Here is a 72089-nt window from a genome sequence, read left to right on the forward strand (position 1 = left end):
ACTCATCGGAAGCAGGGACTATTCAATAATAGAACACATACTCAGCTGTGGTAAAAAGCACAATGTGATAAGAGCCAAGAACAGAGTCAGAAAAAGTACTAAAAGAACATTTGAAGAGGAAAAAGTCGTTTTCAGGTAAGGCATCCTAAGAAAAGTGGTAGTGGATGTCAAAGCCTTAAATAAAAATGTTTTTGACAGGCAGAAATATAGTGGGAAAATTCTGTGTATGGAGCCCTAGCAGTAGGATGAAATGCGGGAATAAAGTGGTACCACTAGCTGGTTTCTTAAGTCAGAGAACTTACTTTACAAATTTTATTCACACTAAAATGACACAAAAAGCATATCAATTCATTTTAATCAAAATAACTTCTTCATGTTACATCTGTTATAAAATAACTGTACAATCCATAGAAAACACACTTCCATTTTATGAAATTCAGTCATCATCTTCCTCTTCTTCATCACTAATCACATACTTCTTGTGTTTTTTATTAGCTTTGTCATCATCCTCTGCTTTCCTTTTTCCAGAAGTTTCACCTTCCTAAAGGGACACAAATAAAATAAATTTAAAGTTCAATTATGAACTGAGTTATTTCTGGTGAATTCCCCTTTGTTGTTTTGGCCCAGACTTAGGATTTCATTAGTTTGAGGAACCCCCCTGTGTAAATCCACCCTCTACTAATGCAAATTGGCAGCTCATCCATGGATTATAACTCTCATAGCTGCCTGGCACACTGAGAGATTAAGTGACTTGCTGGTCTTCTGGGAGCAAGGCTGGGTTGCTTTCCACTAGAGGATGCCACTTCTGCCCCCTCTGCATACTTAAATGAAACGACCAAGTATGACTTCAAAGAAGAGACAAAGGTAGGAGGGTGTGGAACTATACAGATTTTATACCTTTTTTTATTAGTTCTGTTGAACTTTTTTTCCAAAATCTTTGTTATAAGAGATGGCCAATTCTAGAAATGTAGGTTAAAATTATTAAATTATTTTTTAAAGGGCATACTGGTCCCCTGACCATCAAAAAAAAGAAAAAAGTCAGTGCCAATTTGGAAAATCCTCAAGCGCAGAAGAAGCAAAGGTACTTTTGAGAGTTAATAATGAATTATAAAGATCCCAAAGACAGAACTACCAGATTAAAATCTGTTGTCTATGCTTCCTTAACATGTTTTAGAATAAAAAAAACAAAGATTCAGTTTTCAGAATAAATGATTTCTGAACATAATGATAGTTTCATTGCATAGGTTTTTACAGTTACAAAGTGCAATATGATTGGGGAAATGCAATGTGCTATCCTATTAACTGCTACACATTTGTAAAAACAGAAGTTTGAGTAGACACACACCCATTACTTTAATAATTTAGAAGAAACTTAGAGAGTTTCCATTGAGTAATGAATATTTTCCAACTATAAGTAGAAACGTCTACTGTAAGGCAGGAACAGAAAAGAACAGCTATGGAAGGGACAAGTTCATGTCTAGTAATATTTAAATTGGAGACAAACCTAAAATGGGTGGGCAGTCTTGAGTATACTTTGGTGCCCTTTAGCTTCTGCCCCAATTTTAAGCTCAAATTTTTAATTTAACAAACTTTCTATCACCTATGCATAAGGCATTGTGCTAGGCCCTGGAATGACCAAGACGAAATAAATTATTCACTCAAATAACATGCAATGCTTTAAATACAAGTTGTCCTTGTGTCCACCCCTACAGAAGGTAGAACACATTCAATTACAGGACAGCAGGAGGCCTTCCCTCTGAACATGCTCAGGATCAATGTTTTTACTTTACCACATGTGGTTTAGTCTAAATCATAATGTTGAATCCTTCATGTCCAGAACTATGTCCTCAGTAAGTAAATGTCACCTACTGACGCTTCTCTCTCATATTTCCAACAGAAATCTTAAGGCATGTCCCTTTACAAGCTCTACAAATGAGCCAAGTTTAATTAGTTGTAGAGCAAGAAATAGAGGCAGGCCAGGCATAGGGCCAAGACCAGAGCACCTGAAAGCAATTGAGCAGAGTCAAGTCAAACGAGACCCTTGTTCAACTCTAACCCTGAATGTGTGTGACCAGGGATTAATCAAGTCAATTAGACTCTCTGAGCCTCTTCTGTAAAATGAGGATAACACCTGCAATTCTAGTCTCCAAAGACTGGCATAAGGATCAAATGAGTATGGATGGTGTTTGTAAGTTCTGAGGTGTTAAACTTTGTATTTGTGCTTATTAGATAATGCAGTCAGATGCCCAGGCCAGAGGTAGGAACAGCATGGTACCACAAAAAGCCCTGGAACTGGAGGCACTATATACCTGGATGAGCACGGCCAGGCACTTAACCAATCTGGCCTTCAGTTTCTTCACTTACATGATGAAGGGGATGACCTCTTCTTTCTAATGTACCTTCCATCCTTATGTACTCACCATATGCAAGATGATTCTAAGAGGTAATCACAGTACTAGTCCAATTTACAGACTAAAATGTTATAAGGAAAAAATGTCTTTTGTCACCTATATATTCTGAGAAGAAAAATTACATACAGGCATTACCCCCTCCCCCCAATCTAATATCCTTAAGTATACCCTTAAATAAATTTAAGGGAAACAACTATACAAGGGGCAGTTAAAATCCTATTAGTAGTGTAAATAAAAAGGAGAGCTACTTTTCTGGCTGGCCAAAATTCCAACAATAAATGCTTAATAGGTATAGTAGATGACACTCCTCCTTTCAGCTCCCTGTCCCCACTCTAAAGACAAGATTTTTCACCAAGAAAATAAATGGGGAAAGGAAACAACTCCCTTACATCTCTTTTTGTGAAGGGGGGAAGAGGTGAGTAATATTTTCATGTTGTGCAATAGTTTCATCACACGTTCCCGAACCTTCCTATTTTCCCTATTATCCCCACCTCCCAGCCTCTTCCCTCTTTGGTTTTTCCATTCACGTATATTTCCAAAGCCCTGCCACCACTCTAATCAAGTAAGAGATAGCCCAAGATATGTCCAGCGACCATTTTTGGCTCCCTGTTTTCTACCAGTAAGAGTACTTGCCACCATTTTGAATTACTAAACAGAAGGGATTCAAGTGACTCAAGGCAGGGTTTTGCTATTAAAAGTCATGAAAAATGACTAATACAATAATACATTTTGCATGACTGAACACATTTAACCTATATCAAACTGCTTACTGTCTCAGGGAGGGAGAGAAAAAATTTGGAACTCAAAATTTTTTAAAAAGAATATTAGAAATTGTCCTTACATGTAACTGGGGGAAAATAAAATATTATTTTGAAAAAAAAAATTTTTTAAAGAAATTATACAATAGTGCATATTCAAATAAATAAAGGCATAAGCTCCAAAGCAGGGGCGGGGAACAGTCATGAAAAAGCCCCTGTCTTCTATTCCTGTCTTATAATCATATAACAAATGGGTAGCCTTGGTACTACCATGAATACCTGTCCTTGAGGGTTTTGTGGAGTGTTCTGGGATATTGGGTGGGTCTGGTTTTACTGACAAGTGTGAGGCAAGTGGTGCCAAACACAGGGATTAGGACTCTGTGAACCCTGGCCTAGAGAACAAGATGTCCCATCCAGGGTGGGGTGAGGGGAGAACTTAGCACAATTATTATTTTAAAGTGGGAAATAATTTTTGGTGTAAAGATTTTAACCCTATGAAGAATGTGAATCTACATAAAGGATTCTATATTAGGGATTCTACCATGAGTCCTAATTCTGTTGTTTGCCTAACAGAAGCAGGGATTCCTTACAGATTCCCTGTAACAGTAGGAGACTGACTAGAGAAGACAGAGGGAGTTTTCTCATACTTGGTCCTCTGGGTCTCCAAGGGACACATTTAGGCTTTTGCCAGGAGAATGATACAGCTAGGTGGCACAGTGGATAGAATGCTGGTTCTGGATTCAGGAAAACCTAAGTTTAAATCCCACCTCAGACACTTATTAACATTTATTAGCTGTGTGGCACTGGGCAAGTCACTTAACATCTGTCTGCCTAAGTTTCTTCCTAGGATTGCAGTGAGGATCAAATGAGCTATTTATTTGTAAAGAGATTTGCAAACACTCTCACTCTCGATGTGTGTGTGTGTGTGTGTGTGTGTGTGTGCATGCATATGTACATATACCAATATATGTATACACGCACATATATGTGCATAGACACATACATATATACACATATATTTATAGTTGTTAGAATTATTAACAATGTTTACTGCACAACAATTTGAGATGGGGCAACAGTATATCTTTTATCAACATCAATACTTGAGAGTCTTCCTACTTGGATCTCCCTCCTGGTATGAGCCCTCTGATGATCAAAGTATATAAAAAGAAGTGGGGGCTGTTTATTAATAAGCTGCTTATTCATACAATCAATTGTTCTGAATACCTACTATGGAAAAGGTAAGATTCATGTGAGTCTCAGTGAGATCATCTGAATCTGTGTTACGTTCTTTCCACCCTCCCCATCCACGAATACAAGTATTACTTAGGGTACTTTAGGCAAGAGAGGAGGCAGGCTGAGTCCCGAGAATTGGGAAGCAATGGATGGATGGATCAGGATGGATCAACCTGAGACTCCCCTTTCCTGAGCATCTCCAGAGGAAGATTCCTTTCAAAATCATTTCCTCATCCCTTTTCGCCTACTACCTTTGAGATACCACAACCTAAACTACTCTCTCAAAGCTGCAGGCTTGTTTACAATGTCCTCTACTGCAATAACCATTGACCATCCAGGAAAAAGATAACCAGGAAAAGAAGAGTAGAGAACTCCTGTGGACAGAGGCCACATTAACTCTGCTGAACTAGATTTCAGGTATTGCTGAAGAACAGTTTAAGTTTCAACCTGCAGGCAAGATGTGGGTCTATGGGACTGAAGGAAATAGCTCTGCCTCCTGTTAGAGAGCAGAAAGTAAAGGCGAGATATTAGATAGATTGACACGCCTATCAAGAGAGATCTATAACTTGGCTATTACACAGACAGCTTGTTCCCCAAGATTATCAATGTAATCAAGCACTTGCATTTTCATGTTTGACTATTTGTACAGCAAACACTGCAGAGGGGAGAGGGGGATATCAGGGGAAGGTAAAGATGAAAACTCATGAATCTTGGGGTCCAATCACTAACAAAAGAAATCCTCCCTGACCTCAAGATGGTGGCAGTGGAAAGCTACCCAAGAGAACCCTGCCAGGTGGCTGCCTGCTTGTGTACTGGCCTGGATGATGCAGTTGGGGGGAAGGAAGGCACAGTTTGCTGGCACTGAGTGTAGCTATGTGATTCATTTCCCACCTGCCATTGTTTCTTCCTGACCTGGGACAAGAACCATCTCTAAACTGGTAAAATGGCATTTTTTAGTTTAATTTTGGATGAAGTTGAAATATTTTCCATTACATACTATAATTTAATTTTAAAAGCTTTTAAATATTAAAATGTAGATGTCCCTTACAGCACTAAAATGTCCAAAAACCTTTAAATGGTTTCTGGCACATGCAACCTTAAATCAGAGACTTGGCCTGCTAATTCTGAAAGAATGCCAGTCCCTAGTACAACCTGTTCCAAAAACATCATGGGTGCAAGGGCAGGATCTAGGAGGCAGTCAGGTTTACATGGTGTTTGTACAAAAGTTAACCCTGGAAAGCCCGGCAATAGACAATCCTGATACTTTGCTCTGGGCAAGTTACTGGCTGGGCTCTGCTAGTTTATTCCTGTCAGGGATGATTCTCATAGCTCCTTAAACTCGACTGCAAGAAGAGCCATATGCCTGCAGAAGCTCAGCTGCCCAATGACAAACACTTCTTGCGAAGGGGTTTCACTCAGTTTCTTACTCTGGTGGCTACAAGTTGTACTCCAAAGGAGGCTGAAATCTTTCTTTCTTTCTTTTTTTTTTCTGGCTAGGCAATGGGGTTAAGTGACTTGCACAGGGTCACACAGCTAGTAAGTGTCAAGTGTCTGAAGCCAGATTTGAACTCAGGTCCTCCTAACTCCAGGGCCAATGCTCTATCCACTGTGCCACCTAGCTGCCCCTTAGGTTGAACTCTTTCAAAAGAACCCTCCTACCTTATGGAGTTTGGGTTATTGAAGTCTGCTGGAAGATATCTATTCTACACATTATTGGATGCTCACATGCTAATTAAATCCACAAAGTAGCACGACTACAGTTGCTGAGGTAAACGTGAGCTTGTTAAAGAAAATATTGCTACAAAATATACATACCTACAGAATATAGACACTTAAACTTGAGTGGAAAAAGAATGACAATGCTCAAGCTGTTTCCCTTAAATTCTTATTTTGTCTTATAAAAAAATGACAAAATGACCCGGTGGTGATTTCGAATGCTCTAAAAATAAGGCGGTTTGGTTACAAACTACCTTTCAATTTTAATTCACAGTCTTTGCCTGCCATCAGCCAAATAGCATCTGTCTAGATGATAAGTGCCCTGTTTGCCAACTGTTCAGCATACTATAAATGTGCCATTAGGATATTTCCTCATCCTGATGAAAAACAAATCTGTTCCAAGTCAATCCATCAATTTCTGCCAAGATGTCACTTCTGAGTTCTTTGGAAACATTAAATTCTACAATTCATACCCTAAAAATAGGCAGGCTGGCTTTGGAAATTCTACACCACAAAGGAAATCTCTCAAAGCACATTCAACTGAGGGCCAAGCTGTTCACAACATTTCATAATTAAAAATAAGAATGGAAAAGAAAGGAACATCAATCAGGTAAACTAACTAGGCACATTTTATATATGTGTATTAGAACAGCATCCAAATGTGTACTGCGGGGAAAAAAAAAAGATGCTTACACTTACATTGTGCCTTTATAGTTGTAAAAGCAACTTCCCATACATTATCTCATTTGATTCTTACGATAATCTCATATGGTAGAAACAGCAGGTGCTATTTCAAACTGATTAAGTGATTTGTGCCTTGAACCCAAGGCCTTGGACTCCTAGGCCAGTGCTCTTTCCATCCTACCATACCACCTGCCTCTAAACTTGCCTTAGCTCAAATGAGGTAAGATCTCTTAAAAGGGTCTTAGTACAGTGGCCTGGCACATAGTAGGTGCTATATAAAGGCTTATTCCCTTCCCTTCATGTCCTGCATCAGCTATTGGCCCACGTGTATGAAGACATCATTCAACTAGAATGGTTGTATTATGTGTGTATGGATAAAAAGATACCAATACTGACAGAGGAAACATGCCTGGAAATTATTTTAAGTTTGTGAGAAAATAACCTCAATACATTCAGAAAAGCCCAAAATGCAGCATAAAGAGTAAAGGAAATAAAGGAATATCAAGGTTTGATATATTTCACTGACAGTCACATCATAATAACATTTTATGCTTTTTTGTGATATGAGTGATGCATCGTCTTACAGTATCTGCAGTTCTATCTGCTGTGTATATTATATCTCATGGTAGCTATAGCCTATTAGCCTTAATTTTAAAAAAAAGTTATTACATTTTGAAAGAGGTCTATGGGGAAGAGGAAGAAGAGAATAAGTGTTTATATAACACCTACTATGCACCAGACACTGTGATAAACACTTAACAAAATATTCTCATTTGATCCTTATAACACTGCTGATGAGTGCTGTTATTATCCCCATCTTAGCTGAAGAAATTGAGGCAAGCAGAGATTTAAGTGACTTGCCCAGGGTCACACAGCTATTAAAATGTCTGAGGCCAGGTTTGAACTACTGTCTTCCTGACTCCAGGCCCAATGCTCCAGCCACTGTGCCACCTATCTGCCTGTCTGTGAAGCAAATGTTTAAATTATCAGAAACTTGTGATAAATACAACCAATCAGTCCCGCTCACCAAAGTATTTATAATTTTTCACTAGAATAAATGCGCCTTTAAATCTTTGTGTCTGTTATGTTGTAATCAGTCAACTGGTCAGGGAATAAAAATTAAGAGTTAAAAACTACTTCTATAAATTTGTTTTGGTCTGAACCCATGATTTCATCAGCATTAAGAACTCTGCACAAAAACAGCCTGTGACTTGTGGTGGTGCCTGAGGCAAAGAGAAGTTAAATGACTCGTCCCTGGCACCAGAGTTTTTCTGATGACAAGGCCTCTATCCACCACACCGTGTTGTCTCTCATTTTTACTATTAACCCAGCATAAATCCTCCACCACCACTACCTACAAATGAACAAGGTGAACACACATCTTACCTCATCGCTGGTCAGTTTCTTTGCTTTGAGCAATCGTTGTGCTCTGTCATCATCTGATCCCTCATCGCTATCAGAAGAATAGATCCTAGCTCGTTCCTCTGAAAACAAAAGTGAAGTCACTGAAAACATCTAATTTGTCTTGGAGAGGAAAGCTAGAAACAATTCATCTGAGTAAGATCTGCAGGTGGCAGGAGACATCAAGCTCAATGAGTTAAACAGTATGATATGGCATCCAAAAGATACTAGTGAAATGCTAGACTGCACTGAGAAGCGCAACTTCTAGGAAGAAGGAGGAATTAGCCATTTTCTACTCTGCCTTGGCCAGACCATAACCGTAACGTGGCATTCAGTTCTAAGCACACCATTTTAGGAAGGACAACAATAAAACTGGAGAGCATGCAGAGGAGGATGGTGACCACCACGGTGAAGGAGCTTCAGCTCATGACGTAGAGTAACCAATGGAGAATTTACCCTGGAGAAGTGAAGAATTAGGGAGGAGATGGTCGCTTTCCAATTGAAGAGATGTTACATGGAAGGAGTGTTAAGACTTGCTCTGCTTGACATGATGGCCAAGGAGATGAGTTGCTTGGAGGAGGGAGTTCCAAAGACATAAATTTAGGTTTGATATAAATAAAAAATTTCCTAACCATTAGAGCTATCCAAAAGTGGTAAAGACTTCCTTAGTAGGTAGTAGTTACTCCTAACTAGAGAGAATTTGGAAGTGAAAAAAATAAAATAAAGCATGCTTCAAAATTAAATAAAAAGAAAAAATGAAGATAAATGGAAGTTGCTTCCTAAGAATATTCTATTTCTAAACTTCTCAATATTTTAAAGGACAATATAAACAGCTGATGACATTGTTTGATGCCCATGGCCAAGTGAACAGCAACATACGTGAAAAACAATTTTCCTCAGAGGCTATTAAACTTTCCATTCTCTCTTCCTCTTGTTCCTTACTATTCCTTTCTCTTTTAACTGAGCACAATATAGAACTGAGTTCTCTTAATCTATATTTTTTTAGTATTAGCTAGCTGTATTAGGTTTTATATTCCTTAAATTAATCTAAAAATCAGGCAAGCTGAATATTGCACATTTTTCTCTCTAAAAATCAAATTATTGCTTTTTACTTTATTTCATTGTATTTACTGTATTTCACTTTACAGAGAAAAAAAGGGTTCCTACACAACAGCCCAAAGTGAACTACTACCCCAAGAGATATTTATTTATATATTTTTCAAGAAAAGGGACATGGCTCAGCAAAGTAAAAGCAGTTGTTATGAAGAAGGCAGCATGTAGGGTTGGGGGTAAGGGCTGAGCACATCAGAACTGCTATATGTAGGCAAGGGAAAAATAAGGGAAAAGTAAGTGGATATAAACAGTAATTCCACAGAAAGTAAAAGGAACTACAAGTAACAAAGGAATGGGGAAGAAGGAATACAAAGAGTCATTACTTTCTTTTTAAAGAGTCATTACTTTTAACCATCACTTAGAATCTGATTAATTCAGCTTTTTACTTCAGAAATAAAGTGGAACAAAAATTAAAAATTACTACTTTTCAAAATGGAACCACTTAGCCAATGAAAAAAGTAAAATGGAATACCCTTTGACTTCCTCAAGTCAACATGCATTTATTAATAAGTTCCTATGTACCAGGCTCTGTGCTAAGCACTGGGGATACAAAGAATGGCAAAAAGCAGTCCCCATTCTCCAGGAGCTCACAGTCTAATGGTGCAGGCAACATACAAGCAGCTATGTACAAGCAAGAGACAGACACGATCAAGTGGCGATCACCTCACAGAAGGTGGCTTCAGTGGCTACAAAGGAAGCCAGGTGAAAGTGAGGGAGAGCATTCCAGGAACGGACAGCCTGTGAAAATGCCCTGCCATGGGAGGTGGGATGTCCTGCTTGAGGACTAACAAGCATGCTAGGGTCACTGGATCACCGAGTAAACAGATGGGAGTAAGTTCTAAGAATACCAGAAACATAGGAAGGTGCCAGGTTACGAAAGGCTTTAAAAGCCAACCAGGATCTTATATTTGATACTAGAGGTAATGAGGGGCCACTAGGGAGTGACATGGTCAGATCTGTGCTTTAGGAAGATCACTCTGACAGCTGAGTGAAGGGTGGACTGGAGTGTGGAGAGACGTTAAATAGGGAGACCCACCAGAAGACCACTGCATTAGTTTGGGCGTCGGGTAAGAAGGGCCCTTGGGGATCACCATCTCTCATAAGGGCAATGTCAGAGGAAAAAAAAAAGAGGAGTATATGAAACATGTTATGAAAGTACAAAAAAGACTTGGCAACTGATTGGACAAGGCGAGTGAGAGAAAGGAGTTGAGGATAATACCTAAGTTGGAGGCCTGGGTGACTGGGAGGATGATGGGGCTCTAGACAAGGAAGTTTGGAACATGGGAGGATCTGGGTGGGAAAATGAGTTCCACTTGGTACACATTAAGTTTAAGATGTCTATGGGGCATCTGCTTCAAGATGTCCAGCAGGCAGTTAAAAATACAAGACGGGAGGTCAGGAGAGACATTAGGGCAAACAGATCTGAGAATCGTCCTCATAGACATAGCTGAATCCCCAGCTGGTGAATCTCTCCCATGCCTCACAAAATTACTTCGTATTTACTTATCAGTGGACTTATCATTTCCTCCAATAGAATGAAAAACGTCAGGGCAAGGACTCTCATTTACTATTTGTATTCCCAGTGCCCAACATGGTGCCTGGCACTTGGCAGGCTTAAAGAATACTTATTGAATTAAGTAGTGTGAGAAGTTGCTGCATTAAAAAAACAAAAAAAGCTCCTGATTATCCTACAGGCTGATTATTGAAAAGTCTGACTGTGGCTTGTTCTCTATGGAACTTTTTGGGCCTCAAGACAAACTGTTCGATAATCCTTGAAAAAGATGGTTTTCAGTGACATGGGGTTCAAATTACATAATGTGCAAGTTAAAATGTCAAAATTTAATTTCAATTAAAATTTTAATAAAAATTTCAATCCATTTAATTTCATCTAAAAAATAAAAACTTACCTCTTATGCCACCTTTATATCTATTTTTAATAGCTGCCAGGCTAATTGACTCTTCCCCCTCATCCTCTTCATCATAGCGATCTGGTTCTAAATAGTTTGCACTAAGCCCTCGTTGGTGTTGTTTCTCTCGCATTCTGCGCTGCTGAGACTCTCTGCGAATGGAAGCTCTTAACCGTTCCTCCTCTTTCTGTCAAGGAAATCAACCAGAGTGAGTTGACTCAATATGTTACAAATAATTAGCTTCACTGATTTCTGAGCTCTTAAAAGGCCTTTTTTCTTGAGATTACTAAGCCATTTTTCTGTTCATTAAGCCAAATACCAAGGCTATTTTTCTTTAGTTCTGAAAGTAAGGGAAATGTAAAGAGGTAAGATGAAACATATCCCTTATCTAGACCGGAAAGAACCTACAGAGCAATATTCTTTAGCAGATGCAGATTGCATTGGAGCTTCTAGTTGAATCCCAAGTTACGGCTACAAAGACGCTATGAAGATGCCCATACACAAAAGATTCCTGATGCTTACTCCATGGAGCAGGGAAGGTTATTTTTGGCCACCCTGGAGCACTGGAAGCACTGATATGAGATTTATCTATCTAGAAACTATAAACTGATCACAAGTCTTAGGAAAGTTATGTCTGCTTCCTTCAAGTACAGACCTTATCACAGCTAAAGTCCACTGGTCATGGGAAATATGGGTAGTTATTAAACTACAATATGGAGCCTTAATTTCACTTCATTAATAGTTGCAGTGGCTGAATTCCTATGAACTAAGAGATATCCAATGGTGTTGATTTCTCCATAGCATTTCTCTGCCCTTCTCACCTCAGGGTAAGCCATTTTATATAAGTACAAGTTTATAACATTAAAGTCTATGCATTTTTTAATTTAGCAAAATTTAGTTGTACTAAAAACTTTTTTTTCTAAATCATATACCAGGGGCAGCCAGGTGGCACAGTGGATAGAGTTCCAGCCCTGGAGTCAAGAGGACTTGAGTTCAAATCTGGCCTCAGACACATAACACTTACTAGCTATGTGACTCTGGGCGAGTCACTTAACCCCAATTGCCTCAAAAAAAAAAAAATCATATCCCAACTGCAAGAGCTGGGGACAGACTACCTAAAGCCCAGTTCAACTATAAAAATCTCCACTGAAGCTACTCTGAAAAATAAGTGAAAGAAACTCCCAAGCTAATAATACACCATTCACTTTTTTTTTTTTTTGCAAGGCAGTTGGGGTTAAGTGACTTGCCTAGGGTCACACAGCTAGTAAGTGTCAGGGCTGAGCCCAGATTTGAACTCAGATCCTCCCAAATCCAAGGCCAGTGCTCTATCTGCTGTGCCACCTAGCTGCCCCTACACCATTCACTTTTAAGGAGATCCCTACTAGACTCTTTCACCATTCCTGCATGGTTTCTGTCCTCTTCTCAGGAGGTTACAAAGAACAACTTGGGATTTTATGGCTAGTTCCAGATAAGTAAATACCACAGATTCATGTGTTGATTTCACAGTGGCACTATGGCAATACCTAGCTTTACTGAACCCGCTTCTGAAGACAAGAAGGCAGACTTCCAGAGGGTAAAATGACAGGCTTGGCAGAGAGAGATACAACCAGCAAACTAAGCTGACAATAAAACTGGAGGGCAGGGTGCCATAGCATCTGGCTGACTCCTACCCTCTTCTTCTTCCTGTAATTTCCTTTTCAAAAAAACAGAAGGAAGCTACATAGGAAATATGGCTCAGAAATGAATGACAAACACACTTGTCAAAGACAGGTAGTAAGAAAGAAGACTGAAAACATAAATGTCTGTAACACTGTTATTTTGTTTATCAGGAAATGTAAGTTAGCAGCACAATGCCACTCAACTGTCTCTTGGAGGTACCTTGCCAGACAATCTTAGCCCTCATTTATAAATTCCATAAATTTGAAATTCTGAAAAGTATACCATCATAAATTAACCGAACACATTCCAACCACCAACTGGTAAGTCCTATTCTGATCCTGATCTAGGTATCATTCTACCTGTAGTTTCAATTCTATTTCATCCTATACCTAATGAGACTCTCTACCATTTTTTAATTTATTAGTATCTTTTGATTTTATGTTACCATTTCCAAATACTTCTCTCACACACTGCCCCGCCACAACCATACCTAGTCACAAAGAAATAAAAAAGATTTTTAAAAAGCAGTTCAGCAAAACCAATCCAACAGCAACAATGTGAAAATATAAGACACATTCCACACCCCTAGTACCCCATCTCAAATAGAATATGTAATATTTCATACCCTTCCACAAAGAAAAGAAGAGCATTTTCTCAATTCTTCTCCAGGAATACTTATCATTTCAATCCAACTTTATAATAAAGTTCTAAACTGAATCTATATGGTTATTGAAATGTCTTTTCAACCACAGCTTAAAACGAGCAACTGAGTAACTACTGAAATATCTAGGTGAAAACCTCAAACTTTTTTTAAAGTGCCTTGAGTTCTACTTTATTACTATCACCAATGCTGTCCTTATGACCACCCTTTGGTCTCATCCTATGCTTAGGGATTTCTGATCATATGAGCAGGTAATAATTATAACATCAGCCAACTAAAGAGTAGGTAAATAAAAATAAAACTCTCAATGAACAAAATCATAGGGCAAACCTAAGCCAAAAATACCTTAATCATTTCTGTGCGCTGGCATTCTGGATCACGACCAGCCATGGGTAAGATTCTAATTTTCTGTGTCTTCGAACATCTATCAGCAAGTGACAGGGTCATCTTCCTGTGTGTGGCACTGTCTGTAGAGTGAGGTCTGTCACAAAATGAGCAAAAATGTATTACTGTTTAACAAATGCCTATGAAAGCTAATCATAATACTTATGACATGAACATGTACATATTTATAAAAATTAACAAGCAACAACATACACTACATCCTTTAAGTCTAAGCCTTTTTTACTGTCTAATATACTCATGAATGTCTATATCTGTTGTGGCCCTCAGGGTGAGGGGAGAGAGGAAGGGCTTCTGTTCTATATTCCCTAATAACCATTGATTAGAGGAAGTAAAGTGAAGGAATTCAAGGAAAGGGAGGCATAGACAAGTCGAGTTCTTTTTTTTTTTCCCTTAACAAAGTGTATGCAACTATGATAATCAAGATGGAAAAAAGAGTGAAAAATAACAAAGCTGGCTCAGGTGCTAGAGGACTGAGAGGAGGAAGCATAGACTTTCTCTGCAATGTACATTAATTAGTGCATTTCAGAAGTTCTAAGTAATTAGTTGCAAAGTTCAGGAAGGTCTTGTTAAGATAGTATGACATAGTGAAAAGAACAGTGGTGTGGGAATCAGAAACCTCAGCTGGAATCACAGCAGTACACTAACTTGTGTGATAACCATGGATAACTCACTTCCCCTCTGAGGCTTAATCGCCTATTCAAAAATTCAACAACAATTTGTTAAAACTCCTACATGTGGCACATACTATGTTAGGGATCTAGTACAGAAAGATAAAAATGGCAGACCTAACCATCAAGGAGACTATATCCCAAATATACAGGCTTCACAAGACTTGGCAACTTATTAGATGAAAGAAGTTAAGGAGAGAAAAAAGGCAAAGACGAAGCTAAGGTTTTAAGCCTGATGATAGTAGAGTATCATTATCAACATCCTATTAATAACATGATGACAATGATAATATTAACTACCAGGTGGAGTGGACACAGAGTCAGGTCTTGCAGCCAGGAAGACCCAGGTTTCAGTTACTCCTCTGATACAAACTGGCCACACGCAAAAAGTAAGTTACAGAGCAGTTGTCCATCTGCACTGGTGGAAGAAGTTCCTTAACTAGGAATTTCCTATACCAATAAAGTCACAGGCCCAGATTAATAAATCAACAAGAACAGTAAGAGCTGACATTTATATAGCATCTTAATATTTTTAGAATGCTTAGGACATGATATCCTTTGATCCTCATGCCAAACCTGTGGTAGGTACAATACACATTATTATCCCAGTTTAATGGGGAAACAGACTCAGAGAGGTCCAGTAACTTGTCTATGATCACACAGCTATTAAGTACTCATTTTAATAATTTAGGAGAAGGAGCCACTTTGGGAGTCAAGATGATGGATTCAGTTTAGGGTTTAGTTCAGAGTTCAAATTACCAGTGGAACATCGACATGGAAATGTCCAAAAGGCATCTGGGAGATGTAGGACTAGAATTCAGGTACAGAAACTAAAGCTGGATATAAGGATCAAAAGGAATGGTAAGATTTAGGAGTCGTCTTCATAGAGCTGAGAACTAAAACCATGACAACAGATCATCGAGGGAGAGAATAGAAAATGAGTAGAGAAATAAGTCCAGGAAAGCACTTTTGGAATTAGAAGAAGACAATGATCCAGCAAAAGAAATCAGATAAATGGGAGAAAAACCAGTCAAAATGGGTACGTGATTTAGACCTAAAGGGTGACACCATAAGCAAATTAGGGGAGCGTGGAACAGTTTACCTGTCAGATCTATGGATGAGTGAAGAATTTATGACTAAACAAGAGACAGAGAGCACTACGGGATGTAAAATGGATAATTTTGACTTCATTAAATAAAAAGGGTTTTGCACAAACAAAACCAATGCAGCCAAGACTAGAAGAAAAGCAGAAAACTGGGGAAAATTTTTACAGCAAGTTTCTCTGCTAAAGGTCTCATTTCTCAGATATATAGAGAACTGAGTCAAATTATTAAGAATACAAATCATCCCCCAATTAATAAATGGTCAAAGTATATGAACAGGCAGTTTTCAGATGCAATAATTAAAGCTATCTACAGTCATATTTTCAAAAATGCTCTAAATCACTATTGATTAGAGAAAAGCAAATTAAAATAATTCTGAGACTCTACCCCACACCTATCAGATTGGTTAATATGACAGAAAAGAAAAATGACAAGGGTTGGAAGGGAGGTGGGAAAACCGAGACACTAATGTACTGTTGGTGGAGTTGTGAACTGATTCGACCATTCTGAAGAATAATTTGGATCTGGGCCCAAAGGGTTATAAAACTATGTATACCCTTTGACCCAGCAATACCATTATTAGGTCTGTATCTCAAAGAGATAAAAAACAAAAAGGAAAATGACCTATAGGCACAAAAATGTTCATGCAGCTCTTTTTTGTAGTGCCAAAAAATTGGAAACTGAGGGATGCCCATCAATTGGGGAATGGCTGAACAAGGTGTGGTATATGTTTGTATTGTGCTATAAGAAATGATCAGCAGGATGCTTTCAGAAAAACCTGGAAAGACTTACATGAACTGACACAAAGTGAAGTAAGCAGAAGCAGGAGAACACTGTACATGGTAACAGCAATATTGTACAATGATCAACTGTGAATGACTTAGTTATTCTCAGTGTTACAAAGATTCAAGACAATTCCAAAGGACTTATGATGAAAAATGCTATCCATCTCCAGAGACAGAACTGATGGCGTCTGAATGCAGACTGAAGTATACTTTTTTACTTACTTTATTTTTCTTGGGGGTTTTTCTTTTTTTTTTGGAAGGGGGTTCTATCACAAAACAACCCATATGGAAATATGTTTTGCATGACTGCACTTATATAACCTATATCAAATTGCATGTCTTCTCAATGAGGGGGGCAGGGAAGGAGGGACAGAGAGAATTTGGAACTCAAAATCTGAAATACTAATGTTAAAATTGTTTTCACATGTAATTGGGAAAAAAACAAAATACTTAAAACAAAAAAATTTTACATGTAATTGGGAAAAAATAAAATATTTAAAGAGGAAGACAAAAAAGAAAAAAAATGAGAGAAAAACCAAGAGAACTATGTCAAGTGAGTTTCTAGAAGGCTGAAGTGGTCAACAGTGTCAAAAGCTACAGAAATGTCAAAAAGGATGAGGCCTGAGAAAGGATCCTTGGATTTGACAATTGGGTCATAAGTGACCTTGGATAGAATTCTTTCAGGAAAGTAATGAGATTCAAAGCCAGAAAAGAAGCATTTTAAGACAAAGGGAATAAAACAGCATAGAACAGAGGTGTCAAACTTAAGTTGGAAAATGTTTAACAAAATAAATAAAAATACAATACAATACAGATAATGTTAATTTGTGGCTTTTTAAGTCAATGTGGGTGGGCAGAAATCCATTTCTATTTGAATTTGACACCACTGACAGAGACTAGTTCTAGAAGTTGAGAAATAAAGGAGAAAGGTATAAGACAATAATTTGAATGGATAACAGAGGAAATACTTGAAAATACCTGAAAGTATATTTGTAGTAAGTGGGTAGATGATTAAAAAGATAAACTCCCACAGAAGAGAGAATATAAAATGAGGGAGTTGGACTGTATCACATCTATTAGATTTAACATTCTATCATCTATCATACTATTTTATGACCTAGGCAAACTTGTTTGCCATGATACAAAAATGAGGACTTCATACTATACGTGAGTAACTCAACAGAAAGGATAAGAAATATCATACTAAGTATTATGTTCTCTTATGTGAGCCAAACAAGCATCTATATGCCTTAAAGTACTGTATGATAAATGTTAGTTATTAATGCTACAAGAAATTCCGTTTCTTAATATATTTTACCATTTCATAATCCTGTCAGGCAACTGATGTCACAACATAATTGAACATTAAGAACTAGGGATAGGTACTAGAACTGTGATTTCAATGAAACAGAACTTTCCTCAACACAAGACAGCACCTTCTCTGAAATTTTTCATCTTAGAAATAGCCTAGAGCAGAGGTGTCAGCACCAACCAGATATAAATGTAATTGGGAAATATTTAACAAACTAAAAAAACAAACAAACAAACAATTGAATTTGATATCACTGGCCTAGAGCAGGGATGGGGAACTGCTGCCTCAAGGCCACATGTGGTTCTCTAGGTCCTCAAGTACGTCCTTTTGAATCCAAACTTCACAGAATAAATCCCCTTAATAAAAGGATTTGTTCTGTAAAACTTGGACTCAGTCAAAAGGTCACACCCAAGGACCTAGAAGGCCACAGGTTTCCCACCCCTGGCTTAGAGCATTGAGAGGTTAAGTACTTCTACAGGGTCCCACACAATCATGTATCAGAGGTAGGGCTTGAACCAGGGCCTTTCTGGCTTTGTGACTGGCTCTCTCTATCCAATACGATACCACATTGTTCCTCAAACAAACAGAATTATCTTTAGGGAAATTCAATATTCAATAATTTCTTATCTGTAGGAGCAGGGAACAAGAACCTATCATTCAGGGGCAGCTAAGTGGCAAAGTGGATAGAGCATCAGCCCTGGAGTTAGGAGGACCTGAGCTCAAATACAGCCTCAGACACATAACACTAGCTATACGACTCTGGGCAAGTCATTTGACCCCAACTGCCTCACCAAAAAAAAAAAAAAGAACCTATCATTCTTTGTTGGACCTCCCAAAGAAAGATCATGAATAATGATTACTGCAGCCACATTCAACAGATCTTAGGCTGTAAAAATCTTTTATCTTCCTCTACAATCTGCAGTAGCCCTGCCCATGTTTCTCTTTTTTCCCCTTGCCCATGTTCCTTCTAACCACATCCCTTCCTTCCTAATGCTTAAGAGATGGTAGGGAATAAGCATTTATACAGTGCTCACTATGTGCCAGGCACTGTGCTAAGTGCTTCTGAGTATGTCATTTGATTTTCAGTACAAGCCTGTGAGGATGGTAGAGGAATTATATTCATCAGATAACAGACTCAAAAAACTTTTGTCTGGTAACCATTCAAATAATACCTATAGGTAAAAATCTTATTATAATAAACTCCAAAGTTTTTCCAAATTATTTTGCTATAATGGAATATTGTGAAAAAATCAATGCACTGAGAGGCAGCTAGGTGATGCAGTGTATAGAGTACCAGCCCTGGATTCAGAAGGACCTGAGTTCAAATTCCACCTCAGACACATACTAGCTGTGTGACCCTGGCCAAGTCACTTAACCCTGATTGCCTCCCTTCCCCCGCCCTCAACCAGTACACTGCTAGAAATCACATTCCTAGACTTGAAAATTAAATAGGTAATTCCCTGCATCCACAGAACAAAAAGATATTTTTTGAAGCAAGTAGGTGAAGAAGGAACATACTATATTATACATACATATCCTCTGTTCCCTCTTTCCTTTTCTCTTATTTAGGATTTCTGTGCAGAGTTTATGAGTTGAAGCATGAGGCATATTTTGTTCAGGGAGCAAAGGTGCAGCAGGATGAGTGGAGGTGAAGGGTAAATACTCTAGTCAAGGGAAAAAACTGTGAAGAGTTCAAGTTATTTTATTAGAGATCAAATGTTACCTGGACAGCAACCACAGAAAGCATCTATTATTGATTATGTAACAATGTAACTGGGTAAGCAGTATGCTGCTACGGGCCACCTGTCAGGGTAAGGACTGTGCTGTATAGAGGGCGTATACATATTTAGTGGGTACATTTTGTAAAAGAAGCTCACTGAATACACTGCCACAGATATAAATTCTGCTTTAGAAATAAATTTAAAATAAAATGAAAAGTTAACGAAAAGGAGAGGCAGGATTCACAAAACTTTTTTCCCATCTTTCGGGCTGCCTCAATTTATTTTAAGCCTCAGACACACTAATCTGAATGGCTCTTTTTTTGTGGCACACGCACATGGTATATGCACACGCACATATGCCTGCTGCCCAACCGAGTGTCACTTCATTTGCATGACTTGAATATTATGTATGGATATGGCAATGAAGAGGGGAGGCAGTGGGTTCTATTCCGGCAAAGCTCCAGCAGCCTGGAGGAAGGTTTCTCCCTTGCTGCTATTCATTACCCAAGAAAGCCACTGCACCAACACCACAGAGGTAGAAGAGGCACCAATCAGGGTTTTCTGAGGCCAGCACCATTAGGGACACTGAACCCCCACATTGGAAACCACTGCTACCTTGGGAAATGCTCCAAAACTGTCAATTTCAGTAGTAGTCTAAACATAACACACACACACACTTTCAAATGGACAGCTATATGACTTCAGACTTAAAGAGTACAGACAGCCGCAGACCTCTAGGTAAAGTGATATTTACATAATGAGGCCGATGTAGGGAAGGGAGGGAGGGAGTCACCAAGAGGTCCATATGCCCATGAAAGCAGGGGGCTGACGGCTGGCACACAGTTCAAGGACACGTGGGGGCCAGGGACAGAGAAGCAAGAGCAGGAGGAGGAAGACACAGAGGCCAGAGCCAGCCATGTGGAGGCCTGGCCGAAACCGAGAGGAAGAACACATGGTGGGGCAGACGCATGGGGCTGGAGACAGATAAAAAAACAGGAGAGGATGAGAAACGTGCAAGGGCCAGGGACAGACATGCGGTACCCAAGTGGATGGATGGAGGACAGACATATGGGGGCTGGACATGCAGGAGGCGGATGAAGGAGGGCAAAGGTCTCCTCTCTCTGCATCAGATGTCTTAAGCCAAGCCCCCATGCTCTCTCTGGCCTTGTCCATTTTTCTACTTTCACCTGGAGGGGTTTTTTTAGGTGTTTTTTTTTTCTTTTTTGGTGGGGGGAGGCCATGGACTGCCAAGCAGAGGGGAAGGAGAAGGGACAGAGAGCCCAGTATTGCACAGTAAAGTTAACATAGGTATTTTTTGGAATGTGGATTTCTTTCAGAATTCTTAAAGTCAAGTTTGCTTAATGAGAATTTACAGAAAGCAAAAATTGTAGGTACATGTAAATAATGCCCCTCCAAGTGTGTATCAGTTTGGTGGAGTTCTTAGTTCCTATTTGGAAGGATAAAACTGAAACAGTAGATCATAAAAAAGCTAACTATACTCTGAAAATATTTTGTTTTATGAGCAATACTGTATTGAAAGAAAACATCGGGTTAATTCACAGATTAGCATGAATCATTAAGTGCTTTAGTCAGTCACTGGACACAATTTACACATAACCAACGCACCTCTTTCTCGGAAAGAGTATTTCATGTATCTAACCAGGAACAGACAAATGATAAGCAAACCTGAAGAAAAAGATCTGCAGCCCAAAGGATACATGTGCATAACAACTCTAATCTTTTGAATCTGCGTTCATGGACCAAGTCTACTCTTGAGAATATACAACATGATCCTGTGCCCTATGGTCTGAACTCTGTGGGTTTCTAGTGTCCAGAGATCATAAATAGGTGGTCCTAAAATGGAAGAGAGGAAGCCAAGTATAGTGGCAGAAAAAGATATACCTATTCAAAAGGAAAGGATAACCTAGCATTCAAAAAAGAGGGGACAGCAAATCTGCTTTCACGACCAAACACCACCCAACTACTATTTCTATCATGTTAATCTTCAAATATGAGTAACCCTTACCAAATGCCTCCCCTGCTCCTGAGCACCAAGAACTGCTGGAAATGAAACCAAATAGTGTCCACTGCACATTCATGCTTTCTAAAATAAATGGTTCCTGGCTAATCTAGCTAATCATTTTATTCATCTATAATTGACTCCCTAACTGTATTCCCTAGGGCTGACTGGTTATTCTAAAGTCTTTCATGACCCCATCTCCATCTATAGAAGCAATGCCCCTTTCTCAGAACGTGGTTCTTAACTAAAGATCAAGGCCATCCACAGTGAGCTCCCTCATCTTTCATCTTCCACAGCTCAGATTCCCTCTCTGTCCCCACCTATGCTATCAGCTTTTGCTCTATCTCAGAGGCCTTCCCCCCTCCACTCATCAGAAGCCCTTGGGCCTATCCTTCCCCATCTCTTCTGAAAGCATGCTCAATAGGCTTTTCTCTCATCTCCAGTTTATCATCATATACTGGTTCCTTCCAAGCAACTGATACAAATCATCAGGTTTTCCCTATCCTATAAAAACAGCTCCAACAACCCCAAAACCATTGTCCTCTAACCCCTTGGAAAGAGTAGACTATACTACTTGTTTCACTCATTGAGTTATCAGCCTCTTCTTATCTGGCTTCCAATCGCACTCAACTGAAACTACTCTGTCCAAGACCACTGATGACATTTCCTCCCTTGATTTCTGTGCCACCGGGCTCTCCTGGTTCTCCTTCTTTCTGGCAGCTTCTTCTCAGGATCTTTCACTAGTTCATCTTCCTCTTCTTGCCATGTGGGTGTGCCCCACAGTCCTGTCCTCAGCCCTCTCCCTACATTTTCTCCCTTGATGATTTATCCTATGCACTCCCATAACTGCTATGATCACATCTGTATAAATGACTCCAAAATCTATAAATCTAATACCAATCTCTAACCTGAGTTTCAGTGTCACATCTCCACCTGCCTGTTAGACTTCTCTATATGCATGTCCTGTTGGCATGCACAGATAATCACTTGTCAAATCCTGTCAGTCATAGCACCATATCCCCTCTCCTAATTCCCTCTGCTGCTACTGTAATTCAGATCTGTCTCTACTCTTTCTTCAGTCCAGACTATTCTTCACACAGCTGCCAGTCATTGCCCAAATGCAAGTCAAACCATGCACACACTCCCGCTCCAAAAACTTTCAAGAGACCACTATTCCTAACAGGTTAAGATACAAACTCTTTATCCTAGTAGTTTAGACCCTCACAATCTGGCTCCAACCTATTATTTCAATCTACTTTTCTTTAAGCATGCTACGCTTTAGCCAAGTTAAACAACTATGACTTTCTCAATCTTATCCAGATCACTTCTGACTCTGTCTACTTGTATAGAGCACTCCCCATGCCTAGAATACACACCTTCAGCATTTCTGCAGAAGGCTCAGATCAAGTATTACCTCCTCTAAGAAGGATCTTCCCTGATCCCCCAAATGTAAATTCCTTTACCCTCAAATTTTCTTAATACACTCATCTGGAGCTCTCCCTTACCCTCATGACATTCTGTCTTGTTTTATACTTATACAATAGTCATATCCCCAAATTAAAATGCAGATTTCTTGGATGCAAAGTCTATGTCATTTTTTTTATGCCCAGCACCTGCACAGTGTCTCATACTTAACAGGCACATAATAAATCTTTCTTGAATTGAGTTGTTGAAGTAAAAACTGAGAAGCCACTAGCTATCTTCCATATTTCTCCAGGAACAGAGCTAGGTATTGAGAAAACCCTCAAGAAGATTACATTCTATCAGAGGAGACATATGTACACATATGCAAAACACATTCCACATAGATAAGGCTGGGGTGATCAGGAAAGGCCTATTTTAAAAAGTGGCACTTGAACTGAGTTCTGAAGGAAGTTAATAATTCTAAAAGGCAGAAATGAGAAGGGAGTGTACTCCAGGCACGAAGCACCACCTGTGCAAAGGCATAGAGATGGAAGATGGAGAATCGTGTAGGAGAAACAGCAAGAGGGCCAGTTTGGCTAGATTTGAGAGAGTGTGAGGGGAGCAATGCATAATAAAACTCAAAAGTAGGTTGGAGCCAAATTTTTCATGCCAAACAGGGGAGTCTGTATTTGACTCTTGAAGTAATAGAAATTCGCTGGGGTTTATTAAGCAGGAGAGTGATGAGGTCAGCTCTGTGCTTTAGGAACACCACTACTGCAGTTTGGTGGAGACTCGACTGGAGTGAGCAACTTGAAACAGGAAAGAGTCCAGGCCACAGGCAGTGGCCGTGTGAACAAAGAGAAGAGACAGAAAGAAGAGATGTTTTTGAAGCATACCTGAAAAGATTTGGCAAGTATCTAGCTATATGGGATAAGGAAGAGGGAAAAGACAAGGACAACTTTGAGTTGCAAACCTGACTGACTGTAAGAATGGTGGTACCCCTGGACAGAAGGAGGTTAAGTATGGGAAAGGGGTGGTTATGGTTTTGAAGATGTTATGCTTTTGGAGATGTTGTGTTTGAGTTCATAGGACATTCAGTTAATAATATCCAATATGACGGTAGTTGGTGATATACTAAAGCTCAGATAAGATACTTGGGCTGGATATCTAGATCTGTGAGTCATCTTCATAGAGATAATGATTAAAGCTATGAAAGCTAATGAGATCAACAAGGGACAGAATATATAGAAAGAAAAAAGGCCCAGGACAGAGCCTTATGGTACACTCAAAGTAAAGAGGTTAAATGGATATGATGATCCAGCAAAGGAAAAAAAGGAATGGTCAAATAGACAGGAGGAGAACCAAGGTAGAAGGGTATCATGAAACCCCAAAAAAGAAACAATATCCAGAAGGAGAGGGTGATCAATAGTGTCAAATGTTGCAGAGAGGTAAGAAGGATAAAGATTGAGAGATGGTCATCAGATTACTGATGTATGAAAAAGACCTAGATGGTTTGGATTGATTGCCAACTCAATAAGAGAAGTACAGCATACAAAATAAGAGAAGTAATTATTCTATTATATTCCATACTTTCCATAGCATATCCAGAAGATTCTGTTCTTATCTAGGGGCTACTTTTAAAGGAGGTGTTGATAAAGTGGGGGAGGGTATGGAAAATGTCACACTGGGAACAGGCGAAGAAAATGATGATGTTTAGCTTTGAAAAGAGAGGACTTAAGAGGAACACAACAGCTGACTTCAAATATCTGCAGTACTACATCAGGGAGTATGTATTACTACAGAACTTCCCAAAGGTGAAGCCAAGATGGCAGCTAAGAGGCAGCAAACCAGCTGAACTCTCTCAACATTCCCCTCCAAACAAGTTTAAAATAATGCCTCAAATCAAATTTTGGAGAGGCAAAGCCAACAAAAAGTTAGGGTGAGACAATTTTTTCAGGCCTGAGAAAATTTAGTTCTGCAGGAGAGGAGACCTGTCTAGAGTACACAATTAATGCATGGATGAATAAGTTGCAACATACGATTGTGATGGAATACTGCTGTGCTGTAAGAAACGATGAGCAGCATGCTTTCAGAAACCCAGGAACTGAACTGATGCAAAATGAGAACACTATAACAGCAATATTATATGATGATCAACTGTGAATCATTTAGTTATTCTCAGCAATGCATAATCCAAGGCAATTCTGAGGGACTTATGATGAAAAAATGCTAACCACCTCCAAAAAAAGAACTGACAGAGTCTGAATGCATATTGAAGCATTTAAAAATTTTTTATTATTATTCTTGGTTTTTTCGGTCTGTATTTTCTTTTCTCACATGTCTAATACGAAAATGTTTTGCAGGACTGCACATGTACAATCTATATCAAATTGCTTGCCTTCTCAAGGAGTGGACAGAGAAGGGAAAGAGAGAGAGAATATGTAACTCAATTTTTTTTAAATGAATGTTAAAAGTTTTTGTTTGTGTGTAATTGAGGGAAAAAAATTAAAAATTAAATTTAAAAAAATGACAAAGGTGGTAGTTTCAGAAAAACGTGGCAAAACCTGTGAATTGATGAAAATGAATTGATGCAAAGTAAAGTGAGAATTGGGGGATCACTGTGCATAATAACAGCAATGCTGTTATATAACGATGATCTACTGGCTACTCTGATCAATACAATGATCCAAGACAATTCCAAAGGACTCACAATGATATCTATGTCCACAGAGAGAAGTGCCCACTGAAGTGCCATTTTTTCACTTGTTTTTTGCTTTTTTTCCCCCAATATCGTTACTATGGAAATGTTTTGCATGATTTCACATGTAGAGTTGATATCATATTGCCTGCATTCTCAGTGCGTGAGGAGGAGGGAGAGTGAGAATTTAGAACTCAAAATTTAAAAAGCAAAGAATGTTTAAAATAAATAATAATAAAAATTTTAAAGCATTATTATATATAGCTACAGAAAGCTAAGTTAGGAGCAAATAGATGAAAGATTCTAGCAAAGTCTGGTTAAATATATCAATCAATCAACATGTATTTATTAAGCACCTGCTATGTCCTGGGCTCCATGCTAGGCATTGAAGATAAAAATATAACAAATGAAATTATCTCTATGCTTATATGAGGTATATGAGAAATGGGGAAGCATTCATACGTAAGTATATATAGACAAAAAAATTATATGTTTGTGTGTACATACACACACACACACACACACACATATATACACACACATACACATATTAACATATACATACTATACGGACATAAGTGTATATGTATGTATGTGTGTGTGTATACAAATATATATGTACATATGTGTGTGTATATATATATATATATAAAATGGAATAAATCTGAAGAGAACAAAGTTAGTAAGTATAATGTAGTTAAATGAAAGGTAGCTGGAGAGGAAGAACAGTAACAGCTGAAGGGCTTTTACATAGAAAGCAGTCCCTAAGCTGCCTGCTGAAGGAAAAGAGAAGCTCTATGAGGCAGAGGTGTGGAGGGAGTACATTCTTGGTCTGGGGGATGGCCAATGCAAAAGGATGAATGTCAACAGAAAGCCAGCTTAGTGTGATTAGAAAGATATTTTGGGACCAGGTTTTGAAGGGATTTATAGCTAAACAGAAGCATTTATATTTGTTGCTGGAGGCAACTGCAGTTGGGTGAGTAGAGGGGGTCACACAGTCAGATGTGAGCAAAATCACTTTGGCAGCTACACATACAATGGTCAGAACAGGGAGAATCTTGAGATAGGGAGACCAATGAGGAAGGTATTGAGATAATCCAGGCAAGATGCTCCTGAGCTAAGGTGGTAGATGAACAGGGAGAAGGAGTGAAGTAGCAGAGATGTTGTAGAGACAGAAACAGTAAGATTTAGGAACTGACTGGATAGGTAGGGTGAAGGGGAGTGAAGAGTGAAGGAAACTCCCAAGGTTACAAAGGTTAGTGTATTAGTAATCTGGATATTTAATGAGTCAGGAAACATTCTTCCTTCCCAGAGGAAGGAGACTGAAAGGCTTCAGCAAAAATAAGAAAGTCTGGAAGAGAAAAGTGTTGAGGAGAAAGGTAATGAGCTCAGTTTTTTGAATTTGAGATATCATTGGGACATTTAAGTCCGAAATATCCAACAGGCAATTAGCGATGGAGTACTGAAACTCAAAAGAAAAAATGGGACTGGATATATACATCTATGAATCATCTACATAGAGACAGAGTTAATCTCATGCGAGCTGACAGGTTACCAAGAGTGTACAGTTAGAAAAGAGCCTGGGAAAACATTGGGGAACACCTACTACTAGGGGGAGTAACATGGATAATGAGCTAGCAAAGGAGACCAACATCCAGGAAAGGGTGGTCAACAGTGTCATTTGCAGCAGATATATCAGTCAAGAAGGATTAAGACTGAGAAAAGACCATCTAATTTGGTGGTTCAGAGATCACTGGTAATTTATTAATATTTACCTGAAAGTTAGTTTTGTCTTGAAAACAGCTTGTCCCTGAAGACCAGTTCCTTGTCTTATAAACAGATGATTATGATCCCCTTGTAATGGTGCTTTGTAGACATCAAAAACTTCATTACCTAAATGAAGTGACATGCTTAAGAAGGAAAAAAAAACTTAGCACGTTAGCAATGTGGATATTTAAGTAGTCATACAACTTTCTTTCCCCTCATTTTTTCATTTAAAACATAAAAAGTAACTGATTCTAAAGAAAATTAACCTTCCTTCACTTTACAGGTGGGAGAGTCCTACACACACGGGGTACCGCATATTCTGTCAGACTCAGCTGATATGTTGGTTGGTTTTATTGAAATGTTTTGGAGGGATACATTCAGAAATAAATGTGATGTAAAGACAACAGGTAATCATAAAAATCTTTTAAGGAAACAATACTACCACTAGCAACAAATAATTCAGAAGAGAACAAAAACAGAAATGAAAATAGATAGTTCGAAAAATTGACCTACTGTAGTGAAATATACAAAGCTAAAATAACATCTATCTTTTCAATTAGAACACAACTGATCTAAAATTTTTCTAAGACCATTAATAAATCAATACCAATAGTTTCCAAAAACAGTAAACTACAATTAGTGTTATATCAGTGGGTGATCTATCTCCTCCATCCTTATCTGCTGGAGCCAACAGGGAAGGTGACATTTTATTGCCATCATAATCAGAGATGTATCACATCTTTTATTGCTATCTTTATTAGAGATGCACCACAAACTCACCCTCCTCTCTACTTACTTTTACAAAGTCCTATGAAAAACCAGAGACCCAGGAGGTGAGCAATTTCTTGGTTAATCTGGTTAAAGTCCCTATTCAAAGGTTCTAATCCATTCAATATTTCAATCCTCTCACACCACCCCTGCATATTTTAAAACTTTTCTTTCATTTTATAAAAACCAGAATGTTAATTTCAACTAACCTTCCATCTGACCACTTAACTATTCGAGCATTACTTTCACGAATATCATTTCCTTCTTCATCCCTCCTCATTCGCCACCGTATAGTGTTCTCTACCTTTTAAAAAAATACATTCATTAGAAAGCCAAACTGTATAAAATTGTTTTTTTCCTTCTCCTTGTCCCACCACCTATCAAAGAAAAGCATAATCACAAAGCAAGAATGGGAGCATATGTGGTGAAATGTAAAAAGCACATAGGTCTTCGTGTCAGGAGACATATTTCTGCCACATACTAACTATAGCTAAGTGACCTGAGGTAAGTCACTGAGTCTCTCTTGGTCTTATTTTCTCATTTGCAAAAAAGGAGATAATGCTGGCATGATTTACTGCACAGGTTTACTGTGGGGCAAAGTTCTCTGTAAACCTTAAAGGGATACATAAATTTGTTATCATTCATACTAACAGAAAACAGCAAATTCCCATTGAATTTGTCAACTAGTAGGTGGCAAATAACTTCTCCCTATGCTGACCAGCTGAGAGGAGGCAAAACCACATTCCCTAATGCTCAGTAATAAAACCAATCATTAATAAACAATCATCTAAATAAGAGTTTCCAATATCCAATGTAAAGAATGCTTTGTGTGAAACAGGTGTTTCTACTACTCTGTAAACCTAACACAGCAGCCTCTCTGAGATGCTGTTTAACCTACCTTTACAATTCAAGTTCTACCAGCCCTTCTCATAGATACTCTCCTCCCTTTTTTCCTCCCCTCAAAAGTCACTGCAGCCAGATAATAAAAAAAAAAAAATGCCAAAGTAGTGGTCATCAATCTTGTCTTCCCTCCCCATACAAAAAATTTGGAATATATGCACACAACAATACAAATAAATAAACAAAATTGACATATTATTAACTGATTGCCCACTATGTGAAAAATATTCTATTACGGAATTAAAAAATGAATCAGGTGTTGGCTTTCACATACAAAAATGATGCAACTAAACCACTGTCGGCAGGATATGCTGAATTCTTTCTTCATTAATTGTACCAGATCTACATGTGCCACTCCATGTGAAGACAAAGATGTAGCCTTTTAAATATGTATGCATACATGCCACAAGTTAGAAGTTGTTGCTGAAGCTGTTCCTGTTAACTGTTTAATTCAAGACCTGTACACATTGTTCCTTATTCATTAACCAATTAACTTTATTACCTGTAGATAGTATCCAAGTTCTTATGTAAACCTGAAATTTGACTGATTTACTTTTTAATGTCATAGAGAAAAATTTCTTATTTTTCATGACATAACAAGGTTTTGAAGTTTTAAAAATTCTGAGTTACATAGTGCTCAAGATAAAGAAAGTACCAATGTTTGGGAAGAAAAAAACTAGGGAAAAATGTCTTCTGTTTAAAAAATGAATGTCTCAAAGGTTCTATGGTCTAACAAACCAAAAACACACAACTAAGAAATATCATGAAAAGTAGGAAAAGGAAAGGGTAAAAATGAGGAGACAAGGCAAACTTATTATAAACCTATTACAGCAGATCAAAGACAATCAAAAAAAGGGAGAGTAGTTATGAAAAAACATGAAGAGTTGAAAACAAAATGGGGATTAGGAAAGGTAATCAACACACCAATGAAACATCATTAATATTTTATAAATTAGAAAATTAACATTATAACCAGACATAAAAATATTCAGTACTAACAGGAAGATGTATGTTCTCAAGGGAAAAAAAAAAAAAAAACTAGTCCAAGAGTCAAGAAAAAATTTAAACAATGTCAGCTCACAATTGTTAGGCCTTGAATAAAAGTTACTTAACCTCTTTTCACCTTCATTTTTTTAATCTAAAAAATAAGAATGTTGCTATCTGATATTATAAAACAAAATAATAATGATAATGATAGTAACACACAGGAACCTCATTATTATGTTATCCTTGGGCTTTGAGGCTCTTTCTAACAAAGTCCTTAATGGCATTTGAGTATTAAACCCACTTGAGCAAGATTCAGGACAACATTGTCTCATAATGGATTCTGCTTGAAAACTGAACAGTATAACAAGGAAGTTGCTCAATTTGTATATTCTACCTTCATTGGAACTCTAATGTGTAGCCTCTGCTCTACCTTCACATGACAGGCAGCCTAATCAGGCCCTCATCACCTCTGGGGATGCTAATGTGCCTCTCCACTTGAAGTCTCCCCCTACTCTAATATTTCTTAATACTGGCTCCCTACCTCCTCTGGGATGGGAATGTATGACCTTCAGCCACCTGGCTCCACCCAGCCTTTCTAAGCTAATCACAGATGACTCCTCTTCATATATTCTACCTTGCAGCCAAACTGGACTACAAGTTATTCCCTGGAACTCAACTATGCATTTGTACAATCTATCCCCAACGCAAACCAAATGGAATTGATCTCCACTCCAAACTACCCTTAAAACAGCTGCCAAAATGATTTTCCTAAAGCACAGATCTGACCATGTCAGTCTCCTACTCAATAAATTCCAGTGGTTCCCTATTACCTCTGAGGTAAAATACTAATTCCTTTATTTGGCTTTTAAAGTATTGCACAACTGGCCCCCACCTACCTTTCCAGCCTCATTATATATTACTCCCCTTTCTATACTCTGTAGTTATTCAAATTGGTCTTCTTGCTGTTACACACACACACACACACACACACACGGCACTTTCTGTGCCTTTGTACTAACTTCCATATCTGAAATGTCCTCTCCACACCTCCATCTCAGACTCCCTCGCTTGCTTCAAGATTCAGGTAAACACTATTATCTATGTGAAACTTTTCCTAATCCTCCCCAAGGAGGAGCTAATGTCCTCCCTTCCTAAACTACCTTACAGTTCTTTTCTATTTATTCTGTATGCACACATGTATAGGTAAATGCTGTCTTCCCTGATAGACTGTAATGTTCCTGGACAGCAGGGATTACTTCACTTTTGTCGTTCTCTACCTCTTAGAACCCTCCTGTAATTTTAAGTCTCAGCTTAGTTGTCAGATTTCCTCAGTTGTTAATGCCTTCTCACTTCTTAAGTTATTTTTTATTTATTTATCTGTGTATACACTATATCCTAGCAGTACAATGTAAGTAAGTTCCAGGGATTCTTTGATTTTGTCTCTATAACCCCAGGACCCCAGGACACCTAACAGAAAAAGGAACCGAGGGCAGCTAGGTGGTGCAGTGGATAGAGCACCGGCCCTGCAGTCAGGAGGACCTGAGTTCAAATACGGCCTCAGACACATAATACTTCCTAGCTGAGTGACCATGGACAAGTCACTTAACCCCAACTGCCTCACTAAAAAAAAAAAAAAAAAGAAAAGAAAAGAAAAAGGAACCTTAAAGATGATATAGTATAACTTCTTTATTTTACAATTAAAGAAATTGAGGTCTACGGGGGACTAAATGATTTATTCAAGATCTCAACTAGTAAATTATAGAGCTAGGATTCAAACCTAGCTCTTCTGACTCGACATCTAGCACCCTTTCCGCTGACTGCACTGCAGGGTTCAACCTGAAACCTAAGAATAGTAAAACTCTTATTTGTTTATATTCCAAATTAGCTTAAGATAATTTACAAAAATGCAGAGTCTTTTAAAAAGTAGCATATATAGGAAACACTACAGATTACAGGAGTGCAGTTTCAAATATCTATCTAGGTAGAACCTATCAAGCTATCATGAGCTTCAGTGTCTCCTGCCATCTAATGCTACCTCAGCCTCACAGACTAAATGTCTCAAGCAGTCTTTCTTCTATGCTAACAGCTGATCAGCATTTCTTTGTAGCTGAAGATTATCCAAGCTATACAGGGTTTTGGGTCTCAAGTCTTAGTACAGTTTTAAGCTCTATAGTTTAAACTTAATCTTAAGCTTATGAGGCTCTACAGCTTTAAACGACAATGATTTCCAGGGTACCTTGTATGATATTAAGTGTAAATAAGAATTGAGAACTTTAATAGAGGCTCTTTAACCATGTAAACAAAAAAAAAAGCTAAAGTCACTAAAAAAAGGGAGGGCTTTAGAAATATGGCAACTACCCAAAGTATTGTGTATACGGAGCAAATATGTTTTTGAACATAACTATGTACCATCCACAGAATCAAATTCAATTCAGTAGCAAACACTGAGCATCTACAATATGTAAGAAAGTGTACTAGATGCTATATGACAACCCAAGATTTACCTATTTTAGGTAGAGAGCTAGAATACATTTCTTGAGAATAGGTACTGAGGGAAAGGTCTGTCAACTAATGTATAAGAGAAGTCAAGAAATTATTACTGCAAATAGGTATAACAAAGGACAGAAAAATTATACATCTTCTATCAAAAGAAATATTTTGAAAAAGGTAAACAATTTGATTCTATTCTGATTTATGGGCTGACAGAATAGGAAACAGAAGCTCAAATTAAAAAGAAAGCCTCCAGTTATTCCATGTCTTACTTAATAAAAAGGATTCAAAAACTACAAAAAGGGAATATATGATGATACCTTAAGCTTTAACCTGGTTCTACCTTCTTCATCAAGCATCTCTTCATCTTCAAATTCATCCTCATAATACTGAGGGTCAAAAGGTCTACAAATGGACAAAAATACAAATCAATTCAATTTTAGACATATTTGGTATGTGATCATTATTACAGGAGAATTCTTCAACTACACACACACACACACACACACACACACACACACACATCTTTTAAGGACAACTAAGTGGAACTTCAAAATGTTTTCATTACAGTAAGATTCTTACTGAAATGATACAAACTGTAATGAGATATCATGTGACCTATACTGCCAACTAAAAACACACATACACAGACACAATGCTTCAATGTTTTATTAATAAGGGGAACAAAAATAAAAACTTTCAAAATATAATTATATTACTACGTTTTCCTGTCAGTATTTTTAACCCATAAGATAATTCAAGATCATCCTGACTCTTGGATTTAAGTGCTTTCTTATTAACTTGTTGATCCATGATTTTATAGATGTGCATATCCTCTCCACTGATGCAATAAATCAACAAGTATTTATTAAGCGCTTACAATATGTTAGGTACAATAAACTGTAGGCTTTCTACACTTTCACATCTCATCAGATTCTAATATAGAATAATCTAGGTCTTCCTCTTGTTTTCTTTTTAAATACTAATGGATTATCCAAGTTGTCTAACTGCTGGATCTTATTAAAGGAGGCCTTCTTTCTGCTTGCACATTTCCTGGTAATGAAAGTTACGTCAGTTCTTACATATGAAGTGCTGGTAACAAGTAAAAGTCTGAATATGTCCACCAAACATCTTTCCACCAGCCTTTGAGTCATTTATAATTTTAATTCTTCTGACATCAAGCTGTACCAAGTTTGTAACTAAATAGCATAACCAAAGGAAGAGGAGTATTAAAGAAATTGCTACTTGTGCGGCTTTTGTGGCAACATGAAGTTTGGGGTCACTGAAAGCACTATTCAGTTTTCAAAAAGTGACCCAGCTTCTCCTCCTCCAATCCTGGGCCTCTGGAGAGCTTGTCCAAGATGCACATATGGAAGAACTAGCCAGTCTGCATTCCAGCTATAAGTCAGAGGTCTGAGCAAGATGTATTTTTCATTTCTTTTGTTTTTATAATGTAGAATATTAAAACAATCCATCTTTTTTTAGATCTATGGATTTCACTGATGAGACTCTGAAGTGTAGAATGAAGTCATCAACAAGTGGAACATTTAGAAAAGCCTACGATAATTAGACAATTTTTCTTTTGAACTTTAAGTAAGGTTATCTTCCATTAACAATAGCAAACATGATCATACATCTCCTTGTTAAACACTTTCATTGATTAAATTTTAGACAATCAAATGAGATGAAGGAAGAAAAAAAAAGCACTACTTCCATTTGGCTTTTTCAAACTAAAACAAACCTCTGTAGATGATAACAGGGCTATTCTATTAATAGATACTTCCATGAACTTTAGAGCCTCCAATATAAAAAGCTGAGAGATACTCAGTTTTAAAACTACCATTTATCCAAATTAAAAGATAAACTTAAATAAATTCTGAGCTATTGCTAAAAAAGTCTTTTCAAGAGTCACCTCTAACTTATTTGACAAAGGGCAAAATGGATAACTCAAATAACCTTCATGTGATCATCACTGACAGATACTCCTCTAACTGCATAACCTCACTCTTATTTCTCTTGGCTAAAAGCATTATGGGCTGGAGAGAGGAAACCCTAATGGAACGTGGCAAAGGACATACTGGTTCATCACTCAGCATTCCTGGCAGTAAGAAGAGATTACAAAACTCATCTAGGTATTTGAGGGAAACCACTTGGAAGAGCTCAGATAACATGAGAAAAATCATGCTTGGAACAAAACTGAAAATGCAAATATGAAAACTACTAAATAGTATATATAATTCTACTCTATCTCTACGTAATGAATGACATGGTTTCATATTAAAATTTCTTAAATAAAGTTTTAGAAGGATATATTCTAGTTATAAAAACATGGTAGGTATTTTTTTACAAATGTGTTCAATTACATATAGTACAAAAAAATACTGCTCCTACTATAAAAGGTTTGTTCTGAAAGTAAAACTTTAAAAAGGAATTCACACATACATCCTTATGTCATTTCCTCCTATCCTGTTTTCAATGATCTCACTTTCATTCAAGTTTGAATGGAAAAAAAAAGGACCCATTTGCCCTTCCTTTTACAACTTCATTATTCATTCTAAACTATCTCAGGATGATTCCTGAAATAATTTTCCTTTGAGCTAGATCTTTACTAAGAGGAAAAATTGAAGTTAAAACTCAAAACTCAATTTAAAAATACTAAACCTTGTCAAAAAGATAATTTTGCAACAACTTCACTGAAAAGCTTTGAAAAAGCTCTTCCTACCACCACCACACAGCCCTGCCCCGGCACCTCTGCTGATTGGTTTACATGGTTAGAATAGGGTTAATAAGGAAAATTAGCTTCACTTTCTTCTATGATCAGAGGCTGGAAAATGCCTGACACTGGTCACAAGGGGGAGTGCTAAGAGACTGTGAATAAATTGCTAAAAACAACTGGAAAAAAAATTCTAAAAGAGCACCCTTCAGTAATTAAATCATATTATATATCTTCAAATACAAAGGATGGATATAAAGGCTGATACTATAAGCAAACTGGGAGAGCGAGGAATAGTTTACCTGTCAGATTTATGAAGAACAGAAGAATTTATGACCAAATAAGAGATAGAAAACATTATGAAATGCAAAATGGATAATTCTGATTACATTAAATTGAAAAGTTTTTACACAAACAAAGCCAATGCAACCAAGATTAGGGAGGGAAGCAGAAAGCTGGGAAAGAATTTTTACAACCAGTGTCTCTGATAAGGGTCTCATTTCTAAAATATATAGAGAACTAAGTTTATAAGAATACAAGTCATTCCCCAATTGAGAAACGGTCAAAAGATATAAACAGACAGTTTTCAGATGAAGAAATTAAAGCTATCTGTAGTCATATGAAAAAATGCTCTAAATCACTACTGATGAAAGAAATGCAAATCAAAACAACTATGAGGTACCACATCACACCTACCAGGTTGGCTAACATGACAAAACAGGAAAATGATAAATGTTGGAGAAGATGTGGGAAAACTGGAACACTAATGCATTGTTAGTGGAGTTGTGAACTGATCCAACCATTTTGGAGAGTAATCTGGAATTATGCCCAAAGGGTTATAAAAATGTGCATATCCTTTGATCCAGCAATAGCACTTCTAGGGCTGTAATCCAAAGAGATCATACAAATGGGAAAAGGACCCACACGTTCAAAAATATTTATAGCAGCTCTTTCTGTGGTGGCAAAGAACTGGAAATTGAGGGGATGGCCATCAATTGGGGAATGGTTGAATAAGTTTTGGTATATGAATGTGATGGAATACTATTATTCCATGAAAAATGATGAGCAAATGGACTTCAGAAAAACCTGGAAAGACTTGTATGGACTGATGCTGAGTGAAGTGAGCAGAACCAGTAGAACACTGTACACAGTAACGGCCACGTTGTGTGATGACTAACTTTAATAGACTTATCTCAGCAATGCAAGGATCTAAGACATCTCCAAAAGTCTCATGATGGAAAATCCTATCCACATCCAGAGAAAGAACTATGGAGTTTGAATGCAAATCAAAGCATACTATTTGCTCTTTTTTTTTTCTGTTTTGTTTTGTTTCCTCTTTCTTATGGTTCCTCCTATTGGTTCTAATTCTTCTTTACAACATAACTAATGTGAAAATATGTTTAATAGGAATGTATATGTAAAGCCTACATCAGATTGCATGCCTTCTTGGGGAGGGAGGTGGGGAGGGAGGGGGAGAAAATTTAAAACTCAAAAGCTTATGGGGCAGCTAGATGGTGCAGTGGTTAGAGCGCTGGCCTTAAGAGTCAGGAGGACCTGAGTTCAAATTCAGCCTCAGACTCCTGACATTTACTTAGCTGTGTAACCCTGGGCAAGTCACTTAACCCCTGTTGCCACACCAAAAAAAGAAAAAGTTTTATGGAAGTAATTGTTGAAAACTAAAAATAAATTAATTAAATAAAAAAATACAAAGGATGATGCCCTTTGAAATGTCAGTCAATAAACATTTAATAAGTAGATACTATGTGCCAAGCATTGTGGGGATAATAAGGAAGGCAAACAAAAATTTGCCCTAGAGGGGCTCACAACTTAATAGGGGAGACAACACAACAAATACAAACAAGCCATATAAAGAATAAATTATAAATAATCAACAGAGGGAAGGCATCAGAATTAAGAGGGATTGAGAAAGGCTTCCTGTAGAAAGTGGGACTTGAAGGAAGCCAGGGAAGGCAGGAGGCAGAGGTGAGGAAGGAGAGCATTCCAGGCATGGGAGGCAGCCAGCAAAAAATTCAAGTCAGATTATTCAAGTAACAACAGAGCCAGGGTCACGGGATCAAAAGGTATGTGACAGAGTATAAGACTAGAAATTTGGGGGATAGGAGGAGGGATGGGGAAGAAAAGAGCAGATTAGAAAGGGCTTTGAATGCCAAAGGAGTGTATTGAGTAGAATGGGTAACATAGTCGGACCTGTGCTTTAGGAAGACCAATTTGACAAGTAGGTGGGGAATAGAATGGAGTGGGGGGGGGAAACTTGTGGCAGGCAGGTCTATCAGCAGGCTATAGCAATGGTCCAGGTATGAGGGGACAAGGGCCTGCACCAGGGTGGTAGCAGTATTAGAGGAGAGAAGGGGCATATGAGAGAGATGTTACAAAGGCAGAATTGACAGGCCTTGGCAACAGATCGGACACGGGAGGAAGGAGGGATACGGCATCAAAGTCAAGATATGAGGATGACATCTAGATTATGAGCCTGGGTGAATGGAATTCCTAAAATCTCTTAAAGTCAAGACTTCAAAATTATAAATTATTTTTACTAATGTGATAAGGCAACTTAATCATTAGCTACAATGTAACAGAAATTTCCCCAGAAAATATAAAATGAGAAAAATTATCAGAATCTTAAAAGTGCTGTTCCACTGTTAGAAAATCTACAATTCAGGACATTACCTGGGTTCCACACTGAGAAAGTTGGGCAGTTTGACAAAATACAAGTCATTTCCTAAGTCAGTGTTTACTTTGGGTATTTCCACTTCTATTCTGGTCTCCGGAATAGGTTCTTCTTCCTGCTGCTCCTGAGGCAACCCATTTTCATCCTAGTAAATATATTAAAGAACTGAAGGACTAAAAGGGACAGTAAAAATCATCTAGACCAACTACACTGTTCAGATGTACGTGGGAGAAAAAGCAAATATACACTTTAAGAATAATGCAGTGCAAAGAAATCACCGACAGTAGTAACTTTTTGGTGCCTCAATTGCTTGTTTTTAAGAGACTTAAAAACAGTGAAGATTAGTTGGGTTTTTTTTTTATTTTTACTTATCCTACTTAAAATACCCGAACTTGAAAAATCAACAAATAATTATTTTAATGAACCCTAATTAAAATCATCAAAAATGAGTACCACAAACTAAGAGTCCAGATTTGGGCTAAAGAAATAATAGCAAACATTCAAGTAGCACTTTAAATTTTGCAATTTACTTGACAAACATTATCTCACTTGATCCTTACAACAACCAAGGAATGTAGGCACGGTATTATCCACATTTTACCTATGCAGAAACCGAGGCTCAGAGAGGCGATGTGACTTGCCAAGATCACAAAACTAGCAAGTATGTGAGACAATACTCAGGTCTGACTGACTGCAAGTCATTCAGAGATATGTAGCTGCCTATTAGATTTGCTGTATCTGTCTGCATGCAGCAATACACCACTGACAGAACAGCTCTAAAATACTAGAATAGCTTCACTCTAGAATGTGATGCTCTTTCTCCTTGTGCAAACAAAATGCCCTTATTTTTAACACATAAATCTCATCTGTATTTTTATTTCTTTTTTTTATTATTATTTTTAGGCAGTTGGGGTTAAGTGACTTGCCCAGGGTCACACAGCTAGTAAGTGCCAAGTGTTTGGTCTGAGGCCAGATTTGAACTCAGGTCCTCCTGACTTCAGGGCCAGCGCTCAATCCACCATGCCACCGAGCTGCCCCCTATTCTTATTTCTTTTAAAAGGTATCAAGTTAATACTGCTCAAATGAATGACACCTGAAATACAAGAATAAAAAGTGCCTACAAACAAAATACTTCACAATGTCCCAATTCACATTTGTTTAAAAAAACAAACAAACAAACAAAGAACTAGAGAATATACTCGATCAAACTGCAGACTAGGCTCCTGTGCATATAGGCAACCTGAAAGCTTTTACTACACAAGGCAAGACAACAACAACAAGCTGGCACTTACATTCATATAGCACTTTTAAGGTTTGCAAAGTGCATTATAAATTTGATCTCATTTGATTCTGACAACAAAACTGGGAAATCCCCCTACTTTACAGATGAGGAAACTGGGGCAGGCAGAAGTTAAGTTACTTGCCCAGTGCCACACAGCTAATAAGTGTCTGAGGTGAGATTTAAACTCAGGTCTTCCTGAATCCAGAAGCAGCATTCTATCCACTGTGCCTCCCAGTTGCATCATTCTCCTGGCAGAAGCCTAAGTCTGTCCCTCAAGACCCAGAGGACCAAGTATGAGAAAACCCCCAATCTCTCCTCCAGCCAGTCTCCTACTGTTACTCTGGGTCTGTGAGGAATCTTTGCTTCTACCAGAACAGAAATGGTGATAGGAGGCAAACAAGAGAATCAAGATTCATGGCAAACTCAGAGTAATGGTAGGACTCCTGACATGGAATCCTTTATAAAGATTCATATTGTTGGGGCAGCTAGGTGGCACAGTGGATAGAGCACCAGCCCTGGATTCAGGAGGACCTGAGCTCAAATTTGGCCTCAGACACACAACACTTACTAGCTGTATGACTCTGGATAAGTCACTTAACCCCGTTGCCTGGCTCCCCCCAAAAAAATGTTGTTTCTGCCCACAAGGAACTCTCATTCTAATTGGGAAGAAGACCTGTAATGTGAATTAAGAAAAAATGGAAAAAAAAAAAAGGTTCATATTCTTTATGGAGTTAAATTTAAAATTTTAAAAAACATTTCCCACTTTTAAACAGTAATTGATGAGAAACACAATGCCTCTTCTTACCTGAGGTGTAGAACATCTTAATCTCTAAATCAGAATCCACACAGTCCGGGCCCCTGAATTTAGCACCACCTGCCAAACGCTTGGCAGTAAGACCAGAACCACCTAACATCCAATAACATTCAACAAAGCCCTGAAGGCCAGGCACTAGTTCTGTGATCATAAGACAGGAAGAGAAGACTCTGGGGCTGATCCATGACCTTTTATTTTAATAATGGTTCCAGTTCAGGATAGGTATTTACTCACAATTGGCTGTCCTGGAGTGGGTGGTTTGTCTTCCCCATCACTCCCTGAAGAAATGTCATCTGCACCTCCAAATAGATCCAAGGTTTCACTATTGTCTTCAATGAGTGAAAAGAAAAAATACATCACTTTCCTATAACTAAAGTCAAACGGAACACAGCTCATCTGAATGTCTATGTGTATGTGTCATAAAATGCCCCGACACACAAAACTATGTCCAAACCATGTGAAGGATTCCTTAGATTTTTACAAAAGTTGTCATGGAGCCAGCTCACTAAAGCTGGCTTAGTCAGTCAAGTCAACAAACATCTATTAAGCACCTACTATGTGCCAGGGACCATGCTAATATCTGGGGACACAAAGAAAAAAAAATGGTGCCTACTCTCAAGGAGCTCACCATTCAAGGGAGATATCCAGGGACCTGACAAGAGTTAAATGATAGTCATATTTAGCCTCAATAAAGAGAAGAAAGGCCAGGTGGGTGGGAAACAAAAATTGCAAAGTAATAATAACAACTCATGTTTGCAGAGGGCTTTGAATTTAAAAGAGCACTTAATTCACAATAATCCTACAAAGTAGATGGCACTAGTATTAGCTCCATAATTTACAGATGAAAAAACTGAGGCTCAGCAAAGTTACAATTTACCTATACTCACCTATATGACCACATTTATCATCTCATGTAGTCTTTACAACAACTCTTTGAGTTGGATATGGTAGATATCATTCCTATTTTTCAAAAGAAGTAACAAGTGAGGGAATCAGTACTCTTGACAAAGTCTTGTGACTCTTCGTCCCAAGCTCTTTCCATCATACCATGCTGTATGCTGTATGCTGTCGGATCCACTCCTAATTAAGGGCCATAAGTTCATAGTAGCATTGCATGCTAACAGCTTGCCTCACACTCCTTCAACTGGTGACGTCACAGGGCAGTTGAACTTTCAGTCAATCAATCAACAAGAATTTCAGTGTCTACTGTGGGCCAAGCACTAGCCTAAGCACTAGTGACACAAAAACAAAAGTGAAAGTTCTTTCCCCCAAGAGGCTTACATTCCAAGGAGGGAAATATGTGCACATACTTTGCACAAGTATAAAGAATATATGGGGGCAGCGAGGTGACACAATGGATAGAGCACCAGCCCTGGAGTCAAGAGGACCTGAGTTCAAATCTGACCTCAGACACATAACACTCACTAGCTGTGTGACCTTGGGCAAGTCACTTAACCCCACTGCCTAGCCAAAAAAAGAAAAAAAGAAAAAATATATACAAAATTAATACAAGGCAGTTTTGAGAGAGGAAGGAACATCCGGAGTAAGCCTAGCTTCTTAAATTATGTCAACTAACACATTAATCAAAATTCTTTAGTGTTAGTTTGACATCTTGAGTAAAACATCAAGACAGCATTACGGTTTTAAAAACAGAAACAAAGATTACCTTTTTGTCCTTCTTCATTATCACTATCAGCTTCTGAATCAGAGGCTATTGCTTTCTTTCGCTTCATCCGTAAAACTTCATCCTCACTATCACTTCCTCTTGCAGATTCTACAGAAAGTACAATTAGGACTTCACCATAAAAATAACTTCTCAGTTTTAAACTAAGTAACTTAAAAAACAACTTAGATTAGCATTTTAAGATGAGATTTAAAGGAAGGAAAATAATGACTACTCCTACTTATGAGCAAGGTGATATACAAGAGGTTAATTTCATTCTAATGCCACTTTCCCAGAGCTATGTATTTATTCCAGAGAAGTACTTCTATGCTTCAAACAATATGTGATTTAATGTATATGTTTCTTTTTTCCACTGGATTCCTTGGGTGGGTAGTAATGTACTAATGTGAATAAATGTAAATAACAACCCTTCATGAGATGGAGGGGGGCAAATTTCTGATGAAGAGTCCCTCTAGATGAGGCCTGCACAACCTGTGGCCCCACTTATGGCCCTCGGTCACGCCAAAGGATTTTGGGCAGCCCACGAAAAATGTGGAGAAAAACATCTTCTACATTTTTTGAGGGCCACCCAAAATCCTTTGGTGGGCCGCAAGTCGCCCATGGACGGCAGGTTGTGCAGCCTGCTGTAGACATAGCAAGGCTTAAAAATGACAGTCCTTTATCAGGCCCATAAACAAAGCTTCCTCATCTTGGTTGGACCAGTCACGGCTTATGCTCTGGTGACAAAACTTTCGAGAAATCAAGGTCACCTCCCCACAAAAACACCAACTCCAATCTCAAAAAAGTAAGACTTTAGAAGGATCCTTTAATTTATTGTTATCTCTGATGGGAAAAGCGGGCTAGCAAATGATTGCCATTAGCAAGTCAATTTTAATGCCAGAAGGACCAGAATTTAAGAACACCTCAAAGGACCACACTGTTAGTGTGTTTAGTGTTAGTATCCATACGATAAAGAAAACAGAGATAGTAGGATGAAATTTTTTTACTTCAAAAAAAAAAAAAAAATCATACTATTTTTGTGTCAACTGACATACCTGGTCCTTCTAGTGTTAAAATGTTTTATTTGCAGAATATTTGTGATGAAAACTTTTTACTACAAATAACTTAACAATAAAACATTCCTTTTCCTTTTAATTTCTGATAAATATGAATTGTCCACTCCACTCACCCAAGGAAGCCAATGGAAAAAAGAAAAAAAAGAAAGACCTTCAAATAAATTCAAGTATTTATAGCAGCACATTCATAGCGGCAAAGAAATAGAAAAAAAGTACATAACCATCAATTGGGAAATGGTTAAACAAGTTGTGGCATAGGAATATAATGGAACATTACTGCCTTATTTAAAAAAATATAAATATGATAAAGTAGAACAGAAGAAGATGTACAAACTGAAACGAAGTAAAGTAAGCAAGACCATGAAAATAAAATACATAAGGACTACAACAATGTAAATGAAAGGAACAACAAAACAATCAAAACTGAATGCTGTGAAATTATCATGACTAAGCTTGGCCCCAGGAAAGACCTATAAGAATACACCTCCCCCTCCTTTATTTGTAAAGACAGGAAAGTATAAATGTAGAATATCATATATAATGCTGGACTCAGTTTTGCTGAATTATTTTTCTTTTTTAAAAAATTATTTTAAGGCTCTCTGAAAGGAGAAATGGGAGAGACAACTACAGAAATGGTGGTATAAAAACAAAACAGCAAAATAAAAATATTAAAATATATGTATTGCTTTCTTATCACATCTGTTTATATTTGTATAAATTGTAGATAACTCAATTAAAACTTGTCTTCTTATCTTAAATATAAATAGCACAAAATCATATAATTTCCTTATTTTAAAAAAACCTATTCTTTGAACAAAAAAAAAGTCCTTTTTATGAAGGTTTATTCACTATAGTTACAGGACATTTGACAATAGCTCTAAAATACAGCTAAGTAACAACCGATAGAGCTCTGGACCTGGAATCAGGAAAACTTGAGTTCAAATCCAGGCCTAGTCACTTACCAGCTATATGATCCTGGGCAAGTCACTAAAACCTTTTTGTCTCAGTTTTCTCATTGCTAAAAGGGTAATAATAACAGCACCTACCTCTCAGGGAAGTGGTGAGGATAAAATAACATAACAGTTGTAAAGCACTTAGCACAGTGCCTGGCACATAATAAATACTTAATTCCTTCCTTTATAATAGTATTTAAAATGGGCCTTAACTGTAAAGCATATTATATCCTCAATCAACAAATAGTACTGAACAAAGAAAATAGCATCATGTTTACTTCGAATATTGTCCTTCAACTAATTACCCTCACTTTCAGATCAAGAAGGTACCACCTTTTAATGTTAATCATGGCATTAATCAACTTCCCCTAGAACACATTTAGTTGATATTTACTGCACAAATCATTTCTTCAATGAACACTACTAGCTAACTCAGACAGCTTTATGATCATCTCTTTCAAACCTGTCTTACTGCAATCTTATATGGAAATGCCATTTCACAGCTACTTCCCTATTAAAAATCTCCTCCCAACATTTATTTTAAGGATTTCTTTCTACTGTATCAGATCATTCATTAACAAATGGGAAAAAAGAATGAAGTATTAAAAGGTACTAGAAGAAAAATAAGAAGGCCAAATTAGAGAAGGCAAGGGTAAAGAATTCGAGAAGAAAAACCAGGGTCGGCAAGGCAGGCCACAGTGGACATTATTATACTTTAATCAACATTCTACACATAACAAATACTCTACACACCTGACTTATGGTCTCGTTCCTCTTCATCATCTGACCGCCTATGCTCTTCATCAGAAACCTGCGGTCTTTCATCATCAGAATTTTGCATTTTCTCCTCATCAGAGACCTGTGGTCTTTCTTCATCATCAGAATTCTGTAGCTTCTCATCATCATTGTCAGAGGCTGCTGGTCGTTCATCATCAGAATTGGCCATCTTCTCTTCTTCAGAGAGCTGTAGTCTCTCATCATCTGAATTCTGAGGCCTCTCGTCATCATCTGTGTTCTGCATTTTCTCATCATCATCAGAATTCTGCAGTTTATCTTCATCAGAAATTTGTGGCCTCTCATCATCAGAGTTTTGTATTTTTTCATCATCTGACTGATCACTTTTATCTTCTCTGTCCCACTTTTCATCATCTGAATGTGCTTTTTCAGAACCTTCAGCCTCTGACTGATGGCTCTCTCCATCTGACCTATGGTCTCCATCTTCATCCTCATGAGGAGCTTCTGATCCACTGTGTTGATCAATATCTGATTGGTCATTTTCTTCATGGTCAGAATGCCCAGAAACCTCCGATCGATTGTCTGATCTTTCAGAGTGATTATCACTCCCACTATGATGAGAAAGTCCCTCATCTTCACTGTCATCTCCAAACAGTTCCTTGTTACTTGGCTTTACCAAATCTTCTCTATCATCCCCTTCACTGTCACTTCCAGAGGGATTACTACCAGAGGCAGCATTCTCATGATCAGAATCAGATCCAGAATCAGAATCAGAATCTAAGAAATAAAGAAATTATATATATATATATACACACACATATATAAATACACATACATGTATATATATATATTATTCTGCCAACAAACATAAGCAAATCTAAACATCAATACTGATTCCCAGCAATCCCTCCCTTGGTTCTCAGAGGGCAACCAAGGTAGAGAGGTTTACAGCAGCATAGTGTACAGTAGAAAGACCTGACACCATCATCTGACACAGTGGAAGGTAAGATTCAGGTTACAAAATGTTTTACTTTTAAGAATTTTATTTGCTATACAAAATATTTATGATACTATAGATTTTGGGTGTTAAGAAAAGTGAATATAGTCTGAAATCAAATTTTTTTTGTTGAGATGTTAGCACAAAAGAGCAACAGAATTCTAGGAAATTACTAGCAAGAAAAATGTTTTGCATGTTACCAATTTTATTTTATATACTGCATTTTATGGCTTATTTCATGGTTACTATGTGAAGAAAATGCATATTATTAGAATTAATGTTTTATTATAAAGAATTGCATACAGAAAAGTGCATTTTTAGCAATCTTTAGCAAAAGATTACAAAATATCTTATTTGATCTTCTCAATAACTATTCATCACTAGCAGATTGGTCACCAAGTGAATTACTTGGCCATTGGGACACAGCAAAGAGATAAAATAGTCCACTGTGAAAGAGATGAGGACAGTTTTGAAAGCAATGTGTTGAATTTATTATATGCTTTTTAAAAAAAAAAAAAGTAAGCTGTATATAAGAGAATTTTACTTCCATACACAATCCTCTTTTTCAATTCTACTTCATATATGGAAATGTTCTTTTTTTTAACTGCTTAAGTTCTGAATAAAAATGTAAAAACAAATAAATAGTTCTTAGTCCTGTATGGTACTACTGTAGTGACGCAACAGGCTGGCAGAAAAATGGGCACAGTGTTAATAATCCTGACTTTTAGATTGTTATAAACATTTAACTATTCAGACTTTACATATGAGATCTCTGTCCAGCAAAATACTTGTTAATTGACTGACCAAACTGATATACTATTGTAAGAAGAACTGAATAATATCAATATTAAAAATGATACAATTAATATAAGAAGTTATAAAGAAGTTGAAATTAAATCTAAGGCTAGCTTGCAGGTTCATCTTAGAGAGTTCAATAAAGTACTGTAATAGTGGAGCTAGTTTCATCCTGATCCAAAAGTAACCAAAAAAAACAAAAAAACAAAAAAACAACTTTTTCATGAGGGCATTTGTCTCTTACAAAGAAGTGATCATTATAGGCATAAGCAAAAAAGCCAAGATAAATACAACTATAGCTTATGTACCAATAACTGGTGATAAGAAAAATAAAGCATTTCTATGCAGAACAAGCAAAATAATCAATCAACAAACATTTTTAAGCACCTACTATGTGACAGGCACTATGCTAGGTGTTAGAGAAACAAAGAATGATAGTCCCTACTCTCAAGGAGCTTATAATCTATCAGGGAAGACAGTGTGAGCGTGTGTGTGTGTGTGTGTGTGTGTGTGTGTGTGTGTGTGTGTGTGTAAGTAAAACACAAAGTTGTTAAAACAAGATAATTAGAGAGGATGGGGTCTAGCATTTAGGAAAATCAGGAAAGGCTTCATGTAGAAGGCAGAACCTGAACCGCATCTTGAAGGAGGGCAGGATTGTTTCTATGAAGCAGAGATGAAGAAGGAGGACATTTCTGGCATGGGAAATGGTCAGTGCAAAGGATGAGAGATGGAGTACTATGTAAAGAACAAAGGGAAAGCCAGTTTGACCACATTCCAATGTGGGAAGGAAAGTAATGTATAATATGGTTGGAAAGATAGTACGAAGACAAAATGTGTAGGGCTTTAAATGCCAAATTAAAGAGTTTGTATTTTAACCTAGAGGAAAAAGAAGCTACTGTAGTTTGAGTAAGGTAGTGATATGGTCAGATCTATAATTAAGAAAAACCACTCTGGCCGCTATGTGGAGGATGTACTAAGATGGTAAGAGAATTGAGACAGAGAGACTAATTAGAATGCCAATGCAACAGTCAAGGGAAAGAAATGATATGGGCTTTAACTAAGGTGGTGATTTTATGAGCACAGAGAAGGAATAGTGGGCAAGAGATGCTGTGAAGGGAGACATGGCATGATGTGGCAACTGAACTAAAAGGGTTAAGGAAGAGTAAGGAGTTAGATAATGCCAAGGCTACAAATCTGGAAGACTACAGGAATGGTGGTGCCATCAACAAAAATACGGACACCTGAAGGAATAGGTTTGAAGAGGGAAAATAGTGAGCTTTATTTTGGATATGGTGAGTTTGAGATACCTCCATGACATTCAACTTGAAATGTCCAAAAGGCAGTAGGTGATGCAATACTGAAGCTCAAGGGTGAGACCGGGGCTTCTATATATAGAGATCTATGAGTTATCTGCATAGAGATGATTAAACTCATGGGAGAGTTAATAAAGTCACGAAGTTAGAGAACACAGAGAAGAGGGCCCAGGAGAGAGACTTGGGGAATACCCAGAATTAAGGAACATGATATGGATGATGAACCAAGCAACAGCTGTCAAGACAGGCAGAAAAAGAACCAAACAAAAGCAGCCTCATGAAAATTGAGTGAGGAGAGTATCCAGGAGAGGGCAATTAACAGTGCAACCACTGGGAGAGAAGAAGTATTAGATCCGACTACCAAAGTAAAGGTCTACAGAGCCATTATGTTGACCTCATTGTTGTATGCCTGTGAAACCTGGACAGTATACCAGTGCCATGCCAGGAAACTGAATCACTTCCATTTGAATTGTCTTAGGAAGATTCTGAAGATCACCTGGCAGGATAAGATACCAAATACTGAGGTCCTTTCTCAAACTAAACTGCCAAGCCTTCAAAACTCTACTGCAGAGAGTGCAACTACCATGGGCTGGACATGTTATCTGAAAGCCAAAGGTACACTTGCCTAAAAGACTATTTTATGGAGAACGCACACAGGGCAAGCATTCAAATGGTAGTCAGAAGTGATACAAGGACACTCTCAAGATCTCTTTTAAGAACTTTGGAATTGATTATGTGACATGGGAGACACCGGCACAGGAATGCCTAGCATAGTGTGCCCTCATCAGAGAAGGAGCTGTACTCTGAACAAAGCAGAATTGAAGTCGCTCAAAAGAAATTCAAGATGCGCACATTTAGAGAATCACCCAAATGTTCATGTGGACTATGTGTGCCTGACCTGTGGTAGAGCATTCTGAGCTCGCATTGGTCTGATCAGCCACAGTGGGACACATTGTAACTTGACTCTAACACAGTGATGTCATTTTGGTCCTCTTCGGAACAAGGGACAACAACCAACCAGTCAACAATGTCAAACACATCAAAGAAGTCCTCTAGATGACTGAGGACTGATAAAAATAAAAGAATATATAGTAACTTCAGTTGAGTGATGGGATCAGAAGCTATATTGCAAAGGGCTGAGGAATGAGTAAAAGGAGAGGAATTGGAGACAATAAATGTTGACAGCTTTTTCTAGGAGTTTGGCTGAATAAATGAGTGAATGAATGAATGGAGTATTTAAGCGCTTACTACTTTTGAAGCACTGTGCTAAGTACTGGGGATACAAAAATGAAAAGACAGACCCTGCTCTCAAGGAACTCACATTCTATTGGGGGAACAACATACATGGAAGGTTTCAGGTGCAAGTCAGATGGGAAAGGTCCCATAGTCCTTAGGGTTCCACAGCAAAGCAGATGGTAATACCTACGCTTTAATATCATTTCTGCTGACAAAACAGTCTTCATTTCTGATAGTGAAGCATTTGACAGGTCCAAGGACTTTGGTGACAAGAACTTTGTTTTGAAGGTCTTAAAAAGATCAGGCTGTAGCACCTGCAGGAGCAGTTACCAGGCTGCATTCTCAACAAGGATTGCATCTCAAGATGATGAATACAGACACTGGCAGAGAAGCACTGCTATCCCAAAGGCTCCTGAGAGTTCAGTGTTACGAGCTGTCTCAGAGTCTGAGGGTAGATGTTGACCAAAGTGATGGTGGTGGTGGTTTTAATCTGTCTGGGTGAAAAAGGGGGGTGAGATATAAGACAATAGCTTGAGGGATGAGACGATCTAATGAATTTTTTCTTAAAAATGAGAAAGACTTAGGCATGTTTGAAGGCAGTACGAAAGGAACCAGTAGATAGGGAGAGGCTGAATGTTAGAGAAAGGGGATAATGAAGGCGTCAAGCTGCTAGAAAAGATGGGAGGTAATGAGATTACTGGCACACAAAGAGGTGTTGCCCTTGCTGAGGAAAAGGGGCAACTCATAACAGAGATTGTTATCAAGAGGGTCTGAGATGGAGAAGAAAGTGCTCGCGGTAAATGGCCTAAATTTTCTCAGTAAAGGGGAGAAACTCAGCTGAGAGATTAGGGAAAGGTATGAGAGGATTAAGAAAAGAAGATTTAAAATAATCTCTATGAAGACTAAAATAAAGAAATAATTACAAAAGACTGCCTGGCTGAAACAAGGGCTCAGTTAAAGTTATTTACATAATATTGTTACATAATTTGTTATGTACCCAATCAACATGGTTTTGTGACCTCCTCCAGCTTCATTTATCAGCCCATAATTAGGAATGGAGGAGGAAGATGGTGGAAGAAATCCAAGGCTAGCATGTGACAAGGGACGAGCAGCAACAGTGCAAGGAATTAAGAGAGAGGAGGACAGCGTAAGGATGAATTGGTTAATGACAGGGTTGAGACTGGAAGGGAAGAAAGCGAAATCACTGACTGATATACGCTGATATTTGGTTACTTCAATTTAAAAGTATACAGAAGGAAGGACAATAAAAATCACAATAGAAAATATGGTTTATTAAGCCTAAGAGGCCAAAAATCTTATACATCACCTAGAAACCTAATGCCTTTATAACATTAATATTTTTATTGAGAAAAGAATTGGAGGATGCTAAGAAATATCACAAAAATGAAATCGACTATCTTGACAGAAATGATTGGCTATTAATGTGGGAAATATTTTCTGAATCAGTTGGCTATGTGCAGTGAGATCAACTAGTTTGGTGTTAATTTTTGCCTTTGCTCAAAGGAAGGATAAAAATGAGAAGATCATATCCTGAATGCAATTACAACTGCAAAATGACTTACTTTACTAGTCTACCATGCTTCCCTCCCCCAAAAAAGGAAATGAATAAAAGTAATAATAAAAGTAAACTAGTAAAAGCTATTATCACCACTTCTTGTGGAAATTAAACCAGTTCAAAATGATCATAGCAAAGAGTCCAAAAGGGCCCAGAAACTGCTTCATCTAGCCAACATCTCTTCATTCTTCATTCCCCTACCCCCCAAAATTTAATCAGAAACCAGCTCTTACTGATTTTGCCTCCTCAACAACTGTTGCTCATTTCTTTCTCCATTCACTGAGTCACCACCTCAGGCCTCAGGTCTTTAGATCTTGCCTGAACTACTGCAATAGCATAGGAAATTATCTCCCTTCCCTCCTTCCAAACCATCCTCCAAAGCTAGAGTGCCGGCCACTGAGTCAAAAAGACCTGAGTTCAAATATGGCCTCGGACACTTACTAGCTGTGTGACCTTAGCCAAGTCACTTAACCTTGTTTGCCTCAGTTTCTTCATCTATAAAATGAGCTGGACAAGGAAACGGCAAACCACTCCAGTATCTTTGCCAAGAAAACCCCAAATGGGGTCATGAAGAGTCAGACACAACTAAAAAGGACTGAATAACAACGTGTCAAGTGCTGCTCAAGAAGTTTCACTGGTTCCCCACTGGTTTCGGAATAAATTTAAACGCCTCTGTTTAGAATTTAAAACCTTCACCATTTGGCTGCAATCCATCTTTATAAATATATTACTCTCCTTCACATACTCTATGTTCCAACCAAATTAGTCTAACTAGGCGGCCCCCATACAGGACCTGTCACCTGCTATTTCTATACCTTTCTACAATTCTGCTCCCATTCCTAGAATGACTTCCCTACTTTCCTCTGCCTCTTGAAATGCCTAGATCACTGAAAGAGTCAGCTCAAGTACTGCTTCCTACAAAATGCCTTTCCTAATCTTTGTGGCAATTAATGATCCTTTGCCCATGTCAAGAAATCACTTTGTATTTACCCTGTATGTATTTTATATGGATTTATTTTGTGTAAATGTTGTCCCCTTTCCTCCAACAGAATGTAAGCTCCTTGACAGCTGGAACTATTTCACTTTCGTCTTTTTATCTCCTATTGCTTGGCACAGTGCCTAGCACAAAGTGAGTGCTTAATAAATGTTTATTAATTGATTGACTAAACTGAACATTTGCCAGGTAAGAACAAAATGGTATAAAATACCAGTTCATTCACAAAACATTACTCAGGAGAATGACAGAAAGTCCAAAAATTGCCTCACAGAACAACAAAAATGAGTCAGTAGGGTAAGGAACCTACAGAAAAACTTGCATGAGATTAAAGACTATTCCAAGATCATTTATAGATGAACCTGGAAGAACAAAATGATTCAAAATGGAAAATTCTTTAAAGTACTTTTACAGCAATCCATTCTTACCATCAACAAGGAATGAAGAAGTATACGAGGAAATAGAAATGGCAATTCAAAGAAAAGGAAAGAAGCAGATAGATCTAACCAAAAGCACTCAGAAGAAATTTGTGCCAATCAAATTTTTAAAAGGCACTCAAGGATATATTTTCAAGATCTAAAGTAGGGAAACATTTCAAAAGAATGAAAAAGGTAATAGATGGCACTACAACCAATCAATAAGCATTTACTGAGTGTCTACTATGAATTGGAGAATACAGATACAAATGTGGGAAAGCCTCTGCCATCAGGGAGCTCATTCTCTGCTAAGGGAGATAATGAGGACAAAACATGTTCACCAACAAGTATACCAAAAAAAAAAAAGCATACAGAAAATATATACAAAGTGATTGGTTAGTGGGCACTAACAACTCAGTGGATCAGGAAAAGCTTTCTGAAGGAGGTGACACTTCAGCTGATCCCTGAAGGGAACCAGGGGTACCAAAAGGCAGAGGTAAGGAAAGAAAGCATCAAAAGTACGAGAGACAGCCTTGTGCAAAGGCAGCAAATGGAATGCTCTGAGCAGACAACAAGAAGTAGGCCAGTTTAACTGAAATGCTTAGTATATGAGAAGGAGTGATACGTAATGAGTCTAGAAAGAGAGGCTAAAGCCAGAATATGAAGGGCTTTAAGTTTCAAACACAGAAGTTTGTATATTATCCTACACAGAGTCATTGAAACTTCCTGAACAAAGAGTGACACCATCATATCTGTGCTTTAGGATAACAATTTAGCAGCTGTGTGGAGATGAATTGAAAACAGGAGAAACTAGATACAAGAACATGAATTAGGAAGTTATTGCAATAGTCCATGCAAAAGATAATGAGGGCCCTAACTAGGGGGTGGCTATGTGACTAGAAGCTCAATTGTTAGATGATAAAGCCTAGTCTCGGGTAGTTGTGGAAAAAGGGGATGAATCCAAGAGATACTGAAGAGATGGAATTGATTTTTTAAAAAGAAAAAGAACTAAGAAAATAACAGAAAGGGCCCACATGGCTTCATCAAAAACAGGTCCTGCAAAGTTACTGTGTTCAATTGGTTTTCCCACTTTAATTGATATCCAGACATAACTTTGCTGACAAAAGGTCCATAGAGTCAAAGCTATGGTTTTTTCAGTAGCAATGTATGGTAATGAGAGTTGCACTATTAAGTGCCACAGAATCAACGCTTTCCAATTGTGGTTCTGGAGAAAACTTCTGAGAGTCTCTTGGACAGCAAGGAGATCAAATCAATCAATACTTAAAGAAATTTAATTCAGGCTATTCACTGGAAGGTCAGACACTGAAGCCGAAGCTTAAATACTTTGGCCATATAATAGAAGATGAGATTCACTGTGTACTCAATTCAGCCAGTGAAGCTGAGATGCAACAAAGTATGTATCGATTCTCTGCTGCTTGTGCTAATTTTGGCCTAAAATTAACACCAAGAAAAAGGAGGTTCTCCACCAGCCAGCAACACACCATCCATATGTAGAACCACCAGTTACAGCAAATGAAGAAATTCTGAATACTGTGGGCAAATTCACTTACCTTGGCAGTATACTTTCCAGGGATGTACACAAAGATGATGAGGTTGACACTCGAATTGCCAGAGCTAGCTCAGTGTCTGGTAGGCTCAGAAAGGAAGTGTGGGAGAAAAGAGGTATTAGGCTGCCTACAAATCTGTAGGTCTACTGAGCATTTGTGCTGACCTCACTGTCTTATGCCTGTGAAACCTGGACAGTATACCAGTGCCATGCCAGGAAACTGAATAACTCCCATTTGAATTGTCTTCTGAAGATCACCTGGCAACATGAGGTACCAGACATTGAGGTCCTTGCTCAAGCTGAACTGCCAAGCATTCAAACTCTACTCCTGAGAGTACAACTCCAGTGGGTTGGACAAATTATTAGAATGCCTAAGAGTCTATTTTACACAGAACTCACACGAGGCAAGTGCTCACAAGGAGGTCAGAAGAAGCAATACAAGGACACTCTCAAAGTCTCTCTGAAGAACTGTGGAATCAATTGTGTACCATGGGAGTCACTGACAAAGGACCGCCCAGCATGGCTTGCCTGCATCAAAGAAGGTACTACGCTCTATGAGCAAAGCAGCATTACGGTAGCTCAAAAGAACGAGAGATGTGAAAATTTAGAGACATTTCCACTCCAGGTGTTCATGTAGACTATTTGGGTCTGACCTGTGGCAGTCTTCCAAGTTTGACTCCAACACAGTGATGTCATTTTGGTCCTCTTTGAGAACTAAGGACAACAACCAACCATACAAAGGATTCTTGTTCAGGTTTGTGTTAGACTAGATAACTTCTGAGGTACTATGATTCTATGATAACAATTTGAAAGTTATTTGCATATGGAGGATAATTGAAGCCTAAAAAGTAATTAAGATCAAATCCGGCTTTATACACTTGACACTTACTAGCTGTGTGACCCTGGGCAAGTCACTTAACCTCGATTGCTTCACCAAAAAAACAAAAAAAGACCAAAAAAAAGAGCAAAAAAAATAATAATAGTTAAGATCACCAATACAGGAGAGAGAAAAATCAGAAGGGGTAGGGGAAGGGACATGAATTTAAGGGGTAGGAAAAAGGAAATGAACCTGCAAGGGAGATATAGGGAAGGAAAAGTGAGACAAATAGGATAAGAACCAAGAATCATGTTGGTAGAAGCCAAGTAGGACAGAAGCTAAGGAAAGAAGTCTTTTGAAGAAAGGAGTGGTCAAGAGTATCAAATACTGCAGAAAGAACAAGGAGAGCAAGGACCAAGAACAGGTGCCGTCACAAAAGCAGCCCTACCCCTATACACTTTTATCCAGGCTAGTGTTTCCACACATTTTCAATACACCCCTTATTCTATCAACCACTCACCCTCCTCCCATCCAAACACAACTCTTTCACACCGAAAGCTTCCTGATACAGACTCCATTGACTTAGGCAACCAATCAACATTTATTAAGCACCTACGTACCAGGCAACCTGTTAGGAACCACAAAAACAATACTGTCTCTGATCTCAAGGAACTTATGTATTTAATCAGAAAACAACACACACACACATCCAAATAAATATAAAATGAATGAAACATAATTAGGGACTGGGAGAGACACTAGCAACTCACATTATCAGAAAAAAACATCCTGCAGATGCAACTTGAGCTGATCTTTCAAAGAAGCTGGGGGTTCTATGAAGCTTAGATGAAGAGGAAATGAATTCCTGGCATGGAGAACAGCCTGTGCAGAAGCACGAAACGCAACATCATGTTTGAAGAACATGGAGACCAATTGCCTTAGACCAGGGAGCTCATGAAAGGGAGAAACATGCAATAAGTTTGGATGGGTTCAGCTGGAATTGAGATTCCAGGAACACTTCTATACCATCATGAATAGTCAGAAGAAGACTTCTACCAGTTTTACATCTCCAATTCCTTACTCCCAATAAAATATGTCTCAGTAAAAAGAGTCTCAGCCCTTTTCCTGAAAGCTGAGACCATTAAGCTAAAGTGTTTGCCTTCCAAGTGCTTAGCAGGTATTTAATATATGCTCCCTGAATAGAACAAAAAGTTAGGATGGGATTAAATTGTTCAGGGCTTTAAATGTCAAAACAAATTAGTAGTATTTTATCCTAGAGGCAATCAGGAGGTCCCGGAGCTTTTTAAGCAGGAGAGCCATGGCCAAACCCATGCTTTAGGAATACGAATTTGGCAGCTATGTGGAGGATGAGCGGGGAAGGAAGAGAGCAGAGGCAAGGAGACCAACTAGGAAGCTCCTTCAATAGATCCAGAGAGAAGTGATGAGGTCCTGAACCGAAGAACAAACAGGATGGCGAAACACATTCCTGCACATGCCCCTAAACCTCAGATATTCTTTAGCTATACCCCTTCTCTTTCTCCCACAAATACTCTCCGGCCATCTCCCGTTCTCCCACACATCTCCAGGCATCCCCTGTCCCCTTCTCCCTACCCCAATCTCTAAAGCTCCCTCCATCCTCTATTTTCTCCACTTTCAGGGAGTCGGTCCAACGTCAAACACCCTCCATCCCGATTCCTTCAAGACGATTCTCGGGGCATGGCGAGCCCCACAATATTAGAAACAGAACCCCCCTTCGTGCCCCCTCCCCGCAGCTGTGCCCCAATATACCCAATCACCAAAGGCCGGCGAGCCCCCCCCCCTGCCCCTTTTCCCCCCCCCCCCCCCCACTGCTCACCCCACCCCCCCACCGTTAGGAGCCGAGGCAGGGCCGCTAGGGACGGCGTGCGAGCGGCCCGGCCGGACCAAGGAGGGAAGCCTCCCCCTCCGGCCTCATCGGCTCGGGCTGCGCCCCCGCCCTCGGCGGCCCGGGAGGCTCCAGAAACGGAGCATTAGGGGAGCAGGCCCCAACAGCCCAGGGGCTCTCCCCCGTCCCTACGCCGTCCTGGCGCTCAAGTCCTCCTGGCCTACTCCCACCCTCCTCAACCACCGAAGCCGCCGCTCCAGCCCGACCTTTGCGCTCGATGTCGCTTTCCACGTCGCTTCCAAAAAGATCCTCCATGTCCGCCATCCTGAAGCCCCAGCAGCCGGTGACTAGCTTTCTTTACGGCAAGGAACCGGCGCCCCTTACGACACTGTCGCAAAAAACCTAGCTAAGCAAATAAATAAATAAATAAATAAATAAATAAATAAATAAATAGAGCATCTCTTCTCCTCCCCCTTGATCCGCCTTCGACGCCAGCTCCGCCCTAAGTCTCCGGAATGGAAGGAGAGGAAGAAGTGGGAGTGGCTGGCGTGAGTGGGAGGGGCTTCTTGGGTGGGAGGAGCTATGCGGAATAAGCTGCCCTAGTTGGCGAGAGCTGCGGGAATAAACGAGGTCACAGTGATATAATGCCAAGTTGAAAAGCCTTTGTTTCTTGTCTTATTGAGTTTTCTTTTCTTCTTAGAAAAAAAAACTTAATATTGCTGCAATATACTAATACATTTCTGATTTAGGACGTTAATAACTTCTGAGTCCTTTTGTAAAAGCTAATTTTTTAAAAAAATGACTATATTTGATTTGAGACTTTTAGCTCATATGGTTAGATCAGGGAGCAATTAAGGTCAAGGAGGGGCGAGGCATCCTGCAGATGCCAATTAGGCTTGCCAGATTTTAGTCTGGAGATGTGGGGCAAATTTCAATGTGGAAAGAGGAGGAGTCTTGGGCTGACTGGCTCTTATTGACTGTTCAAATAAATCCAAAATGATTATTTTCCTAACGGTTTTTGCTTAGGTGAGTTGATGAGACAGTCCGACAGTTCTGTCCTGTCCCATGGCCACCTACACTCATTCCTAATGATAACCAGATGGCTTCCTGTGGATTGGTTAAGAAAGGTTAAAATTGATTACCATAAGACTGAGGGAAAATGCATACTTTATGGGCATTCCAGTATGATTTTCATATGTAATGTGAGCATTTCATGGGTTCATAGATTTAGAGCTGAAAGAAACCTCTCAGGCCATTGTTTTTCGACTCCCTCTATTTACAGATGGGGAAATTAAGGCACCAATAGATTAAATGACTTGGCCAAAGTCTCACACACACACACCCAAGTCAGCCACTTATCAAGCATTTATTAAGTGCCTACTCTGAGCCAGACACAGCTAAACACAGGAGATACAAAGAAAGGCAAAAATAGATAACTAGAGCCAGGTCCTGTTACTCCAAATCCTGCCATCTTTTCACTGAACCATAATGTGCATTTCACAGATATACATTTGTACATACCCACATGTCTACTGTGAGTGCATAAATCAAATGCTAATAAGTTGAATTGTTTTCCCATTAATTTGTATTAAAGTTTTAGAAATAGTTGATCCTCATTTCTGATGTGTCTACAATTAGCAGTGGATGTTAATAGCTTGATTTTAAATTTGTCTCCTCTCCCCATCCTAAGATTTTTCCTTTAGTTACTGAATAGATCATAGATCCCTGCATCCTGGGGCTATGTCCAGTCCTCCTGATCTATATCTTGCCACTGGATCCAGAAGGCTCTGCAGGAGAAAGTGAGGCTGGTGACTTTGCACAGCCTTCCCTCACTTAAATCCAATTCACTTGCAAGTAATGGCATCACCTTTTTGATGTCATGGTCTTCTATGAGAATGAAGGACAAACAACAACCTGTGAGTAGTCCAAGCTGCCCCACTGGGGACCGAACTGGTCGGTTCCAGTTGAGCAACACAGCTCCTTCCTTCCTTCCTTCCTTCCATCCTTCCTTCCTTCCTTCCATCCTTCCTTCCTTCCTTCCTTCCCTCCTCCCTTCTCTTCCCTTTCCTCTGTCCACATAGGATTTCATACCTTTACCAGCCAGTGCTCTGCCTGAAAGAATGTAAATTTTGATGGCTGAAACCTGTCAAGATATCTTGGGGTTTACTGGCTGGATTTTTTTCTTAAATAAAGACCATGCCTTAAATCCAATTCACTGGATCTCGTTGATTGGCAACAATAGATCCTAGCCTAAGCCCCACTTAGTGGTCATTGTTTTGGGCCCTGAAGGCTCAGAGTAAATAGTATTTTTTCTATTTTGGCCAGAAACCCTGAGGTCTTCCCCTCCCACATTGATTTTTTTATTAGGGAAAACTAAGGGATCATTCCTTGGCTCATTTCTTACCTAGCCTTAAGTTACCTCAATCAAAGTGAGAACTTGGAAAGATCTTAACTTGAAAACGCCAAGGTCTCCCACTGTATCCAGGGCCATCTCTAGTCATCCTAGTCTATATCTTGCCACTGGACCCAGATGGCTCTGGAGAAGAAAGTGAGGATGATGACTTTGCACTTTTCCCCTCCCTCATTTAAATCCAAATCACCTTCCTGATGTCAGGATCCTTTTTGAGAATGAAGGACAAAGAACAACAGATCACAGAGCTGTAAGATTCTTAAGAGAGAAAGGACCTTAGTTATCATCTTTTTAAATATCTTCTTTTTATAGGAGACTGCAGCCCAGAAAGAGTAAGGGATTTGCCCAAAGTCATACAATAACAGAACTAGGATTGGAACCCTGAACCTCTGATTCCAAATTAAAAGGCATAGGGAAAGTTCATATATCTTAAAGGAATCTTAGTAAATCTTTTTATAATGTGAAATATAATACTCTAATGTGTACATTATCATATGTAGTTTGTCAAAGCATCTTTTGGGGAAATTACCAAAAAAACAGATAACTGTATTCAACTGTATTCAACATCTTTTAAACACTTCCATGCCCAACATTCTTGTGTCGACAAGTTTCAACTGAAAATTGGCCAATAAATAAGTTCATCCTTCCCTATATTCTGATTAGGAAGTATAATGGTTGACACTTTGTTAAAATTTTTTTATTTCATGAAGGAACTAATATTCTATATCTTCTTGAAGCAGCATTATGGATGGATCTAATGCTAGTAAAATGGAAATGTATTCATCCTCAACTCCTCTCTCACTCTCACTCCCCATACCCAATCTATTGCCAAGTCTCTTTATAGCTATACTCTCTGTTTTCTCTACTCAAACAGCCATCGCCTTGAGTCAAGCTCTCATCATCTCACCCTTGTGCATCGAATTAGACTTCTAATTTGCACCTGGTCTTGTGAGCTTCTTGAGAGTAAGAACAGTGGTTTTGCCTTTCTTTGTATCCCCAGTGCTTAGCACATTATTTGTCACTTAGCACTTGATAAATCCTTGTTGAATGTCTAAAATAAAAACTTCCCATTTAAAACTTCCATGGATTTTTTTCATTCATTGAACTCAGACTTTCAAGATGGGATATGAAGCAAACACATAAACTCTGTGCTTTTAGGGCTCCTGTAAGTGTTTCATACAGCCTCTCTAGTGGAAGAAATGAAGAATTACTGGATTTTAAAACTTGCTAATTAGGTTGTTATTTTTAAATTATAATATTAAAAGAAGTAGAGTTGTAAAGATACCTTGAAAATACCTATTTACCTATGTGACCATGGACATGTCACTTAATATCTCTGGTCCTTTTTCTCAAGAGGATCTTATATTTAGAGCTAAAATGAGAGCCTTTTAAAATTTAGAGCCCTTTTCTTCATCTAATGCAATCCTATGATTTTACAAATGATGGAGATGGTAAGTCAATTGACCCCTTTCAACCTCAATTTCCTCATCTGCAAAATAATAGCTGTTTATAGGGTTTGCAAGGCACTTTACTAGTATGTCATTTGATCCTTACAAAAGCTCAGAGGTAGGTGCTATTTTTATCACCACTTTATAGATGAGGAAATTGAGGCTGAGAGGTCAAGTAACTTTGCCCAGGGTCACACAGCTAGCAAACATATGAGGCAATATTTGAACTGAGGTTTTCCTAACTCCAGGCCCAGGGTTCTATCCACTGTCATCTAGCTGCCTCAAATTGGAAATAAGGTTTTACACGACTTGATAAGCATACTTGATATTATATTGCTTGCCTCCTTGATAGGTGAGGGAAAGGCTAAAGGTAGGGGAAGAAATTGAAACTCAAAAAAATGTTTAATGAACATTCTAAATAAAATTTAAAAATAACTTTTTAAGGAAATGGAAATAAAAGTACTTACCTCACAGGGTTGTTGTGAGGATCAAATGAGAATAAGTGTATGTGTATAAATAAATATATGTAGAAATATTTCATTTTTATGCATAATCACAATATAAATATTGTTTATATAAATATAAAATTGTTTATATACATATATGTGAAAAACTGGGTGTTGTATATGTGTGTAAAATAATAATTGACTTTTTACACGTGTTTATATATGTAAATGTACACATGTATGTATTTGAGCATGTGTGTAGAATAATAAACAGAATGGTTTTTTATGTATGTAAATATACTCATATAAGTACATGGGCATATATGTATGTATGAAATAATAGAAAATTTGTTTTATGTATGCTTATTGTATACATATACCTGTATGTATTTTAGCATGTGTGTAAATAACTATAAAATGTTTTATATGTATGTGTTTATATATGTAAATATATACAGATATGTACTTGGGCATACTATGTAAATAATAAATATAAATTTGCTTTATGTGTGTTGTATATATGTAAATATACATGTGTGTTTGGGCACATTGTATATGTATGTGTGTGGAATAATAAACATTTGCCTTAAACACACGTTTATGTAAGTATACGCACATCTATACTTGGTCATATATTGTGTATCTATACACACATACACACAGCAGCAGCCAAGCCTACGAAGGAGCCAGCTTGTACCCAAGCAACACGCCTGACCCAGCCCCACATCAGACTGACTCATCCGGTCATTTGGTTGGGCTGGGCTGTGCAGGTCAGTTGGCAGCTGATTCTGGACTGGTGGGCAGGTCACTCAGGATCTGGGCAATGGCTGGAATGGGCGGAATCGGTCACTGAGCTGCTGGACTCATCTCAGGAGGCAGTGTCTCTGTTGGACCCACTGATCTCGCCAGGTTTGCTCTTGGGTGCATAGCTGCAGACTTTGCTCTGCTTTCTCTTCATTCAGCTGAGAGTGCTCCTATGTTCTCTCTGCTAGGACTATGACCCTTACCCCTGGATTGGCAGAAGACTCTCCTCTTTAACTCCCTCAGTACTTCAGCTCCGAGGTTTGTCACCTCTGAAAAGGAGGCAGGAGAGGTCTACTCTTTCCAGTTAAATAGTCATTCCAGCCTCAGGGCCAGTCTCTTAGGCCTGGGACAGCTCTGAGGCCCACAGGGAGAGGTCCCAATTCAGCCAGTCCTCCTTCTGAGACTCCTTGTGGCATCTCCCGGATGACCAGCAGCTGGAGGGAAAAGGTGTTAATGCAGTCTATGTCCTAGAGGTAAGTTCATTGTCCATACTTGCCTCTTCATATGCAAAGGAGCTATTAAAGTCTGTGAAATGTTTATTTGGAGTCCAAAGGACTCAGCTTTATAATTCATTATCTGGTTTTGCCCCTTTGGACTTTCCTCTTGGTTAAATCTCAGACTATTACACAGATTTTTTTTAAAACTGTAATTTAACAAACTTATATTATGAAATATCAAAAATCTGATTAAATAACACTCAAAATAAGTAGCATAATATGAAAACAAACTAAGTAATAGTGAGGGAGGGGGCCTGTTCACTTTTTCATAACTTAAGGGTCTTAAAGGAAAATAATAGCTTTACTAAATTAAATATATAACAAAAATGTCACTCAACTTCTATTAAACTCTATTCCCAAAGCAAGGCTTGTTAGAGCTTTCCCTGAGAAGTTCTCCCATTTCTTAGATGATAACGACTAAAGCAGCTGCCAGGGACTGGCAACCTATTTGCTCTTCACAATGATAGCTCCTCAGCTTCTGGCTCCCAGACTCCTGTCACTTCTCCTCCTCCTTGCTCCCATTAGTCCAAAGGAAGCAGGCCAAAATTCCTCTGGGAGTTGAAGAAGAGAATGCTGGAAATTCTCCAGCATCCTGCTCTCCTTGGCTATGTCTGCAGGCAGCACGGTCAAGATCTCAACAACTCTGTTAAGCATTTGTTTCACTCCAGCCAGAAGAATGAATAGGTTTATTTATAACTGCTCAATATCAATTAGCTTTTACAAAGATCTTCAAACATAATGGCAAGAATAAACATACATTTTCCTATAATACCTCTGGGGCATACTCTTTCTGATAAAGAAGACCCAACACTTATCTCAGTTCCTTCATAGCATCAGTTTGTGTTCAGAAGTTCAGGACTAGGAGGTAGCCAGGTGGCACAGTGGATAGAGCACTGGCCCTGGAGTCAGGAGGACCTGAGTTCAAATCCAGCCTCAGACCCTTGATACTTACCAGCTGTGTGACTGGGTAAGTCACTTAACCCCATTGCCTAGCAAAAAAAAAAAAAAAAAAAAGAAGAAGAAGAAGAAGAAGAGGAAGAAGTTCAGGACTGCTGGATGAGCCTGTGTCTCCCCTACAGCTGAGCTGTGGTCCTGAAGGTCACTCCCAAAGGTCTCTCCTTGCTCCTTAAAGCATCCATGTAGTTGTTGTTGTTACTGTTCAGTCATGTGTGACTGGGTTTTCTTGGCAAAGGTACTGGAGTGGTTTGCCATTTCCTTCTCCAGCTCATTTTACAGATGAGGAAACTGAGGCAAACAGGGTTAAGTGATTTGCCCAGGGTCACACAGCTAGGAAGTGTCTGAGGCCAGATTTGAACTCAGGAAGATGAGTCTTCTTGACTCCAGTCCTAGCATTCAATGTTGTACTGACTCCAAAACCTGGACTCTGAAACAACAGCAGGTTGAGGAGAGCTGCAGGCTCTTCTTCTGTTAGGGGAGCTTCAATGCCAAGTTGACCTCACACCTGAACTCTGGAATGACATGATGCCAAAGAACCTTCTGGACTTTTCAAACTCGTAAGGTCATAGGCTCTACTTTCTTCACCAGTTTCTGAGCTTCTCAAAGGCACTGAGGCAGAGTCAGGTATAGCTGACTTGGGCCCTTTGGAAGATACTAATAGTTCTGTCTGTCCAACCAATGGAAAAAGGCTCTTTCCAACTACATGGTAGGCCAACCAGAAACAGTTACACAATGTTCACATGTGCACCAGTCCCTCCAAGGAACTTCCCTTACATGTATCCTGGTTCATTGGGAAGCCATTCTCTAGCATCCTCCATGTGGAGAGATGCTATCTTCTCCCCACGCTCACTTGGAGATGCCGTCTGAGGCTTTCTGGGTATACATTAAGGCCCCCATTGTGAAAAGACTAAAGAAAAAAAGAGCAATATCAGTATGAAAAAAAGTAGTTCAGTAGGCTTCTCGGACAAGATGACTCTAACCGCATAAAATAAGTAATTCAGGAACATATTGCTTGCCATAGATGAATATAGGAACATGGACATTCCATTTACAGAAAGAGAACAAAAGTCACCAGTTTTACCAGTTCCACATGACTCTCTTCAGACTTGCCCATGATGTGATTTGCATGGATGGCACATGGCATGATGAAAATATAAAGGAATCTCCTCATCACAGTTCCACATAGCTCTTTTGTGATTCTGCAGAGTTGAACTACTGGGATGATTTGTAAGAACCCAGACCAGTGATGCAGTATATGATAGGAGTTAGAAAAAACTTCCAGGCAATGACTCAAACCAGACTTATATAGAAGTATAGTAGATTGAATGCGGATCTTGGAGTTAGAAAGACATGGTTTCAAATCCCACTGCTTACACTTACTAGTTTCATGGTTGTGGGCAAGTCACTTAAAACCCTCCTGTCTCAGACAACTAGAACTTAATCTAACAAATCATAGATGATCTATAATCTGCATTAGCAGAGAATTTCAATTCAATAAACATTTATTAAGTGCCTACTTTGTGCCAGGCACTGTGCTAAGTGCAGGAAATACAAATTAGAAAAAGAAGAAGGACAGTCCCTTTGGTCAAGGACTTTACCTATCTAATGGAGGAAGACAGTACATAAAAGAAATCTGGAAAGAGGGAGGGGACACAGGGGGTAAAGGTTGGGAGGACCATCTTGTTCTATGGAGTTGAAATTAAGCAGAGCTGTGGATAGAAAGTGGAATGAGCTGAAAGTTCAGTTTCTGCCCTCTATAAAGGAAGGCCCCAGCCCTTCAATCAGGACAGAAATGTGCTAACCCAATGCTAACAAAGCACAGACCCTTCAGATTTTCAATAAAATAAAATAGGAGTTCAAGCTGAGGGATATCAGGAAGGTTCAGTTCATAAGACAGACTTAAATCCCTAAGGGATTCTTGAACTAGCTGATTAGAGCCTAATATCACAAAAGTGTTAGACTAGTATGTGGGGCTATGAGTTAACTGAGCTGACAAGACTCCTCCCCCTAGCATGAGCTAGCTAGTTGGATACCAATCAATCCTATTTCCAATGCTGTCAAGAGAAACAGATCATTTTAGTAACCCCATCCTGATGGCATCAGAGATATTTACTAGTCTTGAATAGATAAGTGGGAGGAAAGGAAATGGGGACTCCCAGAGCTATACCCAAAATGAGATCTCTGAAATTGAGGCCCTTTTTTGTACTGCATTGAGTGGCAGGTAGGGAAGCCAAATGTCTCTGTCAAGCCAAGATAAAAGAGCTCTGGGATATTCCTCCTAGCTGTGGGTGAGGCCTCTAACTAAGACATAGAAGCTAAGAGCCCCAGAAGAGAACCATCGCTATCTTCCTAGAAAACCGCAGGCAGAACATTGCCACACAAAACTGCAGAATAAGTATAACAAGAAGCAGAAATGAGGAGCTACCACGCCTGACATCTGCAGAGAGTTTCTAGGAACAAGAAAGGTGACAAGCAGAACAGTACCTACTGAGGAGCCACAATGGAGGCAAATCCAGTTGGGAGCCTACCAAGAATGACTATAAAGGAATAATGTTGTACAGGTGGGGGGGGAGGGAAGGAGAAGAGTTGCCTATAATCAATTATCTTTATTTTCTACAAGATCTGCAGAACTATTTGTTTTCTTTGATTTGTAAAAAAAACAAAACAAAACAAAACGAAAAAAAACCCTATTCATTCACCAGGCTTGGTGAAAGTTCTGAAGAGGAATTGGCCAATAGAGCCATCTTAGCCTTCAGCCATGGTCAAGGAGATCAGGAATGCTGGAGAATGATATCTTTGGGCCTTATTTGGGCAGAAATTTTCCAGCATCCTCCTCTTTGATCCCCTAAGGAATTTTGGCCTTATACCTTCTAACTTGTGGAAGCAAGAAGTAATGGAAGCCAGGAAGCCAGAAGCTAAGGGGCTGTCATCCTGAAGAGTAGGCAGGAGGATGCCAAAGGGCACAGGGATTCCTGATCCAGTGTGACATGGAGAAAATGTTTAAGAACCACGTCGAGTTGGACATTACACTGGGAAACTTGACTGAACGCTGAGGTCAGTAACTTTTAATTTTCCCCTCCTCTTTCCTTTTTTCTCCCAGTAGGGCAAGTGCACAAACTTTAAACCTCATGCTTCCCTATAGGATCTGAGAGGCATTTACCTCTGTTTAAAAGTTTACTTTGTCTTCTTAAGCCAACAAAAGTGAGAAAGCGGCTGATCCGAGGAAAGGCTCATCGGTCTGTGATTGCTTGAGCACAGCATTAAGGGAGATAATTTGGAACAACCTATTGGGGAGAAAGATTTAAAACTGCCATATCTGCCAGTTCAAGATTTTTGGCTGGGGATTTGTATTCACAAAAGAAAAGAGAGAGTTTTATTTTACTAGGCTTACTTTAATGACTTTCCAGAGTAGAAAGAATGCATTCACCACGGTTTCTCTGACTACCAAAATGAGTGTGCCTGTGGGAAGCTAACTGGCTGCCATTGAGTCAGGCATCCACCGTTACCCATGGCCTAAATGGGAAGAAAACCATTCACCCAGAGGAGAGGAGGCTAAGGAAATAAGAAAAAAAAGTCAAGCCTCAATGAAGGAATAGTCTGCCCACAATAAAGGTGGTATTCTGCCACTAAAGTGATTTTTCTAAATTGCAAGTTGCATCATGTCACCCCCCCCCCCCCCACTCAATAAACTCCAGTGGTTTCCTATTGCCTCCAGGAGAAAATACAAAATGCTTCGTTTGGCTTTCAAAGTCTTTTATAGCCTAGCCACTGCTTACCTTTCCAGTCTTCTTTCAAGTACTCTTTGACTCAGTGATACTGGCCTGAGTTGTTCAATTAACAACACACTCCATCTCTCCTCTCTGGCTGCCTCCCATACCTGGAATGCTTTCCCATCGTCCACTCAGAATACTGACCTCCCTGGCTTCCTTTAAGTCCCAACTAAAATCCCACCTCCTAAAGAAAGCCTTCCCCAATCCCTCTTAATTCCAGTGCCTTCTCAATGTTAATTATTTCCTATTTGTCCTGTATATAGCTTGCTTTGCATATATTTCTTCCTATGTTGTCTCCTCCATTAGATTGTAAGCTCCTCGAGGACAGGAACCGTCTTTTTCCTCTTTTGTATCCTCCCTCTCCCAGCCCTTAGCACAGTGCATACTACATAGTAGGTACTTCATAAATGTTTATTTAATTTTATTTAATTGAGGAGGTGGCGGCAGGATAAGCGGGAAAGAAGGATAGTAAGTTGATTAACATCTGCTGTTTGCTTACCAGCCTACCAACAAGCACTTATAACAGTTAACAAAACCCTGGAAGGTGCCAGCAAGTGAAGTTTCCATATTATTTTGGGAAGGGGTGGTAAGTGAGCCAGAGAAGTGAGAAATCCTCCAAAATGTATCCTCAGGTCTTCATGTTATATGAGAGCCACTGACACCAGGGTCACAAATTGTGCTCTAATTGCTATATAAATAGTTGTGAAGTACAATATATGCCAAAAATTCAATTCACTTCATTAAAACTTCCAGAAAAAAATGAGTATGGGGATCTCTAATCAGAGAATTGATGTGTCCCAGTTCTTAAGATAATTAAATCTAAATTTATAACAGATAAACTGGGGAAAGATTCTATTTGTATAATTTTTCAAGTACTTTATATATCCATAATAATAATAGTGAACATTTGTGTAATGCTTACTATGTTCTGGGCACTGTGCAAAGTACTGTGCGATACACATATGTGCATTATTTGTATGATATACACAATATACAAATACATAAAATATCACATTATATGCATATGCATATATAAGCATTATATGTGTATATGTATTATATGTATTTCTTATATTTGTATATATGTAATATATATACATTTGCATATATTTAACAGGACATGTTAAGGTTAGGTTTGAATAACATTTCGATTCTTACCTTTTTAGAGATGAACTTATCATCTCAAAATAAAATGACATGTAATATTTAGCCCACATGCTTCTATTTGCCACTACTAAAAAAAAAATCAAAATTAATGGGAGGAATGACACCACTTTGATGAGACTTAAGTACATTTTTGATTCATACTAGAAATCCATTTGTTCAGAAGATATTAAGTGCCTACTGTGGGCAGAGTTTCATATTAGGCACTGGAGATATGAGAATAATTTTGACACCCCTATTCAATTGGATCAGTATTTACTCAGTTCATTGTGTTTTACTAAGTATCAATGATTGCTTTAGTTAGGTAGGACAGAATTGAGTTTGAGTTAGTTAACACTATTAGAATAGGAGTTATGTGTTAAAATTAATTAACCCACTATATATTGATGATTATATTATTTCTATCTGATTTATAGGGTGGATTAATATTTTCTTATTCATAGATTTATACTTAGGCCTATATTGACTTATGTTAGAGATAGAGATCTGTTGTATTAAGACTACCCTCTCACTCCTATGAATGTACTATGAGAGTTATGCTCCCCAAACCTCAGTTTCTTTATACTTCTCTGTTCTTTTTTGCTTAATGTTCACAACTGCTTGTGAAAAGGCCCAGAGTCCTGTCAACTAAATTTGATGAACATCTCTTTTAGCCAATCATAAGATTCCCCTCCTCCCCTTTCTAGAACTGACCAATCATGAATTGTGCTGCTTCATTCTATTTTTAGCAATCTCTCAATGTCAATATAAAGGGCTGAAGTCAAAGCAGAGGGAGGGGTCCTTGACTTCAGAGAAGAGTCTTGGATTCAATTGCATTAGTAATTGTCCATCTCCCATAAATTGAATTGTACTAGGAGCTCTACCTCCGATGCCTTTGTTGTGTGTTGGATTTTTTGGGGACTACAGAGGTAATACGAAATTTATATGCACTGCCCCTAAGCATATGGACTGTGCGTTCTTGTAGGGGATAAAACATAATTGCAGAGAGCTATAATAATTCCCCGAGGGCAAAACTAGGAGTAATGTTTAGATGTTAGAAAACAAATAGGAGACTGCAGCCCAGAAAGAGTAAGGGATTCGCCCAAAGTCATACAATAACAGAACTAGGATTGGAACCCTGAAGTTTGACTGAGGTAACACCCATTCAGTGATTAAGGTGATTCAATGATTCTAGGTAAGAAATGAGGCAAAGAATGGCCTCTTTTACCTAATTAAAATTAGAAGTCTAATGTTTAGAGAGACTTATCTAAATATAAGGAAAAATGCTCCCATAATTAGAACTACTTAAAAGTGGAATACATCCCATTCCACTTGGAAGGTAGTATGTTTCTACCAGAGGTGTATTGGAGACAGATCTTACCAGAAAACCAATTGTTAAATTTTCAGTGTGGGCATTTGTTTACCTCAGCAATACAAATCAGGGCTTGATTTATTGCTTTATTGATTGTCTAGATGTGATGAAGTGATGGAGAAAATGTTAATGATGCAGATTAAACTTAAAATGTATTGTGTGTACATTCCCCCGGGCTGGCTGTTAAATGTTTGCCAGTGTGTCCCAGGTTCCCACTTATTAAAGGTTTTCAGATAGGGATTGTATGACCACTTATTGGATATATTGTTAGAGGGATCTCATTTCAATGCAGGTTGAACTAGATGCCCTCTGATATCACTTAGCACTTCTAGCTCTGAGATTCTGTGATTCTGTAGGACACAATATCATGTAGTAAGTGCAATAGAGAATTACAAAATAAAATGCCATGTGAAGGCTAAGGAACAAACAAAGAAGGTACATAAAGAAGATGGCATTTGAGTTGGGGATAAAAGCATGAGTGTGAATGAAATGAGTGAAGGAAAGAGAAAGGTCCAGATAAGGGGAACAACATGAGAAAAGACATGAAGGCAAAACATGGGCTATATCTGGAGCAGTTCACTTTGGTTAGGAGTGTTGGTGGGGCTGGGGGAATTGGGAATATAAATTAAGCCTGGGAAGAAAGAGTGGGACCAGCCAGAAATGTGGAAAGCTGTGAAGATCAGGACAAGGAGTTTGAATGTTATCCAAGAGACAACAGTGGACCACTACAATGTTTGATGAAAAGACATGGACAGATCTATAGCCTGGAATCCTACTGTTGTTGTTATTTGTCCTTCATTCTCTAAGAGGACCATGACATTAGGGAGGTGATGCCTTGACATGCAAGTGAATTGGATTTACGTGAAGGAGGGCTGTGCAATGTCATCAGCCTTACTCTCTCCTCCTGAGCCATCTGGGTCCAGTGGCAAGATATAGATCAGGACTACTGGAGATGGCCCTGGATGCAATGGGAGACCTTGACCTTTTTAAGCTAAGGTCTTTAACAGGTCTCAGTTTGACTGAGGTAACACCCATTCAGTGATTAAGGTGATTCAATGATTCTAGGTAAGAAATGAGGCAAAGAATGGCCTCTTTTACCTAATTAAAAAAAAATCAATCTGGGAAAGAAGACACTCAGGGTTTCTGACCAAAACTGAAAAACTGCTATTTACATTCACTCTGAGCCAATCAGGGCCCAAACAATGACTAAGTAGGGCTTGACCTGGGACCTATTATTGGCCAATCAATGAGAACCAGAGTGCTTTGGGTTTAAGGCTTGGTCCTTAAGAAAAAAAGGTTTCAGTGATCAACATTTACATTGCCTTTGGGCAGAGCACCTGAAAGTAAGGATATGATACCCTATGTGGACAGAGGGAAGGGAAAGAAAGGAAGGAAGGAAAGAAGGGAGGAAGGGATGAAGCTATGTTGCCCAACTGGCAAATTCCAGTTGGGTCCTCAGTGGGGCAGCTCCTTTCCTACTCACAAAGGTTGTTGTTTGTTTAGGGAATACTACTATAATAGCTATATGAAGGATAGATTGAAGAGGAGAGAGAATGGAAGCAAGGAAATCAATAGGAAACAAGTTAATAGTGTAGGAGAGAGGTAATGAGGGCCTGAACTTTAATAATAGCTACCTGAGTGGAGAAAAAGGATCAGATACAAGAAATTTGTGGAGTTAGAATCGACAAGACTCAGCCATTAATTGAGGGGGGAAGAAGTAAAGACAAAAGTAGAAGTTGATGTTACAGTTGTAAACTGAGAGGTGACTGAGAGAATGATAGACAGGCAGGAGAAGGCCTACACCAAAGTAGACTTACCTTCATTTGAGTTCTGGAGCCTCAGGGAGGGAGAGGAATGAGAGGGCCTGTACCAGAAGATGCAATAGAAAGAGAGCTAGAGCTTTGGATCACATGACCAAGAAGATGGAGGACTAGACATTTTCTCTGAACTTGATATCCTTACACACTTCTCCAAAATAGAAATTATGCATAAGAGATAGAGCAATTTTAGCCGTCTCCATGATCTAGGACACCAAGAATTTTGTTGAGGTAAAAATCCAATGAACTAATAGTAGAGAAAGCTAATCCCTAACTCCTAACATGTTCATTCATGCTCAGTCCCCGAGTGAATTCTCAAGTGAACCACAGTTAGATGTTTCTGAATAATTTAAAAGAGAAATAAGAATTGTGAAAGAATGTATGACCTGCATAGCATAACTAATTGGCAGGATAGAAAAACTTTTATTCTTGTAGCAAGTCTCACCAATGCAAATACACAGAATAAAAAAGGAATAACAATGAAAGAGAATATGATCTCCATATAATCCACTGATCTTCAAAACCCAGATAGTGACAATTCAAGGATTACAGGTTCTCCAGAAAAATAGAAGTAAAAAAAATGAACACCATAATTCAAGAAATAACAATAATTAAAAAACCCAGAACTTCTGAACACAGAAAACAAAGTGCCCATCAAAAGAACACATTATCACCTCCAAAAAAGGAAAAAAAATGAAACAAAACCCTATGCTGCAAAATCCAACTAACTAAATTAAGTAATTCAGATGCCAACAAATTCTGTAAAAAACTAGGAGAAAAACTTACAAATATAAAGAAAATTTGAATAACAAGACTTCTGCAACCACTAGATACAGCAAGATGAAATGGAATAACGTGTCCTCAAAAGCAAAGGAGCTCCAGATATAGTCCAAGGTGACCTACCCCTGCCAACCTGAGCCTAACCATAAATGAAAAAAGATGAATGTTCAACAAAAAAAGATGTATTTGAAGCGTGCCCAGAAACAAAACCATACTTGAACAAATAATTTGCTTTTCAAACAACTAAAAGAGATATGTAAAAGGCAAGTAAATAGACCAACCAAGAATAACAACAACATAACAACAATAAAAAGATCAAGAGATTTCTTTCTAAAAGTACAGAAACAAAAGTGAAAGTTGAAGACAAATAAAAGTGATGGTGAAGAAATATGCCTGAAACATCATAGCTTCCTATCTACAGATAATTCAATGTACTAAACCTCATAACATCCTATCTACAGGCAAATCAATGATTTTGTGGGACTAAATTATAGAATAGAAGAGCACACAAAAGAGAGAGGTGAATAAGAAGAAAGAGAACATGTATTGTATCTTAATCAAGGCAAAGGTT

The 72089-nt window shown here is 38.5% G+C and overlaps 1 protein-coding gene across 1 annotated transcript; it reads right to left on the reverse strand.

Annotated features, from left to right (window-relative positions):
• Window positions 1-338: 338 nt before the first annotated feature.
• LEO1 (LEO1 homolog, Paf1/RNA polymerase II complex component) lies at window positions 339-56442 on the reverse strand. The gene is made up of 12 exons (XM_027840878.1): window positions 56341-56442; window positions 44518-45276; window positions 41739-41846; window positions 40307-40401; window positions 37976-38121; window positions 32895-32979; window positions 28407-28501; window positions 27438-27572; window positions 13892-14027; window positions 11227-11413; window positions 8192-8289; window positions 339-541 (listed from the first exon to the last, which is right to left on the reverse strand). Exons 1-12 carry the CDS (start codon window positions 56396-56398, stop codon window positions 437-439), a joined length of 2007 nt encoding a protein of 668 aa, XP_027696679.1. The 5' UTR covers window positions 56399-56442; the 3' UTR covers window positions 339-436.
• Window positions 56443-72089: the final 15647 nt, after the last annotated feature.

This window comes from Vombatus ursinus, unplaced genomic scaffold, assembly GCF_900497805.2.
Source record: "Vombatus ursinus unplaced genomic scaffold, bare-nosed wombat genome assembly UNPS02014848.1, whole genome shotgun sequence".
Classification (NCBI taxonomy): Eukaryota; Metazoa; Chordata; class Mammalia; order Diprotodontia; family Vombatidae; genus Vombatus; species Vombatus ursinus.

What these genes read in the sequence shown, in the direction of transcription:
- LEO1 (XM_027840878.1), bottom strand. Translation starts at nt 56,398, where the DNA reads ATGGCGGACATGGAGGATCTTTTTGGAAGCGACGTGGAAAGCGACATC. An exon ending in GGAACGAGACCATAAGTCAG is followed by an intron (nt 41,847 to 44,517) that starts GTGTGTAGAGTA and finishes TACTTTCTGTAG; the next exon opens with AATCTGCAAGAGGAAGTGAT. An exon ending in AGCGCACAGAAATGATTAAG is followed by an intron (nt 11,414 to 13,891) that starts GTATTTTTGGCT and finishes TTTCCTTGACAG; the next exon opens with AAAGAGGAGGAACGGTTAAG.